General features: G+C 42.4%; 2 protein-coding genes across 3 annotated transcripts; one reads left to right on the top strand and one right to left on the bottom strand.

Annotated features, from left to right (window-relative positions):
- Positions 1-3,810: 3,810 nt before the first annotated feature.
- lbx1a (ladybird homeobox 1a) lies at positions 3,811-6,358 on the bottom strand. Its single transcript, XM_076974350.1, has 2 exons — positions 5,637-6,358; positions 3,811-5,099 (listed from the first exon to the last, which is right to left on the bottom strand). The coding sequence occupies exons 1-2, from the start codon at positions 5,959-5,961 to the stop codon at positions 4,609-4,611; spliced, it is 816 nt and encodes a 271-aa protein (XP_076830465.1). The 5' UTR covers positions 5,962-6,358; the 3' UTR covers positions 3,811-4,608.
- Positions 6,359-24,366: 18,008 nt separating this feature from the next.
- Positions 24,367-56,034, top strand: slc2a15a (solute carrier family 2 member 15a). Of its 2 annotated transcripts, none has more exons than XM_076974346.1 (12): positions 24,367-24,524; positions 45,666-45,764; positions 48,652-48,812; positions 49,475-49,599; positions 49,683-49,828; positions 49,985-50,117; positions 50,247-50,434; positions 51,710-51,820; positions 52,827-52,928; positions 53,066-53,141; positions 54,678-54,805; positions 55,144-56,034. In XM_076974346.1, exons 2-12 carry the CDS (start codon positions 45,720-45,722, stop codon positions 55,396-55,398), a joined length of 1,470 nt encoding a protein of 489 aa, XP_076830461.1. In that variant the 5' UTR covers positions 24,367-24,524; positions 45,666-45,719; the 3' UTR covers positions 55,399-56,034. The 2 variants fall into 2 exon arrangements, with proteins under 2 accessions (XP_076830461.1, XP_076830460.1); XM_076974345.1 differs by lacking the exon at positions 24,367-24,524 and adding an exon at positions 44,251-44,529.
- The last annotated feature ends 16,055 nt before the right edge of the window (positions 56,035-72,089 follow it).

Genomic DNA, 72,089 nt, shown 5'->3' with positions numbered 1-72,089 from the left:
GACTTAACACGTTAGCACTACGCTTGTATTCGACTGGACAAGTGCACTTGATCCTCCACTTGCGTGTTCTCTAAATTGACTCGAGCATCACAGAATGTATGTAGTGTGAATGTTGTATGTGAAGCTATGTACGATAGCATCAATTTAAACCTAGAAACTAATGTGAAATTTCTATAAAACAACACTGTACTACTGTGTCCTCAGCTTTAAAAACAACACTAAACATGCAATATCTGAAAGGTTAAACAACAGGCACCAATGTGATTTGGCTTTAATGTAAAACAAATCTAGACTGTTATGCTCATCTGTTTCTCTCTCTCTCTCTCTCTCTCTCTCTCTCTCTCACACACACACACACACACACACACACACACACACACACACACACACACACACACACACACAATACAATTCGCGCATGCATGTACATGTGCACAAAAATATACACATAAATATACAAACACACAAAACAAAACAAACAAACACACATGCACACAGCACACAGCTTGTGTGTTGAATAAGCCTCTTTCTCCTTTAAATCTTGGACATTTTGACAGGTCACATTAAGATTCGCCTGCTCAGCATGAACACATCATAAAACTGGACAGGCAATTTCTGTTTTCACCAAATAGCCAGGCTAACTCGTTCTGCATCTTTGATTTTAATACACTAGACAAGCAGCTTAGCACCCAGGCAGGGACAAATATCTGGCTTAGGTATATTTTTCGAGTTACGCCTCTCAATTCTCCTAGATCCGTTTTTTTTCGTTTGAATTATCAACTAGAATTTGATTAATATGCAAATTCGTGGCGAAAACTCTTGTATAATTCTTTGAGTGAAGAGTAATTAATCAACAGTTAAAGAAAATTAATACATATATCAATTTTGTCAGGGACATGCTTAGTTCAATCGTCCGTAAAATTGAAGTTTGAAGTATTAAGGGGCTCCACAGGAGCGTTATAACTAAAACTTTCAAATCCGACCTATTTAGTGATCAATCAAGCTTTCCCCTTAGGTTAATCTAGTTAATATTTCACCTCAAATCATACACTCTTGTGACATGTAGTCTCGCATGGAGTCGATGAAAAGTTTTTTAAAACGTTAACGACTTGAATCTTTTCAGTAGCTTTGCTTGCTAATGCTACGGGCTAAAATGTAAAGGTGTGACTGTTCCCTTAAACGAAGAAAGGGTTTTTTTCTACCCATCCATCCATCCATCTATCTATCCATCTATCTATCCATCCATCCATCCATCCATCCATCCATCTATCTATCTATCTATCTATCTATCTATCTATCTATCTATCTATCTATTACAAAGAAGCACTTAACATTTCATAAAAAATAAAACATTGTTAGGAAGCCGTCCTTTTTCAGTCTTTACAATTAGACAGAAAAAGAGAGGTGAGGGTGTGCAAACCCCATTGTTTCAGCAGGGACTCATGCATCAAACTTCAATTTTCCGGACGATTGGATTAGTGATTTTTTCCCCTCTCTTTCTTAAGATGAAATACACTTAAGACTTGGGGATTAATTACCACATTCTGCTCTTTCGGATTGTAGTATTACTTATCTTTGCCACGTTTGACAGCGCCTCATAAAATAAGGAACTGAACCCTACCAACTTGCCTGGTCCTGACATATCTCTGTATTCTCCACTATTAGGCGACTATAGCTTAGGTTATGAAGAGAGCGGAGGGTAGGGACTTTAGTCTGGCATCAAAGGAGATGGACCATTCTTGGAATTATGATATACATACATGTACATGTATACACATGAAATTCGGGTAATAGGTTAATTTGTGATTTGCCCGCCAGCGTGATCATCTATCACGCCTAATGGAACCAATAACTCAAATGAGCGAAAATATCAATTAAAGTCAATACAGTAAAATATTGCGTTATACACACAAAATCAGCGTTCTTCGAATGACTTTAATGTCACTTATTCTGGGAGCCTATACATAGTGCTAGCAACTGTGACTTTACACAGGAAATGACGTTGCTGTCTGTTTATGTTAATGGAGTCGAAAAAAAATCTCTGATATCCTTAGTAAAGCCGCTCCATAAATTAGATTGCCATTTAGTTTAGGTTTCAGAAACCCTTTAGAAAAAGAATAAATATTGTTAATGGAAATCAGAATAAAAACGATCTGCGTGATCTATAAAAACCAAGAGCTTAAGTCACCATGACGACTGGCCAGGCTACAGGACCAAAGCTTCCGCGTAAATCTGATCCGTCTTATTACGGACGCAAAATCACACCAGTGAACTTATAGCTACCACTAAAAAGTCTGAATAAACGGAAAACCCGTAGGGTTTTGGAAGTGGTATGAAATGTCCAATGTTGGACAGACTAAACCAAAAAACGAAAATTAAAAAAATATAATAAAAGTTCAAATGTCACCGTATCACAAAGATTCAACATTATACAACAAAACAACAGCAATGATAATAATATAATAATGACAACAACAATTATTATTATTATTGTTATTTGCTTATTTATATACAATAATAAATCACAAATCTTTTTAGAAAATATTAATTAAATAAAATATAATAATATATTTCCATAATAATAATAATAATAATAATAATAATAATAATAATAATAATAATTTATTATTATTATATCGCCTGCATAAATGTTAGAATATAAGCAATACAACACTTATAATTTATATTATTATTGAATTGCTAACAGTAGGCCTATATATGTATCAAGAATGAATGTTACTTGCAAATGGACCTTGCAAAAAACACAAGGTCATAAAATATCTATTCTATAAAGTGCTGAATGCGCTAATATACGTTCAAAACTGAAGCTTGGGAGAATCCACGTAATTGCGCAAATGCAACTGAGTGACTCTTCCACTTAGTAGGCGATTAAAAATAGGCCACTCCAGCCACAAGATGAACCGCTTTAAAATGCTGCCAGAAAGCCGTTCATACAAACACAGAAGCCAACCTTTTAACAAACCAAGTCCGTCGTTTCATTGTGATTCATTGACTTGTTTAAAACACCCGAGTAAGAAAAGAAAGAGAGAACATTAATAGGCCCAGATGCCCTCGCACGAGGAGAAGCCCTATGTATGCATTAGTGCCTTTGTGAAAATTGAGCGAAACACTTTGAAGGGAGGGCTAACTCAATCCATCAAATTGTCTGAAATTGTGAAGAAAATTCAAAAACCATATGGCCTCCAAACGTTTGTGTCCTTTTTGTGCGATGGGACACGCTTGTCTCCGTATTGAGAGCCGCGGGAGGCAGAATACGCTCCATTGTAGGTTGTCACATCGGGGAAGACTGCTCATTTGTCCCCAGTTTTCACGCTTGATGCTAAAAATGACAGCCCCGTCGCTTTTCGGGAAAAGCACGTCACAGCCGCAGAGAAACTGGCCCAAAACTCAACATTTTCAAGCCTCATTTATGCACACATTCACCGATCCAGATTTCCGTTTCTCACATGAATCTATTGAAAATAGCATATTGAAATCACACGTCGAATGGTCAAGGTTACGCCTATCTAAAAATAAAAGGAGAAAATGAGGGCGAGATTAGAAAGGCGGAGGCTTGTTAAGAGTTTAACTGTCCACTTTTGTACTAATAACGGAACACTACCACGAGACACTGATGTCGGTGAAATAAAACATACTCCCTGGCATTTTTGAAAATTATAAATTAAATGTCTCTAAAATGAACAATTATTCTTTATTTCAATAAAAAATGAAACTATGACTAATTTGCGAAATTTTGAGAAAGAGATTTTATTTTCTTTTAATACATTACACTTTGTACACTGGGTTTAAATGGTGTCTTGGTTTAAAAGGCACTTACAGGCATACAAACCATAAGAAATATATTTAAAATGCGACCGCCTAGATTTAACCAGAGTCATCGTAATTTTCCCCCACGCAATAACTTTTATATGAAATGTTTTTATAACAAAATGTATCAAACGTTGAAGGTGTTACAATCCTATATACGCATTACACGGATACACACGTTCCACACGTGCGAATTTTATAGTATGAACGTTTTGGAGATATTTATATTTGCAGTCATTTTAACAAAACTAAAACGGTAAAATAAAATAACATGCATTATTGATTACTCAAAACACGGTATTGTTTCTATATGGCCTAAATGGGCAATCATCTTTGCAGTGTGTGTGTGTGTGTGTGTGTGTGTGTGAGAGAGAGAGAGAGAGAGAACGTGTGTGTGTGTGTGTGTGTGTGTGTGTGTGTGTGTGTGTGTGAGAGAGAGAGAGTACGTGTGTGTGTGTGTGTGTGTGTGTGTGTGAGTGTGAGAGAGAGAGAGAGAGAGAGAGTGTGTGTGTGTGTGAGAGAGAGAGAGAGAGAGAGAGTGAGAAAGAATGTCAAATACTTATTGCTTTCCTTCAACTACCAGTTTGTTTTAAATAAATAGGCTAAATGGTTGCGACATTAGATAGCTGTCGCTGCATAAATAAATCTGAGGGAATCGTCCATGCTTGTTTTGAGTTTTTTCTTCATCAGTCATTTAAATACATTTGGTGCATTAACGGCACTTTGAACTCTAGCATTTTTAAGGAAGGGCATTTCAGATTCCGATCTTGCTTATGAGCGTCAGTCATCGACGTCAATCTCCTCGTCCTCGTCTTCTGAACACTCTTTACTCGTCGTGTGGTCTGTAAATGGTGACGAAGGTGACGTGGGCAGTTTGTTGGGGCCCTCTCGCTCGTGACTAGACAGCGGCGAGGAGTCGGGCACCGAGACGGAAACTCCGGCCACGCCGTTAGCGCATTTCTCCAGGTCTGCTAATTTGGCCATTTTCTCAAAGGATACATTGCCCAGTGCTTTGGCCGACTCCACGTCCGCTTTCATCTCCTCCAGATCGCGCTTAAGCTTGGCTCGACGGTTCTGGAACCAGGTGATGACTTGGGCGTTTGTTAACCCCAGCTGCTGCGCTATTTGATCCCGGTCAGCAGGAGATAAATATTTCTGATAGAGAAATCTCTTCTCCAGCTCATAAATCTGGTGATTTGTGAAGGCTGTTCTTGACTTTCGTCGCTTCTTAGGCGTATTCCTCTGACCAAAAAGTGTCATGCCGTCTCTTCCTGAAAAAAAAAAAATACAAGCCCTGTTAAAAACGTGTTTCAATTATATTGTTGCAGCAAAATTACATCAACAGAGGCCACAATATAATAATAATAATAATAATAACAGCACCAATAATAATAATAATAATAATAATAAGGCTAGAGATAGAATTATTATTTGTGCTTTTATTTTAGGTAGCTCCTCTAGATTTAAATTGCCTGACTATCCATCGTTATTTATCCATTTTAAAAACATAAAAGTCTTTGGCACTAGAGGCATTAAACTATCTCTGATTAGGACTAACAGCAAAGAAAACATAAATTGCAAAACAAGTGTTCAAATGATAAAGTGTCAAGCCTCACTTTTCACAACTTTAATTTGGCATATTTTAAATTATTAACACCGAAATAAATAAGAGGCAGCAGTTTACACAATTGTGTGAACATGCCAAATAAATCTTTACATTTAAAGACATTTCTTCGCTTCATTCATTAACAAATAAACGAACGTCTCACAAAATGTGTACAGACTAGATGATGGTTGGTTTCCTTTACCTTCTGCGGCCTGTAGAACACTGACTTCAAGACCTTTGAATGTTTTGCTGGCTAATTCCTCCAGTGCGCATAGTGGGGAGGTCTGTGTGAGCAGCGCTCGGTTGGATAACGGGTGGTTCGATGAGCTGTGCTTCTCACCGGACGACAGAAGATGCGTTGTGCCGCAAATTGAGTAACTACGTTTGACAGAAGGTTTGTTTAATATGTCCTCGATGCTGAAAGGCGTGAGAGGCTTGTTTGAGTTTGCGGGAGGAGGGAGATGGTCCAGGGGACTGCGCCGTCTATCCTCAACCGAGGCGCCTTTTGCGTCTTCTTTGGAGGTCATTTTTGTTGATTTCAAGCTCGTTTCACAAATGCTTCAATATTGGAACAACGTAGGAAGTTGGCACCAACCTAACGTACAGTACTTACACTCGCATTGAATTACAGGGAGAGAGGAAAATTGGATGATGCGGTCCAAAAATGTGTGAAATTACATGCCCGCCAACATGTTTGTCGTTTTGCCGCAGGGTTGGAGAACTTCAGGTCCTTTTGAAGTGCCAGTTTCCCTCCCCACAGTTCCTGGATAATGGTCTGCTTCGACGAGTAACAATCCGACCGCCTCACAAGGCTCAGACGAAGCAGTCAGCCTCAAAAGCAGCTTGAATCGACTATACTAACAAGTTATTGTTGATAGCGAGACAATCAATTATATCCAGTGGCACTTTCTCCCTCTCCCTCTCTCTCTCTCTCTCCCTCCTTCTCTCTCTTGCTCTTTGACTATGTTGCAGTCCAGTGCAAGCTTTAGCGAAGAAGGAGCCCCGTTAATTAGAGGGCATGGCCGGGAGGAGGAGCTCATCCGGATTAGAATACTTAATGCTCTCAACTATTTTTTCCAAATTAATGATTTGTCGATAGAATTTTCATTTTGGTTGAACATATTTAGCGTCACATAATTCTGTAATATTGTAGTGGCCTACTTTTAATGTATAAAGACAGTTTAGTAGAAAATTACCGTCGAGGAATTAAAAAAATTGTACACAAAATTGGTACACATTATTATTATTATTATTATTATTATTATTATTATTATTATTATTATATCCAAATACTTATACAAGAACGACGAACAAGTACCACTAAAACAATGCCGAAGCCAGGCAGTATATCACAGTTGATAATACTTGTAGACACAGAGAAAGTGAGTGAGTGTGTGTGTGTGTGAGAGAGAGAGAGAGAGAGAGAGAGAGAGAGAGAGAGAGAGAAAGAGAGAGAGAGAACTCGTCCCTTTCAGCTGCACCAAATCTTCGATGCCATAATTCAAGCGCAAAGGGCCAGCACACATCAGCAGTAAGATATTTCATCTCTAAAAATCGCGCGCGGGTCTTGCTCCTATATTTTTCGCGTTGTGGGGCTTTTTTCACTTTTTTTCGTTGGAATGGGGCAGCATGTGAGATATGGGTTACCGCTAAACTTACTGATATGCAAAAGACAGACGTTATTAGCCTATCCGTTTTAGGATTTCGATAGGCGCATTTCGATTAAACGGTAATAATTTCTGTGACTCCTTGTAAAATTATTTATGTATTTAGTAATTTTGCTATTTGGATTTTGCAAATCAAAAAGATCCGCAGGCCATGGTTTAGCGAAGTGCTCTGCGTGAAGGTTCAGCGCCAGGCACAGAGGAGCGACCGCCTGTCAGTAATGGGTGATGATCTACGACTGGAAGTCTGAGTGCAGTATTCTCAACTAGTAGGCTATGCTAGCAAATGTGATTGGCCTTTATATGTAATATGTCTCGTTTATTAACCGTTTCTTCTCATAAAAAACCATAAAAACGCATTTTTGTTGTTGAAATAAGCCATTTGTTTTTTTGTTTAAAAATAAAACTTTGGCATATATCTTTGAGGTCCGAGTAAAACCGTGTGTCAGTGAAACCGTCGTTATTAACGAATTAACAAAACCGGACTGCCACAAATGTACAGTGTGTGAGTCAATCTTAAAGTGAGAATATACTACAGAAGACGCTGTGAGTGAAACGGTTACCCAGTCTGCGCGAGCTCTACGGAGCAGCGCGAGCCGCGGGACGCTGTCTGCGTAATGTGTGACGCACAGTTCATTTAACGTGACGGTAAACCGGAAGATACTGATAAACAAAATTGCTATACTGCAAAAATGAAAGGTTTAGCAATTCTGGAAGGAATATATATAGCAAACCATATCTAGAAGACATACTACGCTATGGTAATGGCTCGTGTCCAATCTGGGTACATGTCCTCTAATATTTTATACCATTTCTGGTTATTCTCGAAGAATAAACAGACCTAAATGTGTACGTTTCTGTAAGTTATCTAATTGAGAAAACAGACCTATAAGAAAATCGCGTGCTTGGCTGTAATAACGTCAACTTTTTCACTTGCTTTTTTTATACCTCCAATAGAATATTTATGTTAATTAATAATAACAGGCAGATTTTATAACGTTTTTATTATGTTGAGTACAATACTATCGAATTGTGATCAAGGATTTGGGGTAAATGGGCATTACAAATGGCTCTATTTCACGCAGTGTTCTGAGTTAACATTACGAGAATACATCAAGTAGGCTAGTTCATTTGAGCGTACATACAAAAATAAGTATATTACAGCTGGTAATTCTCACCCCCGTCCATCGGTTTAAGAGTGTCTATAAATTATATCAGCAGTAAATATATTTAACTCGTATGACTCATGTGAAATCTGTCATTTTTTACAACCTTATGGACGTCTGGGCACTTTTATTATATATATATATATAACGTATTCGCTGCTTATGGACATCTTGTCTGGGCACTTTTATTATATATATATATATATATATATATATATATATATATATATATATATATATATATATATATATATATATATAACGTATTCGCTGCTTCCGACTGTGAGGGATCCGATTTCGCAGGCAATGTTGGATCTTTTCAGCAAGTTTGCCTTTGCTCGTATGATCTTTCTTTAGATAGTAAATCACCCATCCATACATCTACGGTGATGGATGCAATGTCTTCATTGGATACTCTCTAAATCGAGAAACTGCAGGGTTTTCACGTACGACCTCATTTAATCTTTAAGCAGCAGTTAGGGTATATGACTACAAAGCTCTCAAACCTAGTTTGTAAGAAGGCCTATTTAAATCTCATCACAGTTTGCAGAAACATTCTTTTACTTCTTCATTACTTATTCATTTAGTACCCAGACTTAAACTTTCTTTAGAATAAATACATGAAGTTATAATACATAAAGTGATCTTCCATTAGTATTCTCCTTACTGCTACTACTACTACTACTACTACTACTAATAATAATAATAATAATTATTATTATTATTATTATTATGCTGTGGTTTTGTTGATGCCATCACTGAAGACAGTGTTTAAATCCATGTTGTCCAACGAGGTAAACACAGTAATATGCCCTAATTGTTCATCAACTAGAACTTGTGTTGACTTGGTACAGTTGCAACACATGGTCCAGTTTTTCTGTAAAACATTTTCCTTTATTTAAAGATAATGTTAAAGCAAACAAGCATGTAAAGAGGAGTTCCTTGTACTCTACAATTCTACAATAAAACCTGTTAAATGCTAAATACATAGGCTATAACATTCCTAGTTTCTGCTAAAGTGGACCAGTTTAGTAGTCTTACTCTATTTCTAATTAAAGTAATATATTTATCATATATATCACCTAAGAAGATTACAATTACTGTTAATATATATGAACATGTCTCTACCGGTCATTAAATGTGAAAGACTGCTTAATTTCTTTGATTACTCAAAATTACATATTTTGATGCATTTTATTTTTTCCAGACATACTTATTGTGAGACCAATAATATGAATACATTTCTGACATTTGTTTAAATGAAGAAAAAAACACATTTGTTCTGTGTAATAGGCACATTCCTTAGCTATCAGGCATTATTTCCTCTTTCTGCAATACTTAAGAGTATACTGATTTCTATTTTATATAAAAAATGTTAGCACTATATAATTTTTTGAATGAGTCTAAATAATCCATATATGTAGAACATTACAGGTAGTCTACATTATGACTTGTTTATATTGTGTTGAGATTTGTAAGGGTAAATATGGATGTACTGAAGTATTGACTAACAGTTGGCGTGTCAAAACTCTTGACAAATCTTTTTGCTTGGCAAAATTTCCTCGAACCAATCTGAAATATATATCACTAATTTTCACCCCCCTTCATTTCGAATTGCAATACCACTCACAACAATACATATTTAACATATTATATTGAACACTCTACATACTGTCCATAAGATATATTCTCATAAGCTGGGATTAATGCCCATGACTTAATGAACTCTAGTATTGACTCTCCTCCTGATTATAATGCCTTAGTTCCACCCACACATGTTTGTCATTATGGAGCCCCACACCACACATCCCAGTTATGTGGGCCTTCGATGAAAATCACATCATGTAAGCCAGTCTCGTGTGATATGATAGCGCTCCGTAACTAGAGCTATAGTTCCACATTTCCATCATGTAGGTGATGAAAATGGCGTTTCTGCATCACAGTTCTCCCCAAGCAAGACTTAATCTGTGTCATCACAGACAACCGTGTTGTTTAGTGCCGTGTCCTGTAGCACTGCCTTATGCTTTGGCAAAAGCCTGCAGTATGTATGGCTTGTGTTCATGTAAAACATTTACAGTGTTCACACCATGACAAATACATAGATATAAGTAATATTGTATTCATTTTATTTACTATAGTAATTTATATGAAGGCACAATAAACTATGAATGCATGGATTTTGCAAACCAGAACCTACATCTATTATTAACAACAGTAGCTTGGATGCAGGCCCAACTGAGGTGGATCAGCACTTGGCCAGCACAGCACTGGCACCAACTGTCCGGTCATCCTCTTGTAAATTACCTCCCACAAAATAGAAATACAAGGTCAATCTGCTGTGATTAAGGCGTTTCTCTGAAGAGGCAGCCTCTCCCATTCATGCCTGCAACAATTGTGCAGCACTTCAATTTTGCCTGACAAAATAAAAATCCACACCAAATTTTGGTCATTCTACATCGTAATAACCCTAAAACAACAACAAACTAGATATCAAGGCATACATTACACAGAAAATCTCCATGCATGTTCACGTTTAACCCACATATCCGTCCTTCTACACAACCTGTACCCAATGTAAAGGAAAATATTCTGACATAGCAGGTAAACATCAACTATCCTCATTTCTTACTAAGTATTTCTAAATGACTAGGTCTAAACCTTCCAGAGCAACCTTGGTTGTTTTGTTGGAATTTATCTGTTATTCTGTAGAGATTGATCCTCCAAAAGCAGCAGTACTTCACTGACACTTCTATCAAATTACCTTCAAAATGCCCAGTTCCCCAGTAGCTCTGCACTTAAACTTTTAAAGAATAATCCTGCACCATTTGTGCTATGACGCTTCTGGGAACCCAGGGCTAGTAACATAAACGCATGTTTATCGTTGGTTCTTCGAGGCACCCGGTACAGTGCTCGGTGCAGAACCTATGTTCCGCTCCAGCCGCTGTGGAGGTACCCGAGGTTTTTCCCCATGCCCTCCGGGACAACTCTGTCTAATGGAACGGCAGACGAAACTCAGAACGGAGCGGCGTTAAGGGCCGCGGTGGCTGCACCGAAATAGGCTCCGGGTGGTTAATCTCCACGGCGACCACTCAGCTCACAGGCCTGCGCATCAATTAGGCGAGTAATGGATGTGGAGCTGGCACAGGACCCGAGTGAAACCAGAGCTGACAACTCGTTGAAAAGCGAATGTGGAACCGAGTCCTGTGTGAATGGCGTCGGGATGGGAGGGAGGGGTAGATGAGGTGGAATGTGTGCCTGCCTTCATGCCCCCGCTCTGGGCGGTGGGATGGGCTGGGCGAAGCAGAGAGAAAGCTCACGTGAGGCGTGAGACGTGACATTTCACTCTAACCGCAGTGGTGCTTTTCAGCTGCGTTTAAACCCTGAGATCTGAGATCACAGTAAACTTCACATACATAAAAGTGTTTGAATCACTTAACAGGCAAATAAAAGGACACAACAAGTTTAGTGATCAATTCACTGAGCAGAATTTGAGAGGTCAATTGTTCTGCCTCTGAATTTCTGTCCTAAGACTTTTAAAATCACAAAATTACACTAAAAAGACAAAAGTAAAGTCACACTACAAACCTACCAGTCTCAGTACAAACTGTTGGCAAATATTACAAATGTTAATAACCTATTGGCAGTACTGACCATACACCCAGACTACTGTCAGAGCTGAGGGGTGATTTACAAGATTTACATGTCAGCCCTGTTATGGTCAACAACTGGAAGTAGTGTGTGTAAGAATCTATTAGTTCAGGAAGAGGAGTTAGAGCTGGAAGAGTGTGGGGACACAGATAACAAGTAGCTCATAGTAAGACACAACACACTTATCGCCACTCACTCTCTGACAGCGCTGTTTGGAGTGTCACAGCCCGGAGAAATCCTGAGGCGCAGGTGAGAAATGGAGCCATGTCAGTGGAAAGATACTGAGAGGACAAAGTGTGTCAGGTATGCACCTGAGGTTAGCCACCGTGGCCCAAGTCCAGTCTCAGCACCCATGACCCGAGGCATGCAGAAAAGACCGATGGCCTGTCTCTCTGTCCTGATTGCATTATTAAAGACATCTAAAACTGTGGATGATCTATGCTGCAAATTATTGCTTTATGAGACTTATCAATACATATACATTTTAACAGCAGAGTAACTGACATAAACTGGGAAAAATCTGCCCAAGCTTTCCCAAGCTGAATAGCTGAATAGTTTATTCAGTGCATTACAAGGCCAAATGTCTGAGCACATGCAGATTACCAAGACAAGGGCTTAGACTTTGTCTATACTCAGCCAGAATAAAGACAACTTCACATCCATACTGGATTTTCTTTCCCAGTATGAACAAGGTAAATGTCTCTTTAAACTCATATTTTAAGCATTTTGGCTAAAACAAATGTTTGAGCAAGCCAACATTTCTTGATATAAAATAAATATCTTAATTCTTAATCAATCTGAATGTTTTGTGCTTCTTATTACAAAATGAAATCAGAAAGACAATTGTGATAGCAGTCACATTTGGCTGCATCTGGCTATCACAGCTAATTTGGGTGTACAGATAACGCTCCTACAAGCAAACCCACCGAGTGTGACTGCTGCTGTGTTAACGCATGCCTGCTGACAACAGGACGGAAATATTCCTCCCCGACTGCGAACGCCTTCCTACCAAATGAACATGTCATGCATCACCTGCTTTACCGAGAGCATTCCCAAAAGTCAACTAACACATAAACGACAAAATACTGCGACTGCAAGATTTCCACAACGGCACTTACAGGGCCTTCTCATTAGACCTTAATAGGGGGCACCCAGCTGTCCAGCCTTTAGCTTTTATTCAATAATTTCATTTATGTTTCTTTCTTTAAAAAATTAGAACAGCATCAAGCACACCTGTGAAAACAAAAGCACACACACACACTCTAAAGGGTGCAGGGAAGATTTGCAGGCACAGAAAAAGACTCCGCTATCAATCACAGGTGAAGAGGTGAGTGTAAAAAACTGATGCACACTGAGGAAAGAGGGGGAGAGAGGGAGAAAGAGACAGAGAGAGAAACAGAGAATACAGAATGAGAGAATCATCACTCACCTGTTATAATTAGCCCTGGCCTTTTCACAGGATTAATTAACGCAAGATTTTTCATTTGCCTGATTAGGCCACATGGGAGCAGTGAGAGAATTCTGTCTGAAGATGGAGGAGAGAGCAGACGGAAAGCACAGGGAGATGTCTCATAACCGCTCTCTTCTCGTCTGCTCATGGATAATATCTCAATTTCCTCTCTCCTGGTCTTTCTTCTTCACTTTCTCTGCTGACCCTAGTGACTCCAGTTTCAGGCTTTGCCCACAACTTGCTTAGACAGGATTGCTGCATCTACCTAAGATTTATGGAGTGACCTCTTTGTGTCAGTGATTGTTTGCTCATCTCTCTCTCTCTCTCTCTCTCTCTATCTCTATCTCTATCTCTCTCTCTCTCTCTCTCTCTCTCTCTCTCTCTCTCTCTCTCTCTCTCTCTCTCTCTCTCTCTCTCTTTCAGAGGTGTCATTGGTTGCGTTCTCCAAGCTTCCTAGTTTCTTCACGACGGAGAAGAATCGCTATGGACACAAAAGACTGAAAGAGCACGAGGGAGACAAAGCGAGAGTGAGAAATAAGATGGCTGATGAATGTCTTTACCTGTGTGGCTAAAAGAGGAAAGGAGGACGTGCGGACCTTGGGCCGGGGCGAGGGGAACGCCGCTGTTATGATTGATGGTGAGGAGCCAGGTGTGTCTGGATCAATGCTGAGAGCTCTGTAGTGTGGAACAGGTGAGGGGAAGATGAGGAATGGTGGCTGGCCTTACACCAGGATTCGCCATCTCAAAGCACACTGACAACTCTCATGAACATCATAAACACACACACAACGTAGGCTTGCATTAGCTACGATTTCTTCTGGCCCATCATAGCCACTTGAGCATGGCTAATTTTGTTGCCCTCTCCTCACCTTCTCCCGCACAGCCACACTGGGGATGAGTCCCATGGCTTGGGTGCTGGGGTTAACTTGATATATTCATTAGGCGTGAGTGATGCCAATGAAACAATCCAGCAGCTGTGCAAGCTCTTTATGCGGACTGAGAAGTGGGAGAGCAGTCTGATTGAGCACAGCATCCATCCCTCACCGACAGACACACCTCGCAGATACTCTCTCATCTGCATGAAGGAAAGGAGAGAGGTGGAGAACAATAGTTATCCACAGGCTGGCTACAGCAGTGCCGTCACCACACACACACACACACATACACATAAAAACACACACAGACATCCTCGCATTCAACTTTTGGTCACTAGTTAGCTGTAGAAATGCAGCAGAGGCCAGTAAAAGTGTGCGAGTAACACGGAGGGAAAGCCAGAATGGAACTGCAGAGAGAGAATACACAAGTGAAAGATAATAAAGTGGGAGAGAGACAGGAGAGACAGACTGAGTGGGAGTGAGACAGGAGAGACACACCGAGTGGGAGAGGGAGGGACAGAGAGACAAAGAGAGACAGAGACAGCGAGAGAGATGAGAGAGAGAGAGAGAGAGAGAGAGAGAGAGAGAGAGAGAGAGATTGGGAAGATGTATGACTCAGTGGCCTGCCACATACAGCAGATGTTGCTGCCTATTGAGCTGTTAATTTAACGGGAGTTTATTGAATAGTAATTAGGAGGAGCTCACTTACCATCATAGAGAGAGGCCCTGTGCTCCCAGCCAAACTCCGCATCGCTCTCCTCTCCGTTTTCCTCCCTCTCCACCTCCTGCTCACCTTTCCGCTAGTCCTCTAGCAATCACGCAGCATCTGCACCCCGCAAAACACAATCTGAACATCCGCTCGCTTTCTCCAAACGTGACCGTTCCCACTAGGAAACTTGCGTCCTTATCAAAATACTTTTATAAAGCTGCTTTTTAAGTGGAATAGTCGATATAAAATGTTGCTCAAAATATTTTGATTACTCTGTAATAAGAAATGTTAGGGTTTGCCAGTGTTGTGGAGGGATTTTAATGTAAGGGGCCGTCAAGGCTGGAGGATGTTAAGGAAAATCAATGTTTAATCAACAATATGCTGCCTGCCTGCGTGGCACCGGGTGCAGAAAAAAAGGTTCTGAATGAAGGTGGATTTAGTGCTATAATTATCTCCATGTATGCAGTCAGTCAACACCTACAACTCTGTGGTTCAATATGCCAAACTCCATTTGAACACAGCGAGACTAAACAGCTCTCCGTGAAGCAGGGATATTCTTGAGGTCTTTTCAGAAACCTCCTGGTGGACACCAGAAGAGCAGCACTTGGGCTGTTCAGCAAGAGAGAGAGAGAGAGAGAGAGAGAGAGAGAGAGAGAGAGAGAGAGAGAGAGAGAGAGAGAGAGAGAGAGAGAGAGAGAGAGAGAGAGAGGAGAGAGAGAGAGAGAGAGAGAGAGAGAGAGAGAGAAAGAGAGAGAGCTTGTTAGGCGGCTAAGGCTCCGTGTTGTACAAACACTGTTGCTGTTCTTCAGTGGGAGAATGGACTGCCTGTGGGTGTTTTCAGCTCCAGCACCTGGTCTCTCTAGTCAGACTAATATGGACACTGCCAGCTTCATGCGCTGAAATACACACAAACATATGCTCCCTTTGTGATGGAGATGAGGCGCAGGCACGTCGGCCCCCTCTTCTTTCACCGGCCGGCCGATGTGGGACCCCCGCAGAGGAGCGGAGGTCAAGTGGGAGCTGTTGGGATTGGTGGGCTCCAGGGGGAGGTCTGGAGGATGAGTGAATTAGGCTCATCAGCGTGAGGTCGCACGCGTGTGAAAGAGTGCGTTTGACCCCTCGTGTGTCTCCCAGCCCTGACAGCTTTATCAAGACCGAGGGGTTATGAATAAAAACCTCAACCTCAACGGTCATGAATTTTAACACACCCAAGGGCCAAGGGAGCATATTCTCTTAGGTTAACAAAACTAAACCCAGTGAACTGTTAATGTCATTTGTCAAACACCCATGTCATTTTTTCAATCATATCCACTGGCTAGTAACTCTAGCATATGAAATGGGGCACATAATCTATGTTTGCAAGTGCATTCTTTTGTTATTAAAATGATGTGCAAGAAATGTCAACATTTACATTGTGTATTTGATAGGCCACTTTTTTTTTTTTAACAATTTCACGAAGTTTTGTATAGACTGGATTTGAACTTGAAGGAGCAAATCAACATGTTTTAATTACGTATTAAAATTTATCGCGATTTTTCAGTTACCTTTTACATTTCCAACGTCTCAGCCTGCTTATGCAGAGTATTTTTCTAACTCAGCACAAACACGTGACCTCTCCAGGCAGTGAGGAAAGAGATTCCTAAGGAAAAGCACAGCTACATAACAGTCACATCTCTCGAACTGGCCAGTACACCATTGATTTTAAATAAAACACTGAATGTCTGCTGTTACTTGGAGCACATTTCAAAATGTCACATCTTTGGCCTGTCAAGCCACCAAAGGCTTCGAGCTGTTTAGTCTGCACCATACTGCAGGAATGGAGCTCAAATCGCTGCTTTAATATCGCATCACTCTCTCATTGATTTCATGTTAGTTGGTCAGTGTGCCTCTTTTTCTTGAATCAATTTGAAAATAAAAGAAATCCTGAGGCAAAAAGAACCATAAGAGGTTGTAACCTTTGATCCTGGTATAATTGAAAGAAAAGGTCGATGCTTACGGGCAGCATCATACATATGCTTTTCCATTAGATGTTATCATTACCACTTATTGCTAAAGATCATTCGCTTAATGCGATGTGCGTAAAGGATTGTGGAGTGATAGTGAATGGCTGGTGTCCCATGGCCATCATGATGTGTCTCATGATATGCCTATTAGATCTATTTGCGATCAGAACATGCATATGACTGTATTTAAAGCTATTTAAACAAAACATGTAAATGTACATTCTTTATTTAAATTAGTGTAAGTTGAAAACAAGCTGACATTCCATATTTCTTGCCTCCCTACTGCCTAGCTCTGCTCTACTGCCCCCTTGTGTATGGTTTGAGAGTACATATACAATCAGTGCGTATAAAGTAAAATAATGACTAAAATACCCTTTACCTTTTTGACATGCCAAAGGCAACTTGCATTGTCTCCAATAGTCTTTAAAAAGACACAAAATACCAAAAAATGAGGTAACATCGTTTGAAAAATATAAAGCCAATATATGAAGAAATCAACTGAACTGATGCTATAATGTTAAGACTAAGCTGTTCATTTAGCTCAAATAATCACGTATGCAGCTGAGTGCATGATGAATGGAGCTCAGCCCAAATGTGACGTTGCGCTGATGCCGTTAAATGTCAGCTGAGTGTTAAGTGTCTTTTAGCTGCGAGAGCCCTTTTCCTCCTGCATGACTGGGGAACTGAAAAAAGTGCCCTGGCCTCTTCCTTTCACACCTGAACTGCTTGTAATGAATCACTGGCCAACACAATATCGCCTCCCCTGAAAGAGTGAGAGAGGCCCTTGAGCCTGAAAACAGCAGCTGACTGCACATAAGTCTCCTCCTGCCACTTCAACTGCAGCGAGTCAAACGAATGCAGCAGGTCATCACTGCCAGTCGCGCTGCACGGGCTCAACGAGGAGCAGCTCCACACGCCCTCCCTCCCTCCACCCACCGGGTCTAGTGCCACCCCTACCCTCCTGTTCGGCCCTCTTTAACGCTCTCTGTACGCTTTCTGCCTCCTGTTCTCTTTATCTTAGCTCTATCTCCTTCGCTCTCACACTCACTCTCCTTCTGTCTATCTCTCCCTCTTTCTCTCTCTACAGCTTTTCCTTTTCTCTCCCACTCTCCTCTCATTCTCTCTCTGTATTTCTCATACTCTATCCCCCTCTCTCCATCTCTCCCTCTTCCTCTGCAGTTGAGCCCAAGCAAGAAATCACTCCCATTCAGCCAAGGACACAAAGCCATATCACACACAAGCACACACACCCAGGCATGCTCTCAATATAAATATCTCCAGTGCTCTGGATAGCTCCGAGATTTATTCTGCTGCCAAGCCAGCAGAAAATTGACTTGTTTCATGGAGGCAGGCTATTGACACACTACCGTTGGGAGAGTTAGAGAAGAAGAAGAGAGAGAGCGAGAGAGAGAGAGAGAGAGAGAGAGAGAGAGAAAGAGAGAGAGCGAGAGAGAGAGAGAGAGAGAGATCCAAGACCAGCTCCCCTCCATTACAGGATAATGTAATCAGCAGTGTGGGAAATAGCTATGAGTAAAATGGTACAGCTGACATTTATATAAGAGGATATTGATGACATAAGCTGAGAAGGCAGGCATCCTCCCCTCTGCTCCCATGGATTGATAAAGAAGCTCATTTAGCCAGTATATCATGCTTTCCCCAGAAGAGCAGGGGGAGACTGCCGGGCCTGGAGCGAGGCACGATGGTGGGGGTAGACAGGGATAGACAGCAGATAAATAGGCTCGGATCCTAGCCTAACCTTTTCAGGCGATGCAGGCCAGCCAACAAAAAGCAGAGTTTTCACTCGTCTGTGCTGGGAGGCGACAGATTACACGGGTGATATATAATGAGGGTCCTTGATGTTCTCTAATCCGGATAGCTTTTGTCTTGAGTATTACAAAAAAAAAACAAACAAAAAAAAACACGCAGGGAGCAAAATAAAGAAGGAGGAGAAGGAGAGGAGGAGGTCTGGAGAAATCTCTCCCTCTCTCTCCCTCCCCTGTGTGAAAGAGGAGCAGGGAGCCCAGGGAAAGGGGAAAGATGGTGAGGTGAGCATGAATTTCTGCTTGTATCAGCATTCACTCAGGCAAGAGTAGAGAAGAGACGAAATATAATTTAGTCTGGGCACAGCTCGAGGCCCACGTCAACCCTAAACAGGCATGATGATCATTTGAGAGGGAGAACGCGCATCCCATCTAATTATGTACGCCGAGTCTGTGGAGAATCACAATAGTCCACGTCAGATGTTTTAAAAGCTTAGACACAGTACATTAGTAGACGGGAAAGCATGATGGGTAAAACTCCAGTGTTACACTCCACTTTTTTCAGCCTCTTTTGTTCATAGTACCACTTTCAAAATTCGTCTGTCTCCACTAGATCACACAGGTTTGTGGCAAACCTGAAGTCTTGGAAGATTCCAGAACAGCTTCATGGTATTTGGTCTATGAACTTCACCAGGACAAATCTATGATCAGAGCACACGTTCTGGTTCCTGGATGATTCAGAGCTTCTGCGTGGTCCCAGCTGCATGTGTTTTTATGTGCTGTGAATAATAAACTGGAGAGAGCATTTGAGACGATTATATGAACTTAAAATCACAACTTTTCTGAATCTTGCAGCATTTATCACACATTGAAATGTAAACTGCAGAGATACATCTACACAGTGTTGTATGAAAAGTTGCCTTAACATCAAGTCTGTAAAGCTTGTTAGTGTGAGAGAAGAATGGATCAAAGTTTTTGGCACAACTATTAGTCAGATAAATGTGTGGTGATTTTGCTGAAGGCTTGTCATCCATCACCTAGTTCAATTCAAAACATATTAATACGTTCATGCATGTATTCTAATGTGATCTAATTTTTGTTAATTGGCCACTGACCACTGAGTTCCAGCATAGCTCATAAACTGTTAATTTCTTTGGTTATCAAATTATGCATGTTAATATGTAAATAAATTGATGAGTCAAGACATGTGAGTAGTTTGGCTCACCAGAGGGTGCTGAATGGCTCATGGGTCATACACTATAATGAGTTACAAAAAGGATTCATTTTAATATACAAAAAATCTATACCTCATCAGCACAAAAATTATTTCCCTTAAATAACAGTTATCTTTGTGTGTATGCAGATAACAACATTAACATGGGGCTCAGGGAGAATTAAGAGTCAGAATCAGAATTGAACATTAACATTATCCAGGCTTGAAACAATTATTTTCATGTCTCTTCTAATATGTCATACACACCACCTCTCTCTCTCTCTCTCAAATCTAAAGGAAAATGAATTTTGTGTACTGCGGGGCCAGGCTAATGGCCAGTGCAGGGAGTATGAGAGTGAACATTATACTCCTGCTAATCGTGAAATGAGGCTATTACAGTGTATTAGTGATAAAAAGCTCAGTCAGTCTTTATAGTCGGTGTAGGATGACACGTTTCGTGGAGCGGCCCACTGTCAGCCTTTATTCCTCCGGGCACACCCGCAGCCGGACGGAGGCCCTGCACCGCACCTTTCAAACGACCCTGGCTTTTCTTGAGGGCCGCCGGTGCGTGGTCAAAGCGTGGCTACAGAAGCTTGACCTGTCGCTGTTTTTGGTGTAACTCAATCAGAGCCTCGGGCCTGACACCAGAGCCAGGAGAAAGGAGCAACTGGATCCCAGCACACGTGTAACAGGCGTGACGGCGGGGCGCTCATACCCGCCGCCCGGCTCCACTCACAGATAACTCCCATTTATCACAAGACCCTTTTCCTCTGTTTGTCTATACAATTTCCACGCTGCCAGTGCTTGACATTTTACATCATCGTAATGAATCAGAGAAAGGCAGCTAGAATAATGTGCTTCCTTTAAAAGGTAAGGAATGTTGATTTCTTTAAGTGTAATTTTTCAAGTCTGTTCAAAGCTACAATACACAAATGACAGATTCATAGTCCTATTCTATTTTGTTCTACTCTTCCCATACAGAATGAGACTATGATATGTCTGCTAATCTACAGGAGCACCATATTTGTTTGTTGGAACTACGTAAGTAGACCATACTGAAAGTAACAAGGGTGCTTCAACTTCTCTTCACAGCCCTAAATACAGCACACTGACACGGCAGCCAAATGGACCCAGCTAGTCCAGCAAATTTGCAGGATGTTTCTCAGACCCTCTGATCATACCGGGCCCTTCATGGCCCCTGTGAACTATCACATTTCTATATGGGAAGCCTAAAGTGACTCTTATTGTAAAGCCTTTAGTTTGAGGTCAGTAAAATAGCATCCATTATTACTGAATTACATTCGCCACACAAAATCATCTGTGTTGTGATCTCGGCTCGAACACTCCAGAGAGGGAGAGACCACGGCTGTGCTGTTTCAGTCATCGTTCACCCGGCTTTGGTCATAAGCATTTACCCCAGCTCTGATCATTCTTCCATTTACCTGGACTACGCTCTACAATATGATGGCTATACATGGCTCACAGTTCCTGTGTCGAGGTCAATTCCTTTTGTGCGGTAGTGGCTGAAAATTACTTATCAAGCCATGAATCTGTGTCACTGAGAAACACAAATGGTCTAAAACAGTGAGTGTAAAACCAGTCTAAATCTCTGGGAGAAAGGAAAATGCAAAAATAATAAAAAAGGTGTCAAGACAACACAGACTGTGTTCAAACCTTCACTTGGTGTGTTTCTCCATGTTGGATCAGCTGCTGTGGAAAGGCCTTGGGCTTAGACTGCACTGGTGATGTTGCTACAGGCGTTGTGGTCCTCTGACCTCTGCATTGGCCCTAGGGCACAGGGACACAGAGAGGTCAATGGCCTACACCAGATCAAACACGCAGATGGCCCGAGAGAGAAAAGTGAACTGCCACAGTCTAGACTGAAACACTGAAACAGATCTCTCACTCTCTGTTTGCAGAAACGGCAATCGCAACGTATGTGATTTGGTTCACCTGACCCCTATTAACCTCTGGACACAGCTTTAGGGAATTCAGGGTTCGAAAGACTACATGGCTAAATATCAAGATTAACACATCAACTTATATTACCAAAGCATCTTACACAGATCCAAGCTTGGTAAGCAAATATACTTGAGAAATGTATTAAAGTAAATCACTTTTAAACAAGTTAACATAAACGATCAGTCACTGAATATGTATGCAGTCTTGTATTTTTAGTCACAATTTGTTTACATTTTTTTCTTTCTTATATTCATGTTAAGGATACAAGTATTTTAGAAAGTCAAGCCACTCTTTGTGCTGTATGTTTATTAATGTGTCGCTTGTCACATGCACGCTTGCATGTGCTGGACTGTTATTTAAAATATGTTCTCTGCCATGTTAAATGTTATCATATGTCAGCACTGGTGTTGGAAGCCTTTGAATCAACAAGGCTAATACTGTCACGTAACAATAGCTGAGGATATCCAGGCCAACTTGCTGATCAGTGCAGGAAGGCCATGAGGAGTGTATTTTACATTTGTGACATGCAACAGGTGTTGGGTTTTGCCATCAGTCCAAATATCAGCAAACACTGGGCTACATACAACAGCGGGAGAAGCAAGAGGTTAACCACAAGCAAGGGACATTTCTTCAGCCTCCCATAAACTACTGAGCAGAAACCAGTGTGTATACACCACAGAGACCACAAATTCCTCTGATATAATGCTGTTATTCTTAATAATGTATTACCCAGCATAGAACCCCATGGTTCAGTACAACCCACAAACAGGACATATACTGAAGACAAAATATCTCAACTGTAGATAAACAGTTTGTCTGTGTAGTCCTTTCATATGCCAGTCACAAGTCATGTCACATATAATCATGAATTCAACACCCCTTAGGTGACAATAGTTACTATCTCATTTGTCTTTCTATAAACTGTCATTTATGAAATGGATACTGTAAGCTCTGTGTAGGCCTGTGAGGAAGCCAAATGTGCAAACATTTTTCTACGCAGAAACCCTGTCAGTCACTTTTACGAGCAGGTCCAGACAGAGTGGGAGAGGATTAGTGGGGGGTCAAGGGTCGCCGGGCCTGGATTCCAGCAGCGGCACTCTGGTCTGGACACTTGTTAGGAGAACAGCCTCGGTATGCCGGGCGAACACGACGGAGAAATAACAGCACAACAAAAGAGAAGTAATTCACCCCTTAACCATACATCCAACATAACTCTCACAAAGTACAGTTCAGGAAGTAGTACACCCATCGCTGCAGGACACCACGGGTGATGTTAACAGGCCTTTCCCCCCTCTAATTACAAACCACGCAGATCCTCTGAATTGCTTTTACTCCTTGCATGTCAAGAATATTAGTTGTGAACTGGCATGTGATTCAAGATCCTGTTGCCTGCATGAGTGACAGTCTTTGGGCTGGGATTTGAGTGGCACACAGTCTGACGCAGGTGCACTGTTGTTATTGTAACCCCAAACACAACACTGGTAGTGACTGTAGTGAATTGTAGTGAGTTTGCTAAGCACTTTGCTATAGTTGCATATCTACAGGCTTGCTCACTCTCTCTTTCTCTCTCTCTCTCTGGCACTCATAAAACTCACATTTATAATATCTTTCCACTTTAGCGTATTTATAAGAGAGTCTGGTGGGGAATTGTCTCGCTTCTTTACAAGATTCAAAGAGGAGTTATCTGGCCGCCCCGAACCACAGATTGGCCGTGCGCTGTGGTGTAGTGGTGTCCTTCTCTCTCTCCATCCGTCAGCCGAGACTTAGCAGCGAGTCCCCGCTCCCTCACTCTGCCGTCAACACTTAGGCTCAAACTACGCGTTAAATATTCAGACGTGGCTGACACTCGTCCGCTTCTTTCCGTTCCTCGAGCTACGCCACCATCCCGTCTCTCCACCGACGACCGTCCAGTCTTTAATAACGGCCTTTGTGAATAATTCAGGCCTAGTTAGGCGCACGTTTCGGCCTGACGTGGAGCGCAAATCATGAAGTCCATCCATTCTGGCCGCTGAATAATGGTCGCGCGCCTCGACACGCGCGCTCTTCAATCACGCGGTCGCTTCCACCAGCGCGCGGAGCAAAACGTGGCAGCCGGGCCCGGATAGAACAAAGGATTGTATGGCCCAAAAGGCTCGGTCCACTTCGGCTGCCACGTTAAACACACTCAGCTGTGAAACACACGCAGTAAAGCTTCCGGTCCTGTCATTTCTTAATGACTAAAATGATGGGCGAGACTGTTGCCATTTTCTTGAAGCGAACCGTTTTTGTCTGCGCGTTTTATAACAAACAACCCCCGTCTTATTCGAATTTATTTGAAATGCAATAAAAATTCTCGACATCATTAAAATGCTCGACATCCAACGTACAAATAAACAGTTGTACTCTACATCAGTCAAATTAAATGCACCTGCAGCTATAATAAAAATGGGAAGTTCCGTTGAAAGTGTCGTATGAATATGTTAAACATTTCACCCTTTCAGCTTTTTCGTATTTCGGAAAACTGTACATTCACCCAGATGGAAAGATATCCCCCATGTCTCTGAACCAAATATTTTAACTGTTTTGGTTAAATGTTTCATGCAAAACTGGTGAACTCTCCATAAAGGATTATAAACGCAGAGGAAACGCCGCTCGAACATAGTAAGTCAAGTCTTTTGCCAGAGAGCTTTGGGGCTTTACAGTCATTACGAGGCTAATTAACAGGCACAATTATTTTGTAGGGAAGCTCATCAAAGAAATGATGTTGAGATGGAAGCTAACACAACTGTTTTCTAAATCAATGAATATGTCATTAACATCTAGTAAATTAAGTAGTCTCCTTCTATCACCCCATCCCCCAAAAAGAATTGCTCAGTATCAAGTACTAATACAGGACCAGAACCCGCGTCAGCTCAGATGAACTTGTCAAAATCCTAAATGACGTGACTATTCGGACATTAGGCACCGAGTATCGTGTGCTTTTAGTGGCTGTTTGGGGTTTTGCCAAGCTGCGCTGTATATTTAACTACACTTGGCAATACTGTGTCCTATGGAGATTGCAAAGGAACCAAACACACCTATGGGAAACCCACCTGAGCCTAGTGAACGTGTAACATTTTCCACATGAATGCCTTTCAATCCCAGAGTCCACAGAGACAGAGCGCGACGTGCCCCTGGTTCCAACGGAGCTCTTAATTAATTAGCTTGATAGGAGCTCTAATTGAATATTGGTATGGATTTCGTGTCTCCAGACTGCTTTCAGACTAGGGCGAAAGCCTTGCAGAAGCTTCCACACCTGTGCAGAGATAGAAGCAAACAAGCCTCAACAGTTGCACTGATTTGCATGTAGCTGACGGTATTACAAATGTAACACTAACTTTGAAAACGGAATTACATAGCAAAGAACTAGATGAATAGACTAGCTAGAACAGGGGGTCCTGTGTGTGTGTGTGTGTGTGTGTGTGTGTGTGTGTGTGTGTGTGTGTGTGTGTGTGTGTGTTCATTCAGAACTCAGTCCTGGACTATGCTCATGTGCTTTACTCTAGCAGGTGTAAGCTGCTGGTCTCAACGATTTCTCCCAGCTGAGACTTACTTTCTCAGGGAAAATCCTTCAAAGCCTCCAAATCATACTACAGTGCACACACACATTTTCCCCCCCCCCACAACACACACATTTTTACCCTTTTATGAGGTAAATCAAACACTTTCTCACCCTCACACAAATCGACCACACAAGCTAGTGGAACATCGGATTTGCCCCAGAATAAAGTGGGCAAGCTTTCAACACACCAGGCACAACTGGCTTTTCTGATATAATTTCTTCTGCTTTCTCTTGTGTACTTAAACCCAATCAGTCTGCATAAGGATTCAGCCACTAGTATGTTTACGCCCTAAGTAAACTTGAACTGCAGGACATCTGTGTAGTTCAAGAGATTCTTAAGAAGAATAGCTTTGAATGTATGTGTGAAGTCCGGACTGAGGAAATAAATGTTTCACAGATCTTAATGGTCAAGTCTGCTAGTAAATTGTTCAAACAGATACATGCATGCACACATACATGCTAGCGCGCACGCACATGCTCAAAACCGTGCACATGCGAGCGTGCACACACCCACATATGCCTGCACACTAGTCCATGTACACGCTCGCACTCATTAGCTATTAGTTGCATTAAAACCCAGTGAGAATGAAGAGTCAGGAGTAAACAGATGATATAAGTGCTGACTGTGTTCCCAAGGACTTGTGTGTAGTGTGTTCCACAAACAACCCCAGTAATGCTCCTAATTACACTACTCCAGGATCATTTGATGGGTTTCATTTAAAGTGTTGCCTATTTTTTAACTCCAGGTGCGCAGGCTTGTTGGCTTGATATATTACAGTTACACCACAGCAGATTTGCTCTAACAGGCCAAATAAAATTGGATATAGAATAGACGAATAATGCATGGTATATTTTTAGTAGTTAATAGTTCTACGGTTGGAGAAAGAGTGAGACAGCTAAACTGAATTAGTCATTATATCCTACTAGTGTTGCCACCACAATGATCTCATTATCATCCATGTCCTGATACACACAGATAGGATGGCAAGATGAAATCTACACCAACTCAGCCTCTATTACTTGCAAATATTTTTGACAGTGATTAAAAGATTGGAAAACAAAAAGTCTTGAACATTTAAACCTGAAGCAGGTGATTGCTCTTACACTTATTTGCCATTGCAACATCTCCATTGTTATACATATCTCCTACCAGCATGGTTTCCAATAACATGGTAGGCTCTACTCACAAAACGCTGCAGACAGCATAGAGTGGTTAAATGTACACCACTCTGTTGACGTTGCATTATGCTAGTGGTATACCGGCATGCTTCATAATAAGTATGTACGCTGAAGTATAAGTAAGATCAGAAGTGCAGGGTTTGCTTTTAAGTACTTGAACAGTCATTGGCTACATTATTCAGTTATGTAATGAACCATTAGCACCTCATGATTTGTCTCTCTGTAACAGTTTTATGCTCTTTCCGTCCTCTCAATCTCTTTAATCTTCAAAAAAATTGTCCAAAACGACACATTTATTTCTGGTTTTTTATCAAAAACACTGCCTTTGGAGGGTAATTTTGACCTGTCTGGCCAGATAAATGTAGCTTTAAGAGACATCATGTACTTTTTACTGTCAAGGCACTGAACATAGTAAATAGCTCAGAGAAGCTGTGATTGGTGCAGCCATCCTGCCTGATTAATCACATGGTGCCAGTATCCCACTCTCCACTGGCCCCTATGCCCAGTTGCTCTAGTGCATGTACAAATAAGCACACACACACAGACAGACAGACAGATGTTTGTATGTATGTATAAACAAAACATACTATGACTACACTGTTGTAACAGTTTTGAAATCTAATAACATCATAATTATAATGCACTGCATAAAAAAAACCATCTTCCTGGGTTTGATTCAATAAGCTCAGGCCTGTGGCTTTGGTTCATGGCCATATGTGTGTGAAGCTGACTGCACAGGCTTCCTCACAACAGACAAAGTAGCAGGCGGGCTGTCAGGGCCTCTTCTTCTTCTTCGGCTCTGAACTAAAAGTGAACTCTGCTTTGCTATATATAAATACAGCTTTGCAGCCAATCAGTGGCTTGGCTCCAGGGCATCATCTCGCTGCGCTGACTTTCCCATTACGATAATGTGAATCTCTCGCTCAGCCACATAATACTGGCAAGCGTGGATAAAATACTGTCTTTCCTGCGCTCTGGCCTGCGCTTGCCACACACAATGAGAGAGAGTCTGTGCATACTAATGAGAGCGTGCCACAGAGCCCAGGGATGTACAGCGTCACAGTACCCTGGAGCGGCCTGTAGGGGGCGCAGGTCTGGAAGTGGAAAGCTAAACGCTTGATGCGGATGCTATAGTGTCTCTAAAGAACATTTCTAGCCTGTATTAAAAGGTGGGCCATGCTGTTTCTGGGACGATTTGGGACACATTTTTGTGTTGTTTAGACTGAGGTGTGTATGGTTTACATCTTTGTGATGTAGGTCCTATTTTCTGTTTTAATGGTACTGCTTGTTTGCTGATGGTAACTACTTCATTCATGAAAAGTAAATCATTCATAATTTGTCCAAAAGAACAACAAAACACAAAGTAGTATAAAGCCACTCTATATTTTTGTGTGTTTGCAATGTCTTATGTAATCTCAGATCCTTTCCTGGTGAATGGTACAGTAAGTGTTGAGACACTTTAAAACACTATTTCTGAATGATCAAATCTATAAATATAACAAATATCATTTTTACAGAGTCTGTATCTTTTGTCCTAGATAGAAAGACACACCCATAGGTCTCTGCTATTACACACACACACACCCACACACACACACACACACACACTGCTGCAGAGAGGCTGGAGGTGTGTGACTTCTGGACCATGAAGAAAAAACATGAAAAGAGTGTTTGGATACGGACAGTGTTTGCCATTTCTAATTTGCAGACAGGGGACGGGTGTGGGGCGATCACAGCATGATTCATATTAAAAGTCAATTGGCCTTCAAATTCCTCGGGTCCCCCAAAGTCACTACTGGTGAGAAGGAAATGAGTCTTAATGGAGTGGCAGTGCCACAATAAAATATCTGAAATTGAATCTGACCACAAAACCCAATGGTCCAGGGACAAGGACCGAGCGACTGACCATTACAGATATGAGCTTCTTTCAGTTCATAAGTTCTTTGTTTGTTTGTTTTTTTATCTGTTATTTGATTATAGATGTCTGTGCATGCTAGAGATGACTCTTCTGTGTCCGGTTCTTCTCCTCTGCCTGGATAGCAGAGGCCTCGGTAATCGGTCTCAGCCCCACTTTTAATTTCTCGCATGTCTGCCTGCGCTCAGAGGGCTGGGGTAACTGGGTAGGCGATATAAGGCAAAAGGCCATAAAACCCTCCCACTGCGTGCGATATATTAACTTTAACCTCCTGGTAATTACCAAAAACTATTTAAACCCAACTTTTCCACTTAGGGTGCTTTCCAGTAATACTGACACAAACCAGCCACACTTTAACTGCTGTTAACTGCAGGAATCAAGAACTCTTGGAGGTTCATAAAGTGGACATATTGCAGATAAAGTGGAACCTCCCCCTTTTAATTTGTTCTTGCTCAGTAAAAGTTCAGGTTCATTTTAAGCATGTTGTGATTTTACCATTTTTATATTAACAAAGTAGAGTGAGATGAAGGATAACATCAAAGATATTGTAATCGTTCGTTCAGTCACACTGACGGTGTCTGGCATGGATATTGCCCTGACTCCCGCCGACACCTCGGAAAGGTCAGGACTGGCATGCGTGTCCTGCGTCCTACAAATGGACTCAGCATTCATGAAGACACGTGCACACATTGCCCTCTTCAGGCCTGGCTGTGTAAGATGACCCTGCTGCTCATCCGTCATCCTGGCTGGAGGATATCCAAACAGCTCAATATCATGTTTAACTAATCAGACATGAGAATCTATTTAATGACAGCCTGGAGACACGAGATAAATGTTAGCCACTCAAAGCAGTCTGCAGTCAATTCATGTTGCCTAAATACTCTCTTAGGAAATCTAGTACACTGAACTAATCGCCAGTTTATACTGGTGTGTTTGGCAATATCATTTGCATTTTTAAAAAAGCCCCTTTCTATTAAACACTCAAAATTTCTCGATCCTCAAAAATAGACGTTGCAACCTCCTCCCCATCTCTCTCTCACTTGGTCCCCCACCTCCCCCACCCCCCACTTCCTGTCTCCATCTCTATGACAGATGCAGGGCGAAGCCTGAGGCTGCAGTTAAGAATATGTGATGCAGAGATTCTTTATTAACATTTCATTCCCATTCCCCACACGACATAAATTAGATGGGACGTTAAAGGCTGTCAGCTGTGGAGATATGTCACAGCGGTGCGGCTCTGTCCGTAGGACGTCCTCTCTCCCTCTTCCCGTGATGCCTACCTTCTCCACTGCCTCAGAGGCACCGTGGCCGGCGTCCGTGCCAGGTCAGCTGGCCGCCTCTCTGTCTCCGCCGTGGTTTCACCAAGAGCTGCCCAGCTCACAGGCAGCATAGCAGTGCCGTTCCATGGGCGAGCACCAATCAGCTCCGGTCAGCTCCGTCTCTGCTATATCGCACTGCCAATGCCGTGATGGCTGAATTAAAGCCAGTAGCTGCTCAGGGCATGGCGTATGGATGGTGACGGATCTGAAACGTGTCTTATGGCTGGCCCAAGTCTAATGTATTTATCATTAATCTTATCAGTGCTGTCTTTCCACATCATTTCAGGGCACTAGCATGAGTTTTATCTCTAATTTGATGGTAATGAACCCATCAGCATGGAATGGTTGATGAATATGATGAAAAATAGCATTCATATTCACTCTGGACAAGACACGTCTCCTTATCTCATTAGAATAGCTGAAATTAAAATCACTCTTCATTTGTGAACATGCATATTAACAACGTGAGGTCCGCAGACAGCGCCGTACATCTTTGAGGCAATGCAGGCATTTTGAATGCTTTACAACCTCCGCGAAAAGGTCCTGGACTGATTATTGTGGCTGAGTATCCATCTTACGGCTTCTTACAATGGGGATATAATGATGTGTTGGGTTGAGGTGGTGCCATCTATTTACACGGACTCGATTCCCAGGGTGGATATTTGGGCGAAGTTTGGCAGAGGCACAGAGCTCGCATGCATCGCCTCTGTGCTCTTTGTTGCTTTAATTGCGTGAGCAGGACTCAGGAGTGTATGGAGTGTATGAAATGTCAGCGCTGAGACGGGGAGCATTGCCCCCCGGGGCCTGGTGGACGCTCTCTCTCCCGCACACACCAACACAAATTGGATCTGAGCTTTGATCAGCGAGCCCAAATGTTACGTTCCCATATTTACCCAATGGACAGGAAAGGGAGATAAAAAAAGCATTTGTTCAGTGTGACCGTTAAAGACATACGTTTGTCACCTTTAAATGAAATGACCTATTTTTTTTGTAGCAACTATAAGCTGACTTCTGCTCTTTCAATACAGGTGGGTCGCAATATGTCGTAAAAGATTGGCTTCCCTCTCCGGTACGACCGAACCCAGAAACAGCTCCAGGGTATATCATTCCCCTCTCTAAAAGGGTTAGCAGAGAGGTTACACTATAAAAAAGGCCCTTGGAAAAGGCACAAGGAATATGAATAGACGCGTACAAAAGAAAAACAAACAGCGTCTCTGAGCCAGCGTATAGTAACACAGTCTGCCAGGACGGTGAGTTTCCTGTCCCAAAATCTTTCTCCATTATGCTCAGAAACACCTAAAGCGAGCGTGTGTATGTTGGTGGTGTTAGCGAGTTAACTACTGTACTGTTCGCCTCCCTGCTGGTTTTTGAGTGGCGAGCGTCGACGAGCTCTTTGTCGCCCGTGCCTTTCTAAAGAGGAGAGGCGACGGCTTCTGTCGAGTTGACTGGGTGCCAGGCCTTCCAGTTCGGCCTGATCCCTCAAGCATGAGCCTCACACATTCAAGCTGTTTCAACAGCCTGTCAGCTAATGGGATTTGGGAGAGGTACATTAAGCCTGTATGAATCGGTGAGGGAGAGAGAAGCTGGATGCTCATATTGCTGTGCCATATTAAAAGGGCCGGCAAAGTGCTTTCCTGCTCAATGTCTCCCTGTTAAATGTCAGGCCACATATGCTGAGAGAAAAGTACCAATGGCTCTGATACATTCTGTTTATAGTGCATTAAACCCATAGAAACCCCGTATTTGTCCAGCAGGGAACTGTGTTTATCCCCCATGAGACAATCTGTCCAGAGACGGAGATTCTGCTTGTGTGTATCTTTTAACTTAAGGAGGTCACTAAAGAAAATGTAACAATATACCAGACTGATGTATGAGAGGTTTATCGTTGTTGAGCTCCAAAAAGTACAGTCCTACAGAAGACATCACCTTGAAATATTTTGGCTTTTTTTTTTCTTCCATTACAATGCAGATGTCGATCAAGATACACTACACACCTTATGACATGCATTACTGCTTAAAGCTCAGCTAATCTATAGTGTGAACCGTTCGCATTCAGAGAGGCAGAAGTTGTGTAGTGTGCAGGCCAATGATATTTATTAATGAACCCAATAAAGTAAAGTGCCAGGCAGTGATTTGCTGAAAACCTGTCTGGCCAGTGTCATGGGTGGCCATAATAAAAAGCATTTCTCCAGCTGAGTACTAAATAAGAAAAATACATCACCTGAACTCCACACAGACGCACGGCTTCTGCTCACCACTCACTACCTATGCTGGCAAATGCAAAAATGAGGGGCAGGCCCATAAATCTGAGCAAAGCCTTGAGCCCACAGACTAATCCGTTCGAGTAATCACGGGAATAATTGATAAACCAGATAAGATTTAATGGCCCTGCCTGTCACTGAGGGACCGCCAACCTCTGGCACTTTGACATGTGTATGGTGTGTGTGGGGATAAAGTGTGTGTGTGACTGATGGCTCTGTGTTTGGGCAGATGACATCGGCGGTGCTAAAGCGCGCTGTTTAATTAACCCTACGGTGAACGGCTTGTCACAAACGCCCATTCCCTCCTGATTGAGACTCAGCGGTTCTTAGGGAATGGCGGGAATGGGGAGGAGGGGGCGTTGGAAATGGTGATAATGTGAATCCAGAACACAAGATTGCTTTTTTTATTCTATTTTATGGGTCAGTGATCTGCATTCATTATGGAGCCGGGCAGACATTCAGTTGTAAGAATAATGCTCTGCTCCTCTAGACTCAGAATAGTTGGTAGAGGGTATTAATCTGTGACGTCTTTATCTGGGCATAATTTAAGCGGTAAATAAAAAAGGTTTCACTGCTGGCCTAGATCTCCTTTCATTTAACAAAAATGAGATGATCGTCAGCTCCCTATTCCATTAGATCAAATCAATTATAATCAATTAAAACCTTGATTATTCTTGCCACAGTGATCTATTCTCCCCTCGACGGTTTAATATAGTTGACAGACTCTCACCACAGGCAGAGCGTTTGTGATTTGAGTTGAGCACAAGACAGGAAAGAGGCAGATTAGCCCAGGGATAGCTCAAACAGAAACTCTAAATCAGCTGACTCTAATCCCCTATTCGTCTTACTTATTGATGGCCAGCACACACACATACACCCACACACACAGACACACGACATGCACACACCTCTTATCTTTCATAGGAATAATGCATTCTCCAGACTGGAAGTCTATCAGAGGGCGCTGGTTCTTCACTTTAATCAATAGGCAGTGCATGACGGCAGGTGAGCAGCCCGCGTTCTGCCCCGTGTCTTCACTCCGGCGGCTGATGGTTGGGCCTGAGGAAATTTGCTTAAAGCGTCAAGCCCACACCAATTAACTTCAGAATGATGAATGCAAGGGGTGTCCAGGAGAGGATTGAGGGGTCTGCCACTTTTATGTGTGTGTGCCTGTGTCAAAGTGAGAGAGTGAAGTGTATGTGTGTGTGTGTGTGTGTGTGTGTGTGTGTGTGTGTGAGAGAGAGAGAGTCTCAGCTGCCTTCCTAAAGCAACGGAGGAGAGGGAGGGGTGTCTTCAAATAGATAAAACTGCCGGGCTTCGGGTCTAGGTCCGCCCACCCCTAATGATTATGTCAATCTGGGTAAGTGCGGCCACATTGGGGCTGTCAGAGAGTAATCAGTCAAGACTGGGTTTGTAAAAGGTGCCGGAGACACACACGAGGCCAGGCACAATGCAGCAGTCCATTTGCATGGGGAATTACCCTAATGTTTGGAAATGAGGAGGTGCAAAGGTCAGACTCTTTTGTTGAGGGTGTCACTGAGCCCCCCTGAAATGAAGTGAGCAGCATGTGCTTCTCCACAGTGCACACTTCATAAAGGCACAGGAAACCTCGTTGAGCAGAGACCTGGACAATAGGCACAAGATGGCACAACCTTTACACAGTATGGACCCTGATGGTCTGGAGAATGCATTATCCATTCGTTCCACAGCCATGTTCATAAGTAGGAAAGTTCGTAACTCGAACAAATTTTGCCCATTTAAAATAATGGAAATGGGATTAATTTGTTCCAGCCCTCTGACAAGTCCCCAAAATTCCCTAAATTATGAAAAAAAAAAAGATTTCAATTAAGAAACACACGTAAAACTTCAAATTACACAACAAATAAAATAAATAAAAGAAAAATGTACGAAATACAGTAAGAAAAAATGATAAAATACGATGTAATCTTACATTTGCAGCAGATGATTAATCCCCTCTACCAACAGATTAAAACCCTCTACCAACTATTCTGAGTCTAGAGGAGCAGAGCATTATTCTTACGCCTGAGGAGTGTGACACAGAACGAAGCTTAGATACAGCACTTGCAGTACACTTCACAGCAAACAAAACAATTGCACTTTCTTTACACAAAATTACATAAATTTGCGTAAATCTCACGTGCTAACACGTGAGAAGAACAGCGATGCGGCAGCATCCGGGAACTCGACGTTTCGTAACTCTAGCAAGATTCGTAACTCGAGCAGAAATTTTGTTAGAACATATGTAACTCTAAAAATTCATAAGCGGGGCTGTTCATAACTCGAGGTACCACTGTATGTACATTTTCAGTAAATGATTAATACAAAAACACTAGAAAGCAAATACTACCTGGATGAATGTTCTGACCCTGTCTTTCACCCAATCGACACCTTGTGCTTAAAACAGTTATGCAGTTGTCTTCCTCTGCCCAGAATCTGAAATGAACGTTTGAAAAGGTCTGATCAACTAAACCGATCCAGTTTGGGTGAGTGGTAGCGCCAATGGAGACTCAATGCTGGATTAATTGGGAGCATCATGTGGCTCTAAGGAAGATGAATATTTTCATACAGTGCAACAGCTGCCATGTTTCGAACAGCCAGGAACCAGATGTCATTCTGATCACACTATATATCCTCACAACTGAGATGTACTCCGATTGCCTAATGAAAAAAAAAAAACTGTCTACTTTGAATATTACAATATGCAGCAAATGTAAGAAGCTGACCTGTCAGCTCCCACTATATGGCAAGAACAATGGATGATGCATATGCATATAGTAGCTTATGCATATTTAAATTTTTAGAAAGCAACTTCTGGATACTTTAAAAGTATTTTTCACAGCTCTGATTCTGAGGAGGCGTCTCATCACTCCTGTCCCAGCACAGCAGCTGTGGTTGTTGTAGCCATTAGTGGAGATGTATAAGAAACGTGTAAGGTATTGTTTTCTCACTAGGTTTTAACTGGACCCACTTGGACTCGTCACCCTGATTTACATTTCATTCAGTTCTCCCACGGTGACAACGCTCTGTGGCATCTCATTTAAAATCATTTACATGGAGATATCTTTCACTCCCCTTTTAGACGAGGCTTATCGCTTATTATAAATCAGCCCAGTGTCAAGCAGAATGCATGGTTCAGCAGCACCTCTCCTACAGTCTCTCTCTCCTCTTTGACAACTGGCCTTCAGCTTTTGTTTTTTAACACCTGCAAGGGTAACTTCACCCTGTCCTTAACAAGCTCCACTGCTACCTTCGGTATAGACTTTCTCATAAAAGGAGAAAATTCATCTAATCAATCCCTTTTAGTATGTTATCTGTTTCTACTGACAACTTAAGTCCCTATTGATTAGCCATTACTTTGCTGGATAATCTCTTGTCAGTAAAACATTATAAAAATTAAGCCATTTTCAGGGTGCACATAGCTTAGCAGCAGGGTCGATTATTTCTATTCCTGTTTTTTTATGTAAGCGGCTGGCTTGACTAATAAGATTGCTCCAATATGTCATACACGGTCTGAGGCTGTTTCATGCAGCTGTGGTGTATAATATCTCAAATGTTTGGTAACACTGGAATACAAACATTCATGAGTGCAAGCAGTGCTTTCTTTCAAAAATGTTTCATGAAAAATATATATGTAAAATATGTAATATATGTAATATATATCACATGTATTATATAATATATGTATGTATTAATTATATTTATGCACGAGCGATTGACAATATAAATGCCAAATTCCAAAATCAACACATAGGATTAAGTGCAGACTAATACTATTCTGTATTTTTTTGCCCAGGTTTAGTACTTGACCAGGGAAATGAAGCTAAAAGACATGAATTATTTCAAGATGGCTACTTATTTCCAGCATTTGTGCTGCTTGGCCATATATCACATGAGTGAGCAGCAGCATACCTGTGGAAAGCTAACATGAGAACTCAAGTGTCTCTTTACCCAAATAATAAAACTGATGTGGATGAGGTACAACATCCACAGACCCTCTAATCTTACCATCTTAAATGGTGATACACACACACACACACACACACACACACACACATGCGACTGACCCCTGACTCTAGCAGCTACTCTGCTGTGTGTGAGGGACCTTTAAGCTTCCTCATTAGTTTTCAGAAGTCCTTCATTAATCGGTCCTATTCTTAGAGGGGGTGTTAATGCGTGCACGCTGCGATTGCAGTGGCTGTAATTGTGTTGCGAGAGGCCAGCAAAGAAGTCTGCTCCTCCAAACAGACATCTGGCAGGAAGTGGTAGAGAGAACCATGTTGTTAGGAGAGGGAGAGTGAAGCAAGACAAATAAAATGACTGCTTAGGTTGGGAAATCGGTGGAAACCCTGCCTGCCTAATCTCACCGATGGGAGAGCACATGGCTGTCGTAATCCAATTACGGAAGCATAAGCAATTTGTTAGACACTTCACATAATGTAACAATTTCCCAATAAACTGACTTGTAATAGCATTGCTGAGCAAGTGCATAAATTGTGGTAGAACAAAAGAGGTTTCCAGACTGCAGCTGGAGGCAGAGTGAGTGAGCAGCATCAGCAGAACGCTGCAGAACCGGGCCACCATCACTCCAGCCACAGGGAGGGAACCGCTGCCCCACTCACAGGAGCATATGAGTCGGCAGGAGACCATGTATGTTCCTCAGGAATATGTAAGTCTTCATGCAAGTGCATATTCCAGCACATTCAGTTGGAAATATGCAAAAAAAAAAAAAAAAAAAAAAAAACAGAGAAAGAAATACAGAACTAATAGAACAATAACCAACCTGAATTATGTCAGTTCCTTCAACTTATTAAAACACTATAAGATGTAAAAAGATTAAAATAAAATACAGGACTAATAAAACAATGACAAATCTCAATAAGGTTAGCTTCTTCAAGTTATTAAAACTCTGTATGGCTGACATACTAAATCTTTGATCACACAATATTTAGTACAAGTAAGACAAACCAATAATTATATAACACTGCATATGCATCTAGCTATACACACCATAAATGCACAGAAACCGATGTAGCAAATATATACTAATTAAATGCTCATTAGATACATGAGAGTAGGCTACATATGAATGCCTGACAGAAGTGTACAGACCAATAACAGCAGCCCGACTGCACCTCTCTCTCTCTCTCTCTTTCTCTCTCTCTCTCTCTCTCTCTCTCTCTCTCTCTCTCTCTCTCTCAGTTCTCTGTCGCTGAGGCCATAGTGTTGTGGGTGACATATGCACTGGCTGCAGCTCAAAGCTGTTTGGCAGAGAGGGAGAGAAAAAGAGGGTTGAGGAGAGAGCCCGTTCCCCTGTGAGTGAAGGCAAGCAGTCAAGGTCGGGGGAGATCAGGATGGGGTTAATGAAATGCTAGCAGCGGGAGCAGGAAGGGGAAACTCCAGTGGTAATTTACAAGCCTCTCCCCTGTAGGGCTGAAGGTTACCCAGAGCCTGTTGGGGAAAAGCCGGAGAAGGGGGCGAGGGGATGGGTCTGCTCCACGCCCCACACAGCCTACGGGCTGCCGTGCACAGCCAGACAGACGCACGTGCACGCCCACGCACATCAACATAGCTAGTTGTTCATTAAACAAAAGAAAAATGTTATAATCTTAATGAGGCTGTTAGGAGTGTTGGTGGAGCTCCTATGCCACACCCCTGAGGTACGTGTTCGTGTGACTGGGACCATACTAATCAGAAGGTCAGCATGGTGAAATGGGGCTACGGCTGCACCTTAACTAAGTAATAGTACTCTAACAGTAGTGCTTAAAAAGCATTCAAACAAGACACCCTCCATTCCTCCGAATCCTCCTGTGTCTCCATCATTTCCATTGAACGATACTATATTTGGAGTCGTGTGAAATTACAAAACATCTTAAGAGACTAGCATAAGACATATTAAGGCTCTGTGCTCATAATTTTAATTTTTATTAAGTCGTGTCGCTAATAAAAGCTCGGACATTAGTGATCGTGGTAATAAGGCTGCTTTAAATTACAGCCTTAATTCCACGTGATGTCCCCCACCATTAATGTGTTGCTGACCTTGCTAAATATCCCTTCGTGATGGGACTCCTGGCTCTGTCATAAAAATATCTGAGGTGTAATCTTCAACTGATTTACCTGCCGTCTCCTCACCATCAGTAATAAAAAGGGCAAGAGCACCATGGCTTCGTGGGGCTAGTTTGTGATTAGGGATGCATAATCGGACCCCGCTTTGATCGTTTTCATGCCTTATAACCCTTATAATATGTAATGAGAGGGACTCATGAAACAAGCAGAGTGCAGTGTAAGCAGGGCGGCTAGGGCAGCGGAGTGGGGCGGAGGGCTTTATCTACCTCTGGAGGCCCGAGCCTTATGATGTACATCACCGGCTGAACTGGAGACAGACCTACTTACACACATCCCGCATGACACATTGTGAGCTATTGACCACTTGTTCTTTTTGGTTAGACATGGTGCTAAACAGCAGGTGAAGGCCTGCTGGGCTCACAGGGAAACTGATGAGAGAAGAGAAAAGAGAGAGAGATTATAACGAGCGCTTACGAAGATGCTGAGTAAAGCAGAATTTATTAAGGGAGGGTGAAATCTTCCTGTTTTGCTCTGTGGTGTCGTCTGAGGGGGGGGGGGGTGGGCTTGTGTTTGTTTTTTGTTTTGTGTTTTGTTTTTTTTTGTTTTTTTGCTCTGGCTTTTGAATCAGTGATTGCTACTGTTCTTGTTCAGGGAAAGTTCAAGGCATTATTCACAAAGTAAAATTGTGACACTGACATTAAAATCTAAATGGATGTGCACTCGTTCCTCTGCCCCAACTCTCTGAGGTGGAGGTAATGAGATGCTATATCACCATGATGGAAGGAGGGGAAATCTGATTAAGATGTGTTTGCATCCAACGTTTCAACTCACTGCAAAACTCATAAAACGCATTTGCTGTCTCCCCCATAACTAATGGCTGGTTTTCACGGCTTTGACAGCGAGCCGCGTGTGTTATTTTGTCCGGGTATTATAATAATAATGAGAGCAAATTAGAACAATCAATTTCCATGGGTGGTTCTTGATTGGGGATGATGGGCAATATGGCACTGGGTAATCCATCTTCCTGGCCCTGTCTCATTAATGGCCGCGTCGCCGCAGCAACAGCCAATGGCAGCGCAGCGCTGAGGAACACATGGGGGCACCATTCCGTGAGCCTCTGTTCAATTAGCAGCAGTGGCGATAAACAGAGTGATGTATGCAGGCTCACAGATGCTGCAGCAGGCACGGTGGCTCCTTTTAAAGCTCCTGTGTATGAGCTCTGCACGGTCCGACACACTCGCAAGGTTGTATTCCGGAGTGCTCAACGTCGCACGTTATCGTTTTAAATAACCTCTGGATAAAAAACCCGCTCCCTCAAGTATTTGAAATGCTAGTCTACTTTGTGCTGACTGCTCTAAAACACCTTTGCATGGACATCCGTTTTTTAATAATTAAAAACATGAAAACTGAGGTGGCCACAAGGGGGCCTCAATGCTATGACAGATGACGAGGGGTTTCCAGCTATTACCCAAATGCTTGACTGGCCCAGGAAATGTATTGTCAGGAAGAATTACACTTTAAATACCATTAATCATTTTTATCAAAATAAACATTTCATTGGCATTAGTTAGCTATCAAATTCAATTGCAAAACTATTTTCTCCCAAACAAAGCTGAATTCCTTCACAGAACATAACTATCTCACGAGAGCTACAAATTCCATTTCACGGGGACTTACTAAGTCAAAGGACATCATTGCTTTGTGGAACATGGCCTCCTGTCAAGTGTGTGAGTGTCAGTCCCTGATTACATTCATCAGAAAATCAGCCATAGAGAGGGAGGATATTAGGTTTTAGGAACAGCCATCAATCTAAGTCACTCTTAACGTGATCAGGTACACAACTGCCTCTTATTCCACAAGAGAGGAGCGCTCTCTCTCTCTCTCTCTCTCTCTCTCTCTCTCTCTCTCTCTCTCTCTCTCTCTCTCTCTCTCATCTCTCTCTCTCTCTCCTCTCTCTCTCTCTCTCTCTCTCTCTCTCTCTCCTCTCTCTCTCTCCTCTCTCTCTCTCTCTCTCTCTCTCTCTCTCTCTCTCTCTCTCTCTCTCTGTAATCAACTACAGCTCACCGGGCTCTCAGTCTATACTCCCAAGTCATGTGTACTGATGTGAGGAGAAATGGGAGGAGCTTTACAGAAAAAGACACTAGCAGGTCTTACTATGTCAATCTTTATTTGAAGGACAAAAATTAGCCATCAGACAGATCACCACCATCTAAATGTTCTGGAACATATGGTTTATTTATCATGCAATCAACCTGTCTCATTTGTCATTAGAGTTAATAGATTTTTATGTGATAACAGAAACATATCCATGTTGCTCCTTCCTAACTAATGCCACTGAGTAAAATAGTTTAATAAACTGTGAAACAAGTTTCCCAGACACCGAACAGCTCATAATGAGCTATTCCAGAATAAATAAGGTAATTGTACAATGCAAGTGCATGTGGGCTTTTGTAGTCATTACATCTAAATGCTAATCTATAATGTGAAGCATGCACTGGCTTCTTATTATATGATGGAGAGCCGTAGCCCAGGTGCACATAAAACATAAGAGATCTCCAACGTGCACCGCCAGCATCACATTGTTGCTGATTTGATTTGAGATGTACTGGAGGTGTGGAGAAAGCTGAGGTCAAACGGTGAAGGAGTGGCTCGGGTGGCTGAGCCCCCCCCTAACAACCCACCACACTCTCCCTGCATTACACGATGCAATTAAACATGGGACAAGACAGAGGCTGGAAAAAGAGGTGAAAATATCGACCCGGCCCTGGAGGGACGTGTGAAGTTACAGCCCACCTCCTGCACACAATAAAAACACAATTGTCCTCAAAGATTAGATTCTCTCACACATGTGATGCCCCGGTTGTGAAAATACTCCACCAGACCAGTTGATATAGCTTACATCTGACAAAGGGATCAGTGTCTTTTTTAAGCTAGAGTTATCTTCAGGTGAGTCTAATCCATTATAAAAACAAAGGGTAAGCCTCTATATTTTATCAGGATTTTTAAAGGGATATAAGCAAGTGAAGTTATTTTTAAAGAGATTCCAAGCAAGTAATATATTAAATGTGCATAATATTAGAAAAATACCATGGTATAGAACTGATACGTGATATTATATACTATCAGTAGGCTCATAACTAAACAGGTTTTTAATATAAAATAAACACCAAAATGTCAGTGTATAAATTTAGATTTTTTTCATGTATTACCTAAAGCAGGAATTTCTGTACTCTTGGTCATATAACAAAAACGTTTATGTAGAACGATGCTGTTTGACAATAGCATATTCCAGTATGAAGATAAAGGGATCACGAGGGGTTTGTTGGATAGTCTTTATTATCCATCTTAAGATGTTATGCCACAAACAAAAAAGCTGACGATGCAGCAAACAAATGAGTGTCTGTAGAAGACAGGGGCAGGATGATGTCCTGTCTCGGGTAAGACTTCAGGACCGGCGTCTCTCACAGCTCGGTCTGTGATGCGCAGTGATGACGTCGAGGACCTGTGGGCTTTACACAGTGACCAGGAAGGGGGGGGAAGGGGGGGGTGCATGTGAAGTGAACTGACTGATAATGAGGGACTAATGAGCAAGGCAGAGTGTGAGGGTGGGTGGAAGGTGGGGTGTGTGTGTGCCTGTGTCAGTGGCCATGAGAGTGGGTGGAAGACTGTGTGTGTGTGTGTGTGTGTCCCTGTGTGCAGACTGGGTCTGGAGCACCGTGACATTTTGGAATTATCTAGTATCTATTATTTAGTATAAAAAAAACATACTAATATTAATATATTTAAGGTGTTCATATTATTTCATGAAATTTGTGCTGTATGAGAATACAAATAGTGTCATGGAAATATACTATATTTTTAACAATTGAATGCTTGAAGGCTTTAAAAGGTGATCAAGCATTACTGTGAGGGGGATTTGTCTTTTACTAAATATGCCACATTCAAGAACACATACATAAAACCATTAGAAATGGACGACCTTCCACAGCATGGCTATTAGGATAACCTCTTACCTACTCCAGATTTGGATAGCTTTCCAGTGCAGTGCTACTTCTAAGGACTAAACATGAACATTTTTAATCTTTTAGTTAGGATAGTGTCAGTGTAAACTGTACTTCAGTGTTTCGCCTGAAAACCACCATTTGGAGTTGTTGTGTGCTCAGTGGTAGTTGTTTTTAATGAGTTTGATGTAAGGCTGCTGCTTGGACGTCATTCAGCAGAGATGCTCCAATGAGTTTGTTTCCTGCACAGAGCGAGAGTCAAGTCCGGCAAAGCCAGTGAAAATCCATCTGAACCTGTCAATATCTCCATGCTTATAAATGTCACTGGACTGCTTTGCCTACTGCTGAGCACTTCCCTGGCCCACACAGGGGGCGGGATGGGAACTGCTCTGGATAGATGGGAAAACGAACGGACCGAGCTCCTCCGGAGACCCGCCGGCACACATCTGAGGGACACGTTTGCTTAAAGGAGCAATACGGCCATTGAAGCACTTCAACAAATCCTTTTATGGCTGTGCTATAGTTGGAATGACCTTTGACCTTTCCTTAGTAGCACAGGCATTTGTCACTGATCAAGATCACCCATTTCCTGACCAGTTCTTCAACCACTTCTACAGTTTCCAAAGACATATGGCCATTATTAATAAAATAAACCCACTACTCAAAATCTGTGTAAACATATTAGTTATAATATATTAAACTAAGGTTTTTTAATTACACACACTGTTACACAAATGCGAAGCCCTTAAGCCAATGGAGGGCTGTGATTATATGTTGTTTTTACAGTGGGAATGTCTCGTCATCCCAGCTGTGTGGTGTACTTCCAATTGGTGTAGAACTGTCCTTAAAAGCAGGCATTATATATTGATCTGATGAACACAAGAAACTTTATTTTCTGCTGATCACTCTTGCCTATTTTTCTTTTACATTTGAAATAGTATTTGAATAGCACTTAATGTAAGAGTGCTTACCTTTTACAATAAGGATGTGTTCAGGCAGATCTGAGGTTCAGGACTAACAGATCTTCCCAGATCACAGGTCACTCCTCACTGGCACAGACATGTTCCCACACTCTGTCTTGGTAAGCACACTCAGAAGGATTTACTTCGTGGGGAATGCTGTGTACTTTATGAATAATTGATTTACACAAAGTGGACTGATGATGCTGGTCATATGAGATCTTTCTCTGGATACTCTGGACACATGTAAGGGAGATTGTAGGCACAGTGCTCAGATTCATCCAGTAACCATGTAGGGTCAAGGTAAATAAGTTGAACAGACAACAGGGTTGCCAACTCTCACGCATTGAGCGTGAGACACGCGCATTTGACCGTTTTCACACGCTCTCACGCCACACTTCCGATATCTCACGCCGAAAAAAAAAAAAAGCCTCTGATCCACATCTATGATTCAATGAGTTACTAGGTCCCCCCCCCCCCCCCGTCAACAACTTGAGACAAAGTTATTTCATTTAGCATTTTCATTTTCATTTTCAGTTACAAAAAATGGATGTTACAGCAAACCTAAAACGACAGCTTAAGATATTTGGAGCTCCATAGCTGGTAATGGGCATCTATGTCTATCTAAAAATCACAAAATCTCTGGTGTTTGTAGAGGTTACTTTAAGTGGAGTGTACATTGTTTTATCAAGTTTTTTTAATAATATGTAGTATAATCTGGTCCACATTTACTTATGTACGTTCATTTTGGTAACACTATTTCACTTCATCACCTTAAAAGTCTATATCACCTTAAAGGTTCATCTAGACCAAGGCTAAGCTAGGCCACTTGGAAAAATGTCTCTGGAAAGAATGATATACCACAGAAAGTGAACATTATAGAAAAACCCAATGACCTTCCATCATATTTGATTTTGGTTCCACAGACATTGCTAGCCTATGGGCCTACTTACCACGGGCTTTCTGTCGTTCATAAAGGCCACAGCCTTTATAAATTCACTTAGCTAATTGATTTCACCCGCCTATCTCTGTGTCACGTTGCTTACAATCATGTGATTCCACTGCTCTCTGCTTGTTAACTGAAGTGGGAAACCATGTAAGCAAAAGTCCGTAGAGCCCGAGGATATCAGGGCAGACTCATCTTCTCATAGTCTAGGTTGTTCACTATTAAGACTGACCACGCCTGGGCTTTCAAGATGAAGGCAGTTGTGATTCCAGCAGCACACTGCAAACCAAGTTGAAAGGGAGCTCCGATTTGTTTTCGTTTGTTGATAAGGAACCTTTGCAAGAATTACAGGCTAAATGGCTGAGGAAGTATTGATTACATCACCAAGAAAAATAACATCAGTAAGTGTTTTTGTATTATATGTATGATATATAGATATAGATTCAATTGTATTATAAATATATTAATAATTTTTATTACTCCCTAAAGCTTAAACATTTGTTAAACGATGGGAGTATTCAATGGGCAAATTTCTGCCTTTAGTTAAATTCCAGACACTTCCATTAAACAAATGTTTTTAAACTTTTGAGTTTTGTATAGTGTTTTGTTGAATTAGGCCTGGTGTTTGAAGTCATCAGTTTGTCTTTGATGCAATATATTTAGACAGAGATGTAATGTCATAAGACATGTCTCTTTCTTCAACTAACTGCAGCTGACCACTTAGTGGTCTAAATGAACTCTTTCACTCAATTATCTTTAGCCTTTCCACCAGTCCTTAATATACTACACACATGATACTGAACACAGACTGGTTGAACTGTAACCATAAGAATTTGAGTGTGAAGTTGCTTCAAGAAACTTGATAATGATTTTCTAGATTATGATCGTTTATTTAGAGCACTAGGTTATGCATGATTAAAGCAATATGTGATTATATGTATTCAGTGATGCTACCTGGGCTTGTGTTGTTAATTTGAACATGAGTCATAGTAAACTCAACAATTGAGCAACATTCAACTCTATATAGTTGGGTGTATACCGTATCAATATGGCACACTAATCCTTCTGTCCTTTTACTCTGAATGAAGTTGCTGTGGTAAGAATATACATTGTTACTGATTAACATCCCTCTAGTGCTGCTGGGATGTCTGCTGTAATACCCTAGGCCCATGTATAAAATCTAACTTTTTAAAAAATTTACATTTGATCAATCATTTTGTAAATTCTAAATAATTTTTTTAATATATTGAATATTTGATCAAAAAATTCCTGTTTGTGTCTTGTCATTTGACCCAGTACATGAACCCCAGACCATTTGGTAGAGTCTGTCTGCTGCTTTTCATAGTAATGATTAACTTGGCTACTTTTGATATCTGGGACTGACTGTGACCCCTAGTGGCATTAGCTATTGATAGCACCGACAAATAAATATTTATCAGTTCACTCGTGCTCACATGCCCATACACCCTTGAAGCTTTGTTCTCTGAATCCAGCATATATTAAGACTGTGTTCTGTCTGCTCTGTGTGTCTGTGTAGCATCTCACCTCATCCCTGCTGGCAGTGGCCTTGCTCACTTCGTTTGGGAGTTCAATGCTATATGGATTTAACCTGGCGGTGGTCAACTCTCCGGCTGTGGTAAATGTATACTGTATATATAATTCTGAAAAACAAATGGTAAGACTAGAACTGTACTAAAATAATGTGTGTGTAGCAGACTTGGATGTAAGTCTGTAATAGAGGGTGAGGAACATTGGTGTGATGCACTGGTCCTGGGCTCCTGCAGGGGTTAAATAAAGTAAAAACATGAAGACACAGGTGATTGGCTGCCTGGGGAAAGGGCTGCTTGGGTACCAGCTGGGGAGTATTTACATATAGTAAATATTTACATTTAGGTGACGTATGCCAGAAGTGAACAAGACTTCGATTTGCTGATACACCTCACCATGATATACAGCAATCGCATTTGGATCGTTCAGATTGGACAAGTGCGGTCAGATGATTACACGGACGGCGGAAGGTAGTCAGATTTGAGGGGGTCATACTGCCTGAAGGTAACGCAGTAACAGGAGATGTTACAAGTACCTTGGAATTCCATAGACAAACAAAGAGTGAGGCAGGTCCTGAGAAGGCAGCTGAATGGGAAGAAAAAGATCTGGGCTCACACCTACGCTCTGCCATAAGCTGGACAATGGAGGAGATTGAGATGAAGACAAGGAAATGTCTGAAGGCGTGGAGGGTTACACCCCAAGACGAGCACTCTGAGACTACACACAGTGTACAGTAGGAAGGGGGGCTGGGCCTGGTGAGCACCAGAACCTCTATCCAGCATGAAAGTTCAAAGATTCAGGAAGATGCCCTCAAATGATGGAGCACTTGGTGAAATCCAACATCTGAAATCCGAGATGGAAGTGAACGAGGAGGAGCAGGAACCATCATGGGAGGACAAACACCTTCATGGTATGTAACACCAGCAAATAGAGGAAGTGACTGATGGGGAGAAAACCTACCAATTGCTGGAAGAGGCTGGACTGAAAGACATCACAGAGGCATTAATCACAGCAGCACAGGAGCCGGCACTGCACACAAGATCAATAGAGGCTGGGACCTACCAAACCTGGCAACACCTCAGATGTGAGCTGCGCAAAGAAGAGCCTGAGACAATCCACCACATAATAACAAGGGTGCAGGAAGCTAATAGGCAGAGCATACATAGAACACCATAACCAAGTGGCCAGCAAAGTACACAGAAACCTCTGTGCATCTGGGCTGTAGTGGTGGAAAAAACAGCAGAAAAGGGCCACAGTGATGGATGAAGCTATCCCAAATGTGAGCAACACCAGAAACAAGGAACACTAAGCTCAAGAAGTATCAAGGACTCGGAGAGGAGATAGAAAAGATGTGGGAAGCCTAGGGCTATATGCCTATATGTCCACATAACCAGCTTCATGAAGCAGCACCTATGGTGCTTTTCCATCAGTCCTGAAGACATTCTCACACATGCAGAGCACTTGTAGTGTGAGGAACTGAAGTTCTGAAATAAAATTGTTTGCTCAAGATGCACTTAAAATTGTGTGTGTTGAAAATGAATTCATATACAACACCGTTCCCAAATTATTTGTCTTCTAAACAAATTTAAGCATAATCCATTAGATAAAATGCTTTGTTTTACTATTAAGAACATGCATTTAGTTTGGTGTGTCCAAACTTTTGACTGGCCGTGTGTATTTATATATATTTAATAAAAAAGCCAGCATGGCCTACCCATACCCATATATTAAAATCTTCTGTTATTGATCAATATGTCGTAGCTCTAGAACGTACTGCAGAAAGGTTTCTATAGTGGCAACGTGAACAGTAGCTCCACAGAGGCGGAGCTCCGTGTGAGGGGTTGTCATTGATTGGATGAGGAATGTGGATGGTATGGGCTATGTGGCTAAAACAAACCCTGGTTTAAACTCGGGGAATGTGGTCCATAGTACCTCGCCATGGTTCTCCTACTGCTTCTAGAAGAAAAGAAATGACTACTATGTTCTGGAATGACAGCAGACTGAAACATCATGGAGATGTCTGTAGCTGTAGGGTTTATTTGTCAAAAATGAGTAGCTGCAGAGTTGGATAAGTCAGTGATACAGTGTTTCAGCCATGTTGTGCTGCCTCTAGCATATCTTCATGTACAGTAAGTGGAGATCTATTTGCCTTGCATCATTAGTCTGTTAATGAAGAAAAAATTCTAATTTTCCTGTTTATCTCTTTGTCTTATAGCAGTTACATTTCCCCTGAAAGTGATTTTGATATTTGCTTCATCAGCACTGTACACACTGACTACAGATTTCATGTTGCACAAAAACTGTTCTGAGTTGTAGAACATTCTGTCGATATATAACACAGAACAAACTTTCATCTTCCGAACCCCTTCAATTCGGTCCAGGCTCAGTCCTTATTCACATCATGCCAATTTGGAGACACCGGTTGACCTAACGTGCACACCACTGGGATGTGGGAAGAAACCAGACCACATGGTTTCTTCATAGGTGCAGGAAGAACATGAAATCCCACCCCAGGGCGAACCACCGTGCCACCGCACACAGACCAGGAAGGTCTTGATATTTGTTAGAATCTTATAATCAGAAATAACATGGTTCACGTAGTTCTACTCTTCAGTTGTTTAAAAGAAAAAAACTCAACTCTAAAATTTCAACTTATTGCAAAAAATATACAGGATAAGATAAACGCACAGATATTCAGTGAGAATGTGACCTGAGAATGCAGAGTGAATGGGTGTGAGACAGAGCTGGAGAGAGACAGGTACAGAGGGACAGAAACCAAATGCTGATTGAGCCCTGTGCCTCCACTCTCACAGGAGATTCAATTCTGAGACATTTTATCCAAAATATATTTAATGATGAAATACTGTTGCTTACATTTTAGGATATGATATAAAGTGAAATTTATATCATGATTGTGGGTTATTATGTGATGATTTCTCTCTTCTCCCCCCCCCCCCCCTCTCTCTCTCTCACAGTATATTAAGGACTTCTATAACCATACCATTGTGAGTCGAAATGGGACCGGGCTCAACGGAGAGGCCCTGACACTCATGTACTCTCTCACCGTGTCCATCTTTGCCATTGGCGGCCTGATCGGCTCTTTGATGGTGGGTGCGCTGGTCACCAAATTTGGAAGGTAAGTCGAGAGGAGGCCCCAAAACATCTGGCTCCGACTGGTCACTCTGCCAGATACTCCCCAGTGTGTGAGGACCAGTGAGATGGTCATGCCACCTCATCTGTTAGCCTACGTGACCTCCCTTACCTCTGTGGTTGACTTTGGTCACATTATGGAGGGGAGACAGTGTTCTCGTACTGCCCTGCACACTCCAAACTAGCGATACAAACTTTTCATTACAGAATCGTTCATTTGAGTATGAATGTCGGACATAATCGGAGCTCTTTGGCGTGGCCACCGAGGGCCAGAGGCATTCCAGCACTGCTCTGGGCGTCTCACGGGAACCTCGAGATTAGACTGCAGACATTTAAATGCAAATGAAAGATGATGATTCACAACTCCATTTAATGTACTAATCAATTTTGGCCCCGGCAAAGTGTTTTATAGGACTAAGGCCATCATAGTGCGGAGCATGGCACAGCTGGGTGTAAATCAGAGGGAAGGTTTACCACCTGATAGAACTAATCAAGGGGACCAACTATTTTACTCAGCACCGTGGTCGTGGAACATCAATTATCTGGTTTTGATAGTTAAACTCCCTGGCGGTTGGCTGTTGAGCATAAGTGCCCCGGCTTAATGAGTGGTGGCAAGAACAGGACTCGGTGTGTTGTTTTTTTTTTCAGGAAGGGAACTGTGGTCAACTCGACCGTGCTGGTCTTCATCGCTGCCTCCCTTCTGGGCTTTAGCAGAATCTCTCATTCACCCGAGATGGTGATATTTGGTCGTCTCGTCACAGGAGTACATTCAGGTAACATGGCGTCAGAAATTAAACAACGGAGTAAGTTAACGCAGCTCAACTTAACCTGTGGTGTGTCCTTCTTCCTGTTCCAGGGATCTCTCTGAGCGTGGTGCCCATGTACCTGGGGGAGATTGCTCCTAAAAACCTTCGAGGTTTCCTGGGCCTCATGCCCAGTATTTTTATCTGCGTTGGGGTCTTCTCTGCTCAGCTTCTGGGTCTTCATGAGCTCCTTGGAAAGGTACACGTGCTATCGCAAACGTATAAAACCATAGCGCAGTTCTGCTGAGCAGTCTAAGACGAACACGGGCAGAACTGGATGGTGCTGTATTTCACTGTGGCTAGGTGAGGATTATAGATTAGTTCTTCACGTGTTTCGTACTGCGTTGACTGGCAGGAAGAACACTGGCCCTTGTTACTGTCCCTGGTGGTTGTCCCAACCTTCATCCAGCTGATGCTGTTGCCATGGTTTCCAGAAAGTCCTCGTTATTTGTTAATTGAGAAGCATAATGTTCACGCCACCATCACAGGTGAAATATCCATCTTGGTTAATTCTCTATTGTTTTAGGGTAAACTTCATTTTCCATTCGTTTGCTGTGATATAAACCCCTGTTTTTGAACGTGACCCATGTTGTATCGCACGGCCTCGTGTCCCGCAGCTCTGAAGTGGTACAGGGCCAAGTGCAACATCCAGGCTGAGATTGAGGAGATGCAGGAGGAGCAGCGTTCTCTGTCCACGGTGGAGACCGTGTCCGTGCGGCAGCTCCTGCTAGACCCCACGGTGCGCCGACAGGTCCTCTCCGTGGTCGTCATTAACGTCGGGATGCAGCTGTCCGGTATTGACGCGGTAAGGCCGTGTTCAGGGGGTTTTTTTGCGGTTCACTGCAGTGATGCGAGTATGCCTGTAACAGCCTGGATCCTTCCTCTGTGTTTTGTATAACCTTATGTGATGAAACATATGTGAATGGATATAGATATACATATTGAATATACGTACATGGGTATTTGTTTCCTCTCTTTTTTTTGAAAGTCTACTTGCCAAAATATTCATGTTTTTTAGCCATGAGTCGACTGAATACTTTGCATAGTATATGAGTGCTGTCCAATCGGCCGTACTAATTGGTTTCTGTCTTGTGGATTCAGCCTATCAGGAGAATTCTTTAGGAGTGTAGCCTGTTTATAACCAGAAGTCCCAAGTCCACACTTTGTTAGTGTAATAACAGAGAATATTAGAATCCCAAAGCCCCAATCTCACACAGAACTTGCCAAGATATTTCTAGAATTTGTTTAATGCCTCTGATTTGCTGTACCCTATCATGGCAATAAATGAAGGTATTATGAAAAAAATAAATACAACAAAACTTGCATCGTTCACATCAAACTGCATAAATGAAAGTGATTATTTCCTAAAATATCTCAAATGCATTTTAAAGGAGATGAAGACCTCCTTTAGAAGCCCTAATAGAAGAAGATGGTGACTATAGATTGCAATTATGTATAGGATCATAAATGTGCCTACATTTAAAGATCCAGAGGTGTGTGTGTGTGTAGGGGCGTGCGTGTGTCTATATACGTGTGTGTGTGTGTGTGTGTGGGGTGTGCGTGTGTCGGTATACGTGTGTGTGTGTGTAGGGGTGTGCGTGTGTCGGTATACGTGTGTGTGTGTGTAGGGGTGTGCGTGTGTCGGTATACGTGTGTGTGTGTGTGTGTGTGTGTGTGTAGGGGTGTGTGTGTGTAGGGGTGTGCGTGTGTCGGTATACGTGTGTGTGTGTGTGTGTGTGTGTGTGTGTGTGTGTGTGTGTGTGTGTGTTTGTGGGGTAAATGGGGCTGACAGGTGGCGAGTCTTGGCTGAGTTGAGTCAGAGCAGCAGGAGGGAGGCTGGCCGTGTGTGTCCTCTGCACTCCCATCAGCTCTAAAACCGTCTGTGTTCCCTCTGATTACCCCCCTGCCTAAACTCACACACACCCCTCCAGCCTCAAAATTGAATCTGAAGTGTTGTACACTGTAACCACGCAGCCGCGATACGCCACCTGTACGCGCCAAAACCACCGTCTCCCTCCCTCGTGCTCTCACACCAGGGCCCTGGGCTTCACTATCTCTCTCTTTCTCTTCTGGACAACAGATCTGGTTCTACACCAACGACATCTTTCAGAAGGCAGGAATTCCTGCGCCTGAGATCCAGTACACCACCGTAGGAACTGGAGCCATAGAAATCATTGCAGGTTTAATAGGGGTGAGTCTTGTTTTTCAAAAAAAAACCTCAGCAAAAAAAAAATCATCACATTTGGCCCATAGTTGCAAATCAGGGCTGTCGCAGACGCCGTCATAACTGTTAACAGCGTAGCATTTGTGCTCTTACATGTTTCTTTGTGACACGGTAGAAGTGTTATTGAAAAGTCATGGGTGTTGAGTGAAAATGAGTAGCTCCCCGTAGCACCGTGCCGGGCTTGTGCGGGAATCGGGTCCGTCTGAGCTCCCTCTCCCTCCGGAGCCTCTCTGCTCCTCCGTCTGGTCCGTCTGATCCGCTTTGCTTTTCCCTCCATCTTCTCCACCTCGCCTTCTCTCGTTTTCCGCTCTGACACTCGTAGGGAACGCCGTATGAGATGAGGCGGGGGCATTAGAGAGACGGATGAGCCTCGCTCCCGACGGCTCCTTCCCTGGGTCACATCTCAGAGCCGTAATGGAGGCCAGACGCGGGCTCCCTCTCTCCCAGTCGCATCGCTTAGCCAGGATTTAGTGATGCACCAGCAGCGACTGGAGGGGGCAAGGCGTGCTGTTAGTCAGGAGAACTCATTGCTGTCAGTGTCAATTGGTCCTCACTTGGGAGGCGAATGGCACACGGGAGGAAGGCCAGAGATTGGTTATAAAATTACAGCTATTCATTCTGCTGTCAGCTGCTCTCTGCTCACTGCTTTGGCTCTCATCTTTACTAGCACTTAATGACAAATATAACATTCCCCTCATATTGTCCCACAGTCTGAACTGCTGTTGGAAAGTACAGTACCAAATGTGATAAGGAACCGAAGTGGAATTACAACAGCGGTGCCATGGCTGCTACCCTGCAGGATTGACCGGGGGGTGGGGGGGGGTGTTTGAAAGGCTTATGGTCTGGTACCTGCAGCGCTGAATGAAATCCTGCTAGTTCTATCAAGCCTTTAAATATTTTTTTTGTTCTAGAAAAAAAGTGTCACTGAAAATCAAGAGAATCACTGATTTCATACCAATTCATATGTCCTTAGTGTTTTACCATTGAACGGCTTGGAAGAAGGCCTTTGATAATTGGAGGTTTTGGGGTTATGGGAATGTGTTGTGCTGGAATAACACTTTCCCTCATACTACAGGTGAGTCATACCACAGCTATTTAAACTACTTATCTGTACATATACAAGATTTGTCATGTGACGTAACAATATGAATATGTAGCTTGGCTTGTGTCGGTGTTCTGGGTCCTGTGAAAGTGCTCTCCCTCCTCCCTCAGACACACGTGCACTTCATGAAGTATGTGAGTGTGGCCTGCGTGGTCGGTATCATCGCTGGGTTCTGTATAGGACCAGGTGAGTAGAGCACCTGTTTCCTCTCTTGTTTTTAAAGTGCGATCCATCAAAACCATACTTTCATCATGTCAAATGGTGCTGTCTTGCTGCATATGCTCAGACATGGTCTCTAGAGTATTGTTTAGACTGGATCAACAGATGGCCATCCTTTGACCCCAGATTCCTATGACGATGTCTGGAAATAGGGAAATAGCGACACCTGGAGGCTGAATGTTAGACCACATATAAAACTGCCCATGATGTTACAAGTCTAACATTTCTTTACCTTACACCAAAAAATATATAAATATATATGTTGATTTTTTATTATATTAATTGATTTATACAGTTACCAACCACTTGGTGCTTCATAAGCATACAATAATAAACCTGTGAGCACAACTCACCAGTATCCCCAGTATCCCTCTCCCACTGGTCAGCTTTTCACTACAGGACCACTGATGACCAGGTGTTTGGTTGATGGGCCATTCTCAGCACACCATTCTAATAGCTTGCTTTTGAGTGTTGAGCAATTTGTTAGTCGCTCATCCAAAACTATCCGGCCAACAGCAGTTTTGTCATGAGAATGTGAGCAGTAATGAAGGGCTAAAGGATGACTAACACAGAATTCCAGCAGTGGAGTCTCACAGCACACTTATAACATTTTCCCAATAAAATGGGGTTTGGAAATGCAACATGCTGCTGTCTACAAACTTTACACCTGTGACAAACTTCAATGACATTACATTAGTTAGAAACCTGGAGATGCAAAGATATTTCGTAAGTTTATAAATGCAAAAGTTTTTTTTTTTTTTAGGAATATATCAATATCAAGCGCAGAGTTTATGCATATACCACAGGACCAAAGCACAGCACTGCCGGAATGATGAATGAGACCACATGTGCTTTACTCCACTGATGTATTATCCAGCCCCACTCCAAAATCTATAATTCATTCTCAGGCCGCAGTCTCAATCGCTGTAATTACGTCTTTAATTAGGATTTTTTATGGCTCATTGTTCATAAACAATGATGAATATGGCTTTTTAAGACAAAAATCCTGCATGAACAATGAATTACAACCAGAGTTGCATATCAGTTTAACTGCAGAATGCCTTCTCCTGCAATTATCATGCACAAATAATGAAGCTGCCGCTTGGCTTGTTCCTGAATTCATTAGACTTGAAATAACACCTTGCGCCTGCTTATTTTTCACTTGTAACCAAAAGGGATTAGAAGTTAAGCACTGGAACAATCCCCACTTCCTGCGTATTGAGATAACGAGCACCTCGTAAAGCTAGTTTATTGTTCTCCTCCCACTATGAACTGTTGCATTATGGAAAAGCAGTGCCCATGCGCATATATGTATATACATACATATATGTGTGTGTGTGTGTGTGTGTGGCCATTTGTATTTATTGTAAAGGAAACGTGAGATGTGCACGATTCCTCAAGCCAATGTTTTAAGTCAAATCTTATGTGTTTGATGCTTTGGATTGTGTGTGTTAGTTTTTAAGTGTTTCTTTCCTGATCGTGGCTGTGTTGTGTGTTTTTCAGCGGGAGTTCCTTTCCTGATCACGGCGGAGCTCTTCACGCAGTCCCACCGTCCGGCCGCCTACACCGTGGGAGGCTCCCTCAACTGGATGGCCAACTTCACCATTGGCTTCATATTTCCTTTTTTGCAGGTGCTGTTTCCCCTTTTTATCTTTACCACTTGTTAGAAAGCACAACCAAAATCCAATCCAATAGAAATTTGCCCTGAAGAGAGTTTGAATGAACTTAACCAATATCATTTAACCAACTATTGGGCCCTGCAGAACAGGACCAGGGCAAATTAGCAGCACTGAATGCTGCCAAAAGTCCATATGGCAGTCTAAACTTCAGTGTATTCAACCGCCAACCACACTGTATGAGGTTTAAGGTGGCAATGAGATATATAGACCTTCCTAGATGCCTCAAACACTTCCGTATCATCTCATTCCTTTAACCAAAAGCTAAAATACCTTTTCCTCTCCTGTCACAGATGTCTGCTGGGTCCTACTGCTACCTGGTGTTCTGCAGTGTGTGCTTGGCTGTAGCTGTCTACGTGTTCTTCATCATTCCTGAGACAAAGAACAAAACCTTCGTGGAGATCAGTCAGATGTTTGCTACCAAAGAGGCGTTGGTGGAGAGCCAGGCTCTGAACCAAATGGATCAACTCCAGTTGAAGAAGATGAATGGATATGGAGCCCTGGAAAATAACTCATTCGAGTCTGACAGTTCGTCCTCCTGCCCCTGAACCCAGACAGAGAGAGTTTTAAAAAATGTTCTACATATCTGCTAACGTTCTTATGATGGATGTCAGAGTATGCTGAGAATATTCGTGTATTTGTGTCCTTTCATGTTTGCTTAAAGCCCTTGTATCTGTATTCCCTCCCATAACGTTTTTAAACAAAACATTATTTCCTGAATCAGAGGAAACACCGATATTCACTTTGGTAGGACAATAACTTGTTTGATCTTATTTAGATTACAGTATAACTTGGACTTATTTAATAAAAATGAAATTTCAGTACACTGTTTGAATTGTATGACAGGATGTGATAAGATGCAGTAATATTAAGATTCTCAGACTTTATTCTGATATCTGATTGCAAGAATCTTTGTAGATAAGATTGCTGATTTATTTTAATGTGGTTGTTGCACTGCTAAGATAACAGTTGAATCTGGTTCAATTCATGATATGGCAGTTTTTATTTTGAAATTAACTAATGTTGTGTATATATGATTTGAATGTTATGTATGAACATTGGTGTTAAAAAAACCCCAGAGTTTATTTTCTAATATAACTGTATTTAACCTAATGTGCACTGAGATTCCTTTTAAGAATATTCATGGATTTTATTACATTACAAATAAAAGAGTTTTAAATGAATCTGTGGTAGTCCATTTATTGGACGCATCAGGGGGCAGGGTGATAAAAGCTTACCAAGCAGGATCTGAGGAGAGATGTGGCACTTTCTGCCAAACACCTCCAGTGCCAACTCTGAGCAGCTTCATTAACTCACTGAGGAGGCGGACTTGATGCTTAATTAAAGAAAAGGGTTATCTTTCCACCCTCGTTCTATGAGTACTGAGCTCGGCTTCATTATCAATCACCTACAGCCAGACATAAGCCTTGAAAAGCTTTTTATACAGGACTTTACACATGGTCTTAGCGTTCTCCTCTCTGAAGCACAAGGAATAGTTACCATATTTTCTCTCACTCCACTAGACGTAGACCGTAACTGCCTGAATCTGATTAGGTTTCAATTCAATTTCGACAAAATATCACATTAACAACAGAAAGTAAAGAATATGCGGCAGGTAAACAGCTCCCAGCAAGGCCAGGATCCCACATCTCTGCGGTCTGCGGTCCAAATGTGTGTCTCCTCTACAAACACGGCGTTCACAAGCTGCCATGGACGGAGGCTGTGGCGGCGTAACTAAAAGACGACCGGCGTCTCGGTCCGTCAGGTGTGCAGAGCCGCGGTGAGCGCACTGCTGGCTTTGCGAGCCCCTAGGCGGTGCACTCCATCTGTGTGAGCCTCTCCGCCTCCCCAGAAGATGCCCGCATAGATAAATGGTATGAAACGCCTGCGTCTCCTGGTGCAGCAAGAGAAATGGCAAGCTAAATTGTGTCTGGCTTTCGGTTTCTGAGTCTTCATCCACTGGGCTCAAGGTGAATGGTTCAATGTGATCTCACAGGGCCTCCACAGCACAGCTGCACTCTCCGAGTTCATTTTCACAGCCAACCACACAGGACTTACAGTTCCAGCCAACATGACTTCGGAAGAATACGCCAAAAAAAAGCCATGTAAGATAACACGATATCTTGTATGTGCACATAAGGCATTAGTATGTTATTTCCACCCGTGTCTCCCTCTGCCGCTGCTGAACACAGGGATCTCAGTTATTCTTACGTTCCTTGCACAGCACTAAAAAGAGAAGCTAATATTTCACTCTGAATTGACTCCCCTGATGGAATGACTGTCGTCCTGTAGGTCAGCAGGAGGAAAGGATGTTGGTCTAATTAGCAGCAGAGGAATCTACCGTCTCCTCAGCACCTGTCACTGCAGGCTCAACCCTGCCCCCTTGTGGCCGCAGAGAGAAAAGAAGACTAGGCTGTAAGGTACTACACTGCGCTCTGCTTCAGTGATAAGGTATTCAGTGCTTTTTTAATGGAGAAGTTTTAATACTTCTTATATTTTCTACAGTATATGTACTTGCATGTATTAAAGATTGGATCCGAAAATGACACATTAAACAAACATATGGACAACAGAACGGAGATAAGCGTGACAACGTGGCCGCCTCCCTCCGACCTCATGAAGAACACAAACAGACACAGTACCCTCACAAAGAAGACCCGCTGCTCCCTCTAACATTTTAATTAATGACAACAGATTTTCTCCTCATAAGTGCTTTAATGTGGCTTATTGCCGTAGCAGTCCCCTTGGCCGTGGAAATATTATGTTGACGGATGTGCTGTGTCGCTGGCACTCCCTGGATAGAGGCAGCTGTCAGGCCTGGGATGATAACATTAACGCAGGGGGAAAGTGATGACAAATGCCTGTTATCAGCGAACGAGGCCGGTGACAAATCGAATCGCGGCTCCCAAGAACCCCCATTACACCGTAATAAAAAAAGATTGATGGTCCTCTCTGTCAGGACCTCTGTTAATGCGATTTCGACTGGTCTCTCCGGCTTCCAATTAAGATGGGGAGGAGAGGGGGATAGAGAGAGAGAGAGAGAGGGAGAGAGAGAGGGGGAGAGAGAGAGAGAGAGATAGAAGGAGAAAGTGCCTTTGGCTCTACTGATCCAATTAGTAGGGTTTGTGTAGCTGCTCTCTCTCTCTCCCTCTCTCTCTCTCTCTCTCTCTCTCTTCTCCATCACCCCTCCCTGTCTCTTGCTGTGGCACAGTCTGGAGCGTATCTTTGTGCATTCCGTTATTTCAGGATTTATGGCTGGGTGCGGAGGCTGCAGCGTGTGCTGGCGGTGATGGCGAGGACTCTGTCTCCGCGCCAGCCCCGCACATGCAGACGGGCACAGATGGGAGGAACGACACCGACCCAGCCAGTGATGAAACATCCTGACTCACAGTGGGACAGACAGAGAGACAAATAGCTCCACGTGAACCACTTGCCATGCAATTAAGTAAATAAGGATTGACTGTGTGTCACTGGTGCACGTGGAGTATGTCGTCCTTCACTGACGTCTGTGTGTCACTCATTGATTTCATTATCAGTGAACGCTCCTTATGCTCCTTAAGGTCTTTTTGAGGATTAAATGGTAAATGACTTGACAATGTCTAGACAAAGAGGTCTGTCTGTTTTGATAACGTACTGCCTGTTAGTATCACCTTGAGGTTATGTCATTACTATTGTCATTACTACCCTTGACAACCTGGCAGTACTAGCACCTGCATCTCCTGCACCAATGGACTTGAGTCTTATTCCAGATCACTGGGGATCCTAATTCAAACGGAATATCTAAGACCTAACTAGAATGTATCTGATATCAGAGTCAAACATACTTGCAAAAATGGTTAGACACCTGTGTGACACCTGAGTGACACCTGAGTGACATATCATGACTGCTAATTGCTTAGAACATTAGACCTGTGCTTCAATTGCCTTTTGAATTCTGCACCATGAATTCTGAATTCTGCATCAGCTTGCAGACCACTCGGGTGGAGAACACAATCGCTGCAGGTCCAGGTTGCTTCGTGTAGCTCAATCATCTGGGAGAAACTAATCTGGCTTGAGTGCAACTACTAACTGTATTGCACAACACATGCTGAAGATACTCACATCCCTGTGTGTCTCATTTGCCTCTTTAAACTGTCATCCGCTCGAATATATACGTCCTTTCCTTATTTTTACCGATAACTGGATACTGATAACAAGGAACCACAGGGCACCACCCTCACAGAACAGCAGGCAGGACGCGTGCAGACTGACCTCTGAAGGAGACTCCATCTATGAGGTCATCTTCTGCAGAGCCTCCGGGGGCTCTCGGCACACAGAGGGTCTGGAGGATGATATGAGAGTTTTTATTGCACTGAGCTGGTAGTTTCTATCTGAGAGTAATGGCTGAGGGAGGGGGGGGGGGGGTGTTATGTTATTGTGACAGAGTCTTCACACATTATGTGAAGATGAAAAAGGCAAGCAGACAGCCTCTATTTTTCCTCTGCCTCTTTACGGCGTATGCGCGGACTGCTCGAGAGCGAGGAGCAGCTTCACAACATCTGAGTCCCTGACCACAGCTCTCACTGTCATGACCTAATGGAACCAGCTTTCCATATATACACACATGGCAAATCTGAAGATTTCAACACCCAGAAACCATTAGTTCAAATTCAAGATTAGCAGATTAGTTCAAGTTCAAGATGAACAGTCAGTAATATTTGCCATGTGTCGTGCCCTTGTGTATCCATTTAAACATGAACTATGTGCTGATAACCGTAATGATGTTAGCCGGATAACTGCAGCGTCACAAGCGTGTGCTGTAGTACATCAGAATGCTTTAATGCTCTGACGGACATAAAAACATGCTTTGATAGATTTTAGGTAAAAGTATTGTCTTACTTCTGTTGAATATAGAAGATGTGTTTAATTTAAAATAAAAACCTTCAAATGAATTGTTGCTCAGTATTACAGTGAGCTCTAATAATGGCCAATGGTTTTGCACATAACCATGGAACCTGTCCTACTGAATAAGTGTGTACGAGTTGTCTGTATGTGAGTGTCTTTTGTGCTCAAACATCGGCCCACACTAAGCAATAAGAATGAATTTTGCTTCGCAGTGAGTGCTTGTTTGATGAATCTCGCCTGTTGAGTTTATGAAGATCAAATAAACTCATTGTGTGGCTTGGCTTTCATCAGAGCAGGGCCGCTCAGTGCGGGGCCATGAATCCAGGGCTAGGGAGGTGGGTGATGGATGTCCGGAGGCTGGCCCCCATCACACCCCATCCGGCGGGGGCTCCCGACAGCCAGGCCGAGGTTAGAAAGACAGAGGAGGAAGATCAATTCTTTGAGCAGGGGGAGAAATTAGGCATGAAATTAAAGCTAGCTATCGCTGACCGCTGCCTGATCCCGGTGCAGTTAAGCTCTTACCCCGACAGTCCTGCACAATAGCTCACAAAGTGCCGAGCCAATCGTGACCATCCCTCAGACGCAGCACTAGAGGAAGTGGACAGGGACCCAGACAAAGGCAACACGCTAGCCCTGCGCTAAGATGGCCACCAGTTTCGGCGCCGATGACCCACCATTACTTATACTGCTTGAGACCAAGTGCAAGGCCAGACCGGTCTGGCCCCCCCATAAATCAGTGCGCTAGTGGAGAAGCCAAGGTTACAGACGCTGACAGCCATCACTGAGGAGCAGGTATTTATAGATGAGAAACAGGGAGGTGTGTGTGTGTGTGTGTGTGTGTGTGTGTGTGTGTGTGTGTGTGTGTGTGTGTGTGTGTGTGTGTGTGTGTGTGTGTGTGTGTGTAATTTCTCTGGAATAGAAGGAATTGTTGATAATATTATTACAATAGATCGTTGGCCAAAACATGAAACGTGCTGATGTGAAATAGATGATAATGAAGTGCTAATGTCATACATAGTGTGCTGGTTAAGCACAGATGTTATGATCTGTTTTAAAATGCAGGCATGTAAAGACTATGGCACGTTTCTACAACGTAAAAGAGATCACAGCGCCTGTGTGGTCGCCACCTAGAGTCCATTCAGAACGTCAGCACCTTAAGGACAGTTACTGATCCTGCTGTAGGGAGAAACTGCTTCTAGAACCAAAAGCCTTAAGCAGAGCAGTAATCCCTCAGTAATCCCTCAGTAATCCTTCAGTAATCCCTCAGTAACCATCATAGATACTGAAAACTACAAGAACATTACCTGTTTGTATATTAAGCTTTATGTTAAAGATGCTTTATTAGACCCTTGTTATTAGTCCTCATAGGTAGAATCTGGAGATTTTCACTATTTCAGCACATCAAGGGTGGAATAATAACTAGATGAGCTGAGGTAGGTATTTTGGAGCAGGGAGAAACCAAGAATGTCTCTATGAGTGAGATCAGGTACTACTGTACAGTACTATCATAAGATATTACTATCAGGTACTACTGTACGGTATTATCATAAGATATTACTATCAGGTAATACTGTGAGGTACTACCGTAATGTATTACTGTAAGGTACTACCGTAAGGTACAACTATAAGGTACTACCATAAGGTACTACTGTAAGGTACTACCATAAGGTACTACTGTGAGGTATGAAAGTATGCAGTGTATGGGGTTTCCACACATAAGAATAACAATTGGCTATGCCAATACAGTAATGAGTAAATTAAACATTAAGAAAATATACAAATAACATTGGTGCTCATGGCCGTATCCATCAGTGAGCAAGCAACATAGTATGAGCTTTCCTATCAAAGTGGTCCTACAATGTTATTTTATATATTAGTAGTTTAGATTGTGTCTTAATATTTAACCATTTTGTTTATTTTGACCATTACTTGTGTTGTTGTTATTATTTTTAAGAAACAATAACCACTATTAAAGAACAGAATGTCAGCTTTAGTTAAAGGATATCTATGAATTATATGGGAACTGCAGCCATTTCTATCCCGGGAGGTCACATTATGTAATTAAGCAAATGAAACACAAGGTGAGTTTATTTGTATAGCAATTATCATACACAGCACCAATTCAAAGTGCGTTCAAGAGCAATTCAAAAAGCCCGGTTCTCTCTTTCATTTAGCATATCCGTACAATGTTCCTATTAGCAGTGCATACAAACATACAAGCTGTTTCTTGGCTAGTTGTGTGCCTCACTAATTCATGCACAAGACAGCTAACAACAGCTTTGGAAGTAGCATTTGCATCTGGAGCCTGTTACTGTAGACTCGACTTGAGGATCAGGGATGAGTGTGAGCACCAATGAAGTACGCCATAAAGAGGCTGAACCGGCTCAACACACCGGTGAGGCACAGACCCCTTAAGAGAGTCCACAGGAACTGGATTCTGTCCATTCACATGACATTATGTCCGTGCAGAACACAGTAAGTGTAAAATGATACATTAGGGGCCAGAGACATCCAGGCGGCAGAGTGCAAGTGTGAAGTAAGTGGCATGTGTCCACACAGCTGCCAAGCTCAGACAATACTTCAGTCAGGAGGGAAAAGTTCGAGGAGAGGTTGGCAGGGATGATCCAAAAACCACTATGAGGATCCAGCAGTAAAACGTTTCAGTTTGCCAAGAACTGAACATACAAAAACATAAAGAATATCGTTTACTAAGAAGGGCACCAAAATTACTAGTGCACTATATTTCTATAATCTTGGACACAGGATACCAGGGAGAAAACATGCCCTGCACCATGGTGCTGGAATGAGGAGGGTACGTGTCATGACCCAGAATGCATCACTTCACCTGTGAAACTTAGTCACAAGTGACTGCAGGTGGAAAGGCCTTGTGCTTCCTAATGACACAACAGCTAAATGCACTGCACTTACGATTTCAAGGTCAAAAGTGGATGTCCTTGTGTTAGTTGCTACTCTTACTGCAGTAGCCATGACTGCTGCTCCTACTGACTGAACATCTTTAATCTAGTTGACACTTCAGCTCCTCGCCCAATGAAACGGGATTATTCCCCATGCATGATCTTGTGTGTCAGTCTATGTCACATATAACCTGGATATTTTCTAAGCTGGGCTGGAAAAGGTCGCTGTTTAAATGTAATAAACCATAGCCTTGTCTTTCATTCAACAGCAGGCCCCTGCCTAAGGCTGGGTGAGGACAAGTCATCAATCCAAACTGTACTTGATTCTGTTAAATGTGTAAATCTTTTAAAATTTGTAAACCTAATCCTGTTACTGAAGTATAAATTAGAAAAGTGACTGTTTGGTAGACATCTTAGTTTCATGATCAATACGACCAGGAAGAAGATTCTGCTCAACTTGGAAACGCGCACCAAGCTGTACTTGTCTTTCCTTTGTAGGCACAAACTAAGAAACTATAAACTTGATTATAAATAAATAAAAATGCAAAACTAAATAAATAACAAAGAAGGGAAGAATTCTTTGGTGCTAAAATCACTTCCAGAAGGGTAATAACTGGTCTGATGAGACTCCCTCCTTTTCCTGAGCTCCTCCTGGTATCTTCTCTGGGGCTCTCTGTCAGAGCCGGCCCTCAGGGGGTTGTTTATTTTCTCCCTTTTGTCTGTTTCAGAGTCAGACCTCGGCCGTCCCTTTTGTCTCTATGCCAGCAGATCGCTGTCAAAAGTGGCACGTTCTTGCTACTTACTAGTTGAGCGGGTGAAACGACCATCATAGTATTATTTCTCTGTCTTCCCAGGTGTGTGTGAGTGGGGTCAGGCTATAGACTGGGAGCCTCTGGGAGCAGCAGAGACACATGAAGGTTTTATTCCTCACATTTCTACTCATTTTTAAGGTTTATATGCATTACTATGCATGCTGCTATTTTTCCTTTTCAATATCCATGCACGTCTGGTTTCATTGAAACACTATTATATGATAATTTCCAATAAGCATTCATGTCTGGTTTCAAAGATTTGGTTTCTGGTTGTCCAACATTGTTTTGAATGCCTTTGTATAATTTGAAATTCTAAGTGATTCAGTCCTACAGGTTTTTAAACTGGTTTTCTTGTTCTGATATGTCTATGTAAATTAACATCTTTAACTTTGTAACTTTGTGCAGGACTGTCACAGTGGTCTGCAGTGTGGTTTGTTTTATACTTGTGCCATATCTTCTGTGCTCCTCACGTTCCTGTATCCTCATGGATAATATTTATCCATCCATTTAGCAAAATCTTTTGCCTCCATCAACTTTGTAACATTAAATTACTGAATATGCTCTGGAAATTACTACAGAGCACACTTTTAAAATGATCTTAACCTTATTAATCTCTTTAATGTGGATGTGCAACCTTTTTTATATAGCTTTGAAAGCTCTAAAACGCTAAGAATGTGCTCATGTCGACTCAAAAAGCTACAGTACCCCATTTATGTCACATAATAATTATGGCACATTCAAATTCAAAAAGTCTGAGTCACCTTTGTCAAAGCATATTTTCTCATTCATATTGTGTTCTCTTTCAGCTTGTGGTGTCATATTAATATGGCCACTAGAGGGTGCTCAGGGAACATGCTCTGACTGCTCGGAAACCGGGGAAAGGGCAGATATTTCTGCCCTTAGATGCTAAAAGGGGGGTGGGTTGGTACTTTTAAATTTCATTATTGCCTTCCAAGGCAACAGACCTGTAACATGAAATTAACAGTATGCACTGCCAGAAATTGCTACAATTGCTTGTGTATTTGCCCATATCTTACTTCAAGTAAAATGAATGAGATTTTGGGAGTGACATCAAAGGTTGGAGACCAATGGTTCTCTGTTGGTAGAAGCAAATGCTTAAGATCACAGAATTCTTATGAAACCTCGGCCTTCTCTCAGGGGTCATGAAAAAACCAAGACGTCGAACGTCTATTCATTCACAAATGCTAGGAGCCATTTTACTGTCTTAATTTACAACAGCCAAACAATAAGCCAATACACAGATGGAATACGCAAGGTGAGCTTGTCTGAGACCTGTCTTTGCCTTTATGCTGCTCTAAAGGGAGTTTACCTAGAAACCTATTTGAAGTCATTGTACTTCCATTCTTTTTGTGTAGTGGGCCGACATTTCAACGAGTGGTGATAGTTCACAACTACCTGTAATAGTGGAGTACACCCAGTATAAAGAGCATGTTGAATGTCTGCCCTCTACGAATAACAATACGCACTATTTCCCAGTTTGCATTGTGCTCTACAGCCAGCCAGTGTGAGCAGGACTTTCTCAGTCACACAGGGTATTTCTTTCCCTCTTCAGGTGGCACTTTACAGCTCTTTAAAGTGAAAGCAATGCAAGGCTGTTAGCAGCCAGCAGTTATAAGTGTTCTTGAAGGCAAGCTCTTTAACCTTGAATGCTGTGGGTCAAAGCTTGAGATACCCACATGTTCTAATGACCTTCCAGTCCAGACTCCAGTTTATGTTTTAGAAGAGAACACTTCACTTAACAGAAACACTACAAGTATGAACACAACAGTGCAACCTCTGACGGTCCAGCCTCACTTTGGGTAGCATTTGTTGAACTTAACAATTATCTTAGATCCATGTATCAGATGAAACTTCTTCTGTTTGACCTTTCAGGGGCTGGTTAGCTGCGGTATCGATGCACTGGTCAGTGCAGTGAGGAGGAACAGGTGATACTATGAGTGCTTTGGTTTGGGACACTGCCCTTGGTCACTGAGTGTAGCAGCTCCACGCCGTCGAGTCCGGATGTAATTAGCCGATCCAAACGTGCGTTGCCACTGCAGCAGGTGCTGTCCTAATTGTGTGAGGATGAATGGTTCAGGCTGAGAGGGGACATCAATGCCGGTGAAGTGTGTGCGGGTAAGCAAGTCGGTAAGTAAGACAGATGTGTGAAGGGGTCATAAAGAACGTCCCTCATGTCATGTAATCCTGTAGTAGAAAAGCTCTCCCTTATAGGAGAGATCAGTTCACAGTACGTTGCAAGATCAAAAGAAACACAAAACACACCTTATCCACACTTTCATCTAATTCATCAACCCAACACATACAGTAATGTATACCACTGGGAGGTCTGGTGACTGGTACACAGATTACTACTGAGGTCTGAAAAGGTTTGTGTGTGTAGTGTGCTGATAAGAAAAGTATTAAACTGTGTATTAAAAAGTATAAAGTGAAGTTATTTTCAGTGTAAAGAGCTTAGTAACATCTAAATGTGACAACCCGGTTTTTGCCAAACTAAACTACACCAAGCTTCATGAATGCATTTCTAGCTGTGGTCTTGGCTCCTGTGATAACTGTGAGCTTCAGCAGTGTGAATTCATTCTTGTTGAAACTATGCGGAGGTGAGGAAGAAGCTTCTTTTTGGCTGTCCACTGTTTGGCTTTGAGGGCTTTGTGTTAAAACAGACGTTTATCACTCTCCCAGCGTGTCAGAGGAATCGCCAACAATTTGTCAAATCAACCTTGTTTGGATGTCCATCACTTGGAAAGTTGCCGCCGGGTCGTTTTTTTACACACGCTGGGACGGCGGCTATTGCATAATAGCTACTGTTCTCAAACTGGAGCATAGCAGGAAATGCAAGCCCAGTACGAGGAAGCCCACAGAACAGTCAGATTTCCGTCTTCTCCCTCATCTGAACCACCATAATTGTGTCTGGACAAAGCTCGCATATCTGCGACACACAATTCCTCCTCTATTTGTACAAGACAATCACCCACATAATAATTTTATCTTTAATAATCACTTTCTCAATCATTTTCTCTCGAATACTGCAAACCTTTTTGTAGGACAGGGGACACCTTCCCTAGGGACTGCACAGACTCATTGTAATTCTCCCAGTTGACTTTTTCAAAGTGAGCCTAATAACATGTCTTTATACCCAGCAGGGGCCTTTTCTTGTTGTATTTATGAGCTAGCTGCGCTTTACATATCCATTCTGCTGGTGTTAAACAATTGCCGGCGGGTTGCCTCTCAGTCCCTGAAGCTCTACCAAAGCCACCTACCACTCTGGGTCACAGCAGTAGGACTAGACTGGCACATCATTCAACCAGTGGGTGACAGAACCCTCACCACTCTGACTAGAAACAGACACTGAAACATCCTCGAGCCCAATTAAAGGGATGAGGAAAAACGTCGAACTCGTTTCATCTTCCGCCACAAGCTAAATGTTTTTCGAGCTTCTCAGCTTGACCTTCCAGGGCGACAGGGCCGTGGTCCTAACCAAGCCCGCCATATCCATCCCTGAGCTATCGTGTTGGACTCCCGAGGGTCCCTGTGCTGACAATAGTGACAAGTGACATCCACAAGCACGGTGATCTGAGACCAGGAGTCACTCTAGCCCAGTCTGGGTGGAGGGTTGGGGGGGGTTGCTGTAACAGCAAAGCCTTGGGCTTTTCAGACCTCGTTGAACACAAACAGGGCATCCACAGGCCCCGGGAGACAGGCAGGCAGATAGAAGGCCAATGATTGATAAGTCTTCCCTGCTAGCACACTGACAGCTCATGTCGAGGTTCCAGCGAGCTCTGGATCAAATGTATCAACTGCTCGCCAAAACAGGTCTTATTTCAATGGCCCCCCTCCCCATCCTCTCCTCCCTTTTCCAATTGCCAATGCATCAAAACTCTCATTCAGTCTATCCATTTGTTATCCACATGTATTTCCTGTCAATATGATGTCAGCAATAAATCAAGTTTTGGTAAAGCTGTGCTGGTGTGACTTTGTCCCCCACTGAAAATAAACACAACTCTAAAGACTTTTAAAATACACTAAATACAGTTTAAAAAACTGTACAATACTAAGAATGACCCACCAGTGTACTCACTGTATTTAGATTATTAGATTATTTTCATTAGCATGTCATCTGTAATTTAATCCCAATGATAAAACATCATTAAACGTACCAATATTGAAAGTCAATTGTCAAGAAAAGAAAGATATTCCTTCAAGGTGGCCACAAAGTGCCAACAAAGATTCTCATTGACCCTGGGGGTCTATTTTTGGAGGGTTTGATAAGGACGTTTTGGGTGGCTGTGACTAGGTTGGGTGGAGGAGAGAGGGCGGAGTGGTGAGACCCGGAGACAGGCGAGGGTGCGAGGGAAGGGGAGAGAAAGACAGGCGAGTCCAGTACGGGGTTATCAGGACGTTAAAATATCTGGCTGCCTCTGTCAGCAGGGCAGGGTGATTAACACATCGACAACCTCGAACTGGAAGACAGGCGGGCACAGGGGTGAGAGTGGAGAGATAACAAGACTGATTGACGTATGAAGGGTGAGAAGAGAGAGAGAGAGAGAGAGAGCAAGCAGGAGGAATGCTCGGCTGTCCCCTGTCCCCCACCTCTCTCCGTGTCTTGCATTTACCCTGTCCAACTGAACATTCTTAAAAGCATTCCTGACAGTTAAGCCACAGTCGTCCTAAATAGCACACGTTTACCTAATTAGGTATTTTGGAAGATCATGTTAATAGAATTATATTTTGTAACAATGATATTTTACAATAAACAATAAAATAAAATAATACAAAAAATATGAAATATTTCAAACAATCGATATAATAAAAATGTTGATGGATCTCAAACTACAAACATTTCTGTAGTGTCCATAAATAATGTTATGATTCATTTTAAAAGGTCAAATCACGGCACAGTATTCCACACACAATAGACCGAACAAAAGAAAACTTCAAGGGACACCAGGACAAAAGCATTATAAACCACTATAAAGAATCAAAAGTGTCTATTCAAGATTGGCCATGTTGACACCTTTAACAAGCCCCTGTTGAATTTAACAAGCTCTGTTCAGTAGACAGCCCAGTCCCACTTCAGCTTTGGCCTGTGTAAGGTAGCTAGTTAAGCACGTCACTTAATCTGGCTTAATAGAAACTGCCTCATATCCCACTCCATCACAGACGCTCTGTGCTGGAGATAAGCTCTCCACTGTACCTGTGAGTCTACTGCTGCTCAAAACCACTTAGTCCTGTATTCTTTCCCTCTATTAACATCATGTCCAAGCTTCTAATAACTAGGTCCCTCAGAAATTGTATGCAGTGAGATTTGTGTTTCAACTTATATCTAATATAATTTATAACTTATAATCTAATTTAGCTAAAATTGCTCACATTTCTTACATGACAGTGGTGAAGGTGAAAGCATGATCTACAGTGTAAACCAATGGCTCTGTAGATCAGTAGGATGGAAAATGCGTGGGGGGGGGGGGGGGGGGGTGTTGGGTTTGGATTGCTGTGGTGAGATGGGTCTGATATGTGCTGAGTGAACCCTGAGTATTCCCACACCTCAGGTCCCCCCTTGGCTTGTGGGCTAGAAGGTCACCCAATAATTCAGGGGTTAAAGCCGAGCACATGGGTTGTGGGACAGCCCCGTGTCGCGTCTAATTGGTTCCCCAGGTTGTCTATGTTGGTAACATCTTGTTTCCCTGCTAATGATGCTTCAACGTGATTTTACAGCTGCAGAGAGACTGGAGGGGTTAGGGGGTGAGGCGAGGTGTGAGGGTGCCAGGGCCTCGGCCGGCCCGAGCTGCCTCTCGGGCTGACCTCAGGCACTCGGCAGCTTTTACCGCCGGAACATTTGGGCTAGCTGACGTTAGCGGCATGGGGTGTTATGTTAGCCTGACTTATGGCTTAAATTGCTATCGGTGGGAATTTGGCCAGTGCTTTGTTGAGGTGTATTTTTGTATATATTATCATTTGTAGTGAAATTTATTGAAGTGATTTAATTTAAGAATGTAAAACAGTTTAATGGTAGGACTTTCAAGTCTTTGTTTTATGATGTAATGCAAATAAAAATCATGGTAAGTACATTTAACTAGAGTATTTACAGAGCCCTAAAGTCCCCATTGGGAATGGTCACTGTGGGAATCCCAATAATTACCTTGGATTTTTCCAAAAGAAACTATGGAACACGTTCATGTGTTGATACATTTTAATCACTGCAGTTGTGTAGCATTGATTTTATATTGATTTATTTTAAGTGTTATTGCAATATCAAATAGGGGATTTTAAAATGTAATTTCCTAAGAGTATAGTGCTCTTGTGTCGTAGTGAATCGCTAGCAAACGATCTGAACCTGCATGCGGTGCTCTTGTACTTAGTATGGAAAAATAATTAGGCTATCCTTTGAAGAGGACTACATAAACACAACAGATCTCTACATACTGTTTTTCTTTTTCAACTCTCCTTTCCCTCAAATTCCTCCAAGACCCTCAACTTCTCTGCTTTCTCAATCTATTCCTTCTGTCCATCTGGGCTCTTATCTACAGCTTTTGCTTTCTACTTTCTTACCTTCCTCAACGACCCTGATCCACCTTTCTCCTCTTTGCCTGTCCCTTCCTACGTCTCTGCTCATCAGTGAGTTGTCATAGTGTGAGCAGTTTTGTGTGTGTGTGTTCATGCGTGTGCGCACGTACGTGTGCTTGTGTGTGTAAGTGTGGGTGTTGGACTCGGGAGGCCAGTGGAGTGTCTGTCAGACAAGGCCCTGGGATGAGAGAGAGGAGAGGCCTCTAGCTGAAACACGATCTACAGTGTGGGGATGAACCAGGACATCTCATTCTTTCCCTGTCTCTGTCCTTGTCTCCCTCTCTCTCTCTCTGTCTCTCTCTGTCTCTCTCTCTCTCTCTCTCTCTCTCTCTCTCTCTCTGTCTCTCTCTGTCTCTCTCTCTCTCTCTCTCTCTCTCTCTCTCTCTCTCTCTCTCTCTCTCTCTCTCTCTCTCTCTCTCTCTCTCTCTCTCTCTATGTCTCTCTCTCTTTGTTTCTCTATGTATCTCTGCAGCCTAGTCAGGGATGACCGAGAAACAAGTCAGGCTCCCATTGGGCCACTGAAATCTCTTTCTTCTTCTCTGCCGCCTTTTTCCTCTTGGGTCTGTGGGATTCACCCTCACTCTAACCCCGTCTCCACAGCTGCTCTGGCCAACTGAGTATCTGTGGGGCCAGAGATTAAAAAGTTTAATAGAGCAAACGGGCTGCTAAACACATTGGTTTATGTCAGAGATAGAGAGGATGTAGAAGAAGAGGAGGAGGAAGAAGAAAAGAAGAAGAAGAAGAAATCATTTAGGAAAATTATGAAAATGAAAGGAACAGTCCATATGGAATAAAGGGACAAACCAATTAAAGGAAGGAATGACTGATAAATGTTCTGGAGTAGATACAGGTGAAGGCCACCAGGAGAACACACAATCCAATAGTAAAAATGTGGCTGGTATTGTCTTCAGAAAAAAACATCTTCAGTGCCATTTCTTTGGTGTTTACAGGACTGTAAATCATGCTTTGTACAGGAGTCTTAGGCCATGTAACAGTTCAAAGAAATAAGTGGCCTTCTGAGTCAGGAGAACAATAAATACTCACTTTGCTAACATGGCCATGTGTTATTGAAACGTGGCCAAGAGCATATCATTTTTATTTGCATAGTTTGACCACTTGTTTCAGGTTAACAGAAAGACATAAAAGTGCTTCAAGTACTGTCAGAGAAGGAATGTGGGGGCCCAGGGTTTGGACAGCCTTCTCACTCATTAAAAATGTATAAATCTACGTTCAGCAATGACAGTTTCAAAAGTGGTTTATTGATTAAGCGTTCTTCGGCTACTAACCACAGTAAATTAATGAATGAATAATGCAGATGAATTTCAATACAATTTTATTACAATTGAACATTAATTTTGTGTCAGATTACATAGGTAACTAAAACTGATTTGGCACATGGATACAGGGTTTAACCCCGGGGGGTAACAGTGTAGTCTGTCAGGCCGTGGTAAGGCCACTGAGCTATTCTCTCAGTACAGTTACATTCCAACATGTTAAAGCTACACTGCACCTTTACAGTCTGATCTCATATTCGCTCTGTAACAACTGAGTAAACTGATAATCAGGCTGCTTGACTTGATACCAGTCCATGTAGGCACTGCTCTTGATGCAAAAACAGTGACACAAAGCATAATTCAAAGGACTCTTAGGGCACAAGAAAGGGAGGACCTCACAAAAGGGATTCAGCACATTGTGAGAATGATCACTTGAAAATCAAATGATTATCCACTTGAGGTTTCGTACGGGTTTGACTGAATGTAGAATTTAGAGAAAGGAAGTGTGACAATGATGCTGTGTGCTAAGCAGGAAAAGTGCCTTTACACGTAAAAGATCAGTAAATTCTTTAGTCCAGCGTGTGCATGTCTTGTTTCCGTTACTGTCTTCAGGCTGTGTCCTGTGATGAGGTATGGAGCTGGTCTTTTGGTTCAGTTTAATTGGTGGATCTCACACACATGCAAACACACATGATTTTGTTTTTATCCGGAAATTCTTGGTCGAAAACCAAAAAACAAGGCTACTGAATGACAATCCCTAACACCCAGACCG

The sequence above is a fragment of the Brachyhypopomus gauderio genome, chromosome 15 (assembly GCF_052324685.1).
Source record: "Brachyhypopomus gauderio isolate BG-103 chromosome 15, BGAUD_0.2, whole genome shotgun sequence".
Classification (NCBI taxonomy): Eukaryota; Metazoa; Chordata; class Actinopteri; order Gymnotiformes; family Hypopomidae; genus Brachyhypopomus; species Brachyhypopomus gauderio.
This window is presented reverse-complemented; position numbering and strand designations above follow the sequence as displayed.

Excerpts from the sequence above, each read along its gene's own strand:
- lbx1a (XM_076974350.1), bottom strand. The coding sequence starts at position 5,961 with ATGACCTCCAAAGAAGACGCAAAAGGCGCCTCGGTTGAGGATAGACGG. Across the intron at positions 5,100-5,636 it reads TGTTCTACAGGCCGCAGAAG|GAAGAGACGGCATGACACTT; the intron begins GTAAAGGAAACC and ends TTTTTTTTTCAG.
- slc2a15a (XM_076974345.1), top strand. The coding sequence starts at position 44,485 with ATGGCTGAGGAAGTATTGATTACATCACCAAGAAAAATAACATCA. Across the intron at positions 50,118-50,246 it reads TGTTCACGCCACCATCACAG|CTCTGAAGTGGTACAGGGCC; the intron begins GTGAAATATCCA and ends CGTGTCCCGCAG. Across the intron at positions 52,929-53,065 it reads CACTTTCCCTCATACTACAG|ACACACGTGCACTTCATGAA; the intron begins GTGAGTCATACC and ends CTCCTCCCTCAG.